The sequence below is a fragment of the Schistocerca piceifrons genome, unplaced genomic scaffold (assembly GCF_021461385.2).
Source record: "Schistocerca piceifrons isolate TAMUIC-IGC-003096 unplaced genomic scaffold, iqSchPice1.1 HiC_scaffold_1544, whole genome shotgun sequence".
Classification (NCBI taxonomy): Eukaryota; Metazoa; Arthropoda; class Insecta; order Orthoptera; family Acrididae; genus Schistocerca; species Schistocerca piceifrons.
Window position 1 is genome coordinate 10,802,025 of NW_025727396.1, and position 72,089 is coordinate 10,874,113.

Genomic DNA, 72,089 nt, shown 5'->3' on the forward strand with positions numbered 1-72,089 from the left:
CAGTCTTCTTGTACTTAAGTCGGCATTGTGCTTTTGGATTTAATTCCGATGCAATTTCTGTGTTTCATCGTCAATAAGAAGGTCCAAGGGATACAGTAAACCTGAAGTGAAGCATCGAAATCTATAACTAGTATCACAGAAATGGTTCAAAACATAGACAGTAAGCAGAGTCAGTCTTTTTGTACTTAAGCATGCATTGTGCCTTTTGTATTTAATTCCGATGCAATTACTGTGTTTCATCGTCAATAAGAAGGGCAGAGGGATACAGTAAACCTGAAGTGAAGCATCGGAATTTATAACTAGTGTCACAGGAATGGTTCAAAACATAGACAGTAGGAAGAGTCTGTCTTCTTGTACATAAGTCCGCATTGTGCATTTTCTATTTAATTCCGAAGCCATTTCTGTGTTTCATCGTCAATAAGAAGGTCCAAGGGATACAGTGAACCTGAAGTGAAGCCTCGGAACCTATAACTAGTGTCACAGGGATGGTTCAAAGCATTGTCAGTAAGAAGAGCCAGTCTTCTTGTACTTAAGTCGGCATTGTGCCTTTTGTATTTAATTCCGATGCAATTTCTGTGTTTCATCGTCAATAAGAACGTCCAAGGGATTCAGTAAACTTGGAGTGAAGCATCGGAATCTGTAACTAGTGTCACAGGAATGGTTCAAATCATAGTCAGTAAGAAGAGTCAGTCTTCTTGTACTTATGTCGGCATTGTGCCTTTTGTATTTAATTCCGATGCAATTTCTGTGTTTCATCGTCAATAAGATGGTCCACGGGATACAGTAAACCTGGAGTGAAGCATCGGAATCTATAACTCGTGTCACATGAATGGTTCAAAACATAGACATTAAGAAGAGTCAGTCTTCTTGTACTTAATCCGGCATTGTGCGTTTTTTATTTAATTCCGATGAAATTTCAGTGTTTCATCGTCAATAAGAAGGTCAGAGGGATACAGTAAAATTGAACTGAAGCATCGGAATCTATAACTAGTGTCACAGGAATGGTTCAAAACATAGTCAGTAAGGAGAGTCAGTCTTCTTGTCCTTAAGTCGGCATTGTGCCTTTTGTATTTAATTCCGATGCAATTTCTGTGTTTCATCGTCACTAAGAACGTCCAAGGGATTCAGTAAACCTGGAGTGAAGCATCGGAATCTGTAACTAGTGTCACAGGAGTGGTTCAAAACATAGTCAGTAAGAAGAGTCAGTCTTCTTGAACTTAAGTCAGCATTGGGCCATTTGTATTTAATTCCGATGCAATTTCTGTGTTTCATCGTCAATAAGAAGGTCCAAGGGATACAGAAACCCTGAAGTGAAGCATCGAAATCTATAACTAGTATCACAGAAATGGTTCAAAACATAGACGGTAAGCAGAGTCAGTCTTCTTGTACTTAAGTATGCATTGCACCTTTTGTATTTAATTCCGATGCAATTTCTGTGTTTCATCGTCAATAAGAATTTCAGAGGGATACAGTAAACCTGAAGTGAAGCCACGGAATTTATAACTAGTGTCACAGGAATGGTTCAAAACATAGACAGTAGGAAGAGTCAGACTTCTTGAACTTAAGTCGGCATTGTGCATTTTCTATTTAATTCCGAAGCAATTTCTGTGTTTCATCGTCAATAAGAAGGTCCAAGGGATACAGTGAACCTGGAGTGAAGCCTCGGAATCTATAACTAGTGTCACAGGAATGGTTCAAAGCATAGTCAGTAAGAAGAGCCAGTCTTCTTGCACTTAAGTCGGCATTGTGCCTTTTGTATTTAATTCCGATACAATTTCTGTGTTTCATCGTCAATAAGAACGTCCAAGGGATTCAGTAAACCTGGAGTGAAGCATCGGAATCTGTAACTAGTGTCACAGGAGTGGTTCAAAACATAGTCAGTAAGAAGAGTCAGTCTTCTTGTTCTTAAGTCGGCATTGTGCCTTTTGTATTTAATTCCGATGCAGTTTCAATGATTCATCGTCAATATGAAGGTTCAAGGGATACAGTAAACCTGAAGTGAAGCATCGAAATCTATAACTAGTGTCACAGGAATGGTTCAAATCATAGACAGAAGAAGAGTCAGTCTTCTTGTACTTAAGTCGGCATTGTGCCATTTGAATTTAATTCCGTTGCAATTTCTGTGTATCATCGTCAATAAGAAGGGCAGAGAGATACAGTAAACCTGAAGTGAGGCATTGGAATCTATAACTAGTGTCACAGGATTGGTTCAAACATAGACAGTAGGAAGAGTCAGTCTTCTTGTACTTAAGTCGGCATTGTACCTTTTCTATTTAATTCCGATGCAATTTCTGTGTTTCATCGTCAATAAGAAGGTCCAAATGATACAGTAAACCTGAAGGGAAGCATCGGAATCCATAACTAGTGTCACAGGAATGGTTCAAAACATAAACAGTAGGAAGAGTCAGTCTTCTTGTACTTAAGTCGGTACTGTGCCTTTTCTATTTAATTCCGATGCGATTTCTGTATCTCATCGTCAATAGGAAGGTCCAAGGGATACAGTAAACTTGAAATGAAGCATCAGAACCTATTACTAGTGTCATATGAATAGTTCAAAACATAGACAGTAAGAGGAGTCAGTCTTCTTGTACTTAATTCGGCATTGTGCTTTTTTATTTAATTCCGATGCAATTTCTGTGTATCATCGTCAATAAGAAGGTCCAAGGGATTCAGTAAACCTGAAGTGAAGCATCGGAATCTATAACTAGTGTCACAGGAATGGTTCAAAACATATAGAGAAGGAAGAGTAAGTCTTCTTGTACTTAAGTCGGCATTGTGCCTTTTGTATTTCATTCCGATGCAATTTCTGTGTTTCATCGTCCATATGAAGGTCCGAGGGATTCAGTAAACCTTAAGTGAAACATCGGAATAAAAATCTAGTGTCACAGGAAAGTTTCAAAACATAAACAGTAGGAAGAGTCAGTCTTCTTGTACTTAATTCGGTATTGTGCCTTTTCTATTTAATTCCGATGCAATTTCTGTGTTTCATCGTCAATAAGAAGGTCAGATGGATACAGTAAAACTGAAGTGAAGCATCGGAATCTATAACTAGTGTCACAGGAGTGGTTCAAAACATAGAGAGATGGAAGTGTAAGTCTTCTTCTACTTATTCGGCATTGTGCCTTTTGTATTTAATTCCGATGCAATTTCTGTGTTTCATCGTCAATACGCAGGTCCAAGGGATACAGTAGACCTGAAGTGAAGCACCGGAATTTATAACTAGTGTCACATGAATGGTTCAAAACATAGTCAGTAAGAAGAGTCAGTCCTCTTGTACTTAAGTCGCCATTGTGCCTTTTGTATTTAATTCCGATGCAATTTCTGTGTTTCATCGTCAATAAGAAGGTCCACGGGATGCAGTAAACCAGGAGTGAAGCATCGGAATCTACAACTCGTGTCACATGAATGGTTCAAACATAGACTGTAAGAAGAGTCGGTCTTCTTGTACTTAATCCGGCAATGTGCCTTTGGTATTTAATACCGATGCAATTTCTGTGTTTCATAGCAATAAGAAGGTCAGAGGGATACAGTAAACTTGAACTGAAGCATCGGAATCAATAACTAGTGTCACAGGAATGGTTCAAAACATAGTCAGTAAGAAGAGTCAGTTTTCTTGTACTTAAGTCGGCATTGTGCCTTTTGTATTTAATTCCGATGCAATTTCTGTGTTTCATCGTCAATAAGAAGGTCAGTGGGATACAGTAAACCTGAAGTGAAGCATCGGAAGCTATAACTAGTGTCACAGGAATGGTTCAAAGCATAGTCAGTAAGAAGAGTCAGTTTTCTTGGTCTTAAGTCGGCATTGGGCCTTTTGTATTTAATTCCGAATCAATTTCTGTGTTTCATCGTCAATAAGAATGTCCAAGAAATACAGTAAACATAGAGTGAAGCATCGGAATCTATAACTAGTGTCAAAGTAATGGTTCAAAACATAGACAGTAAGAAGAGTCAGTCTTCTTGTCTTTAATTCGGCATTGTGCCATTTGTATTCAATTCCGAAGCAATTTCCGTGTTTCATCGTCAATAAGAAGGTCCAAGAGATACAGTAAACGTGGAGTGAAGCATTGGAATCTATAACTAGTGTCACAGGGATAGACAGTAAGAAGAGTCAGTATTCTTGTACTTAAGTCGGCATTGTGCCTTTTGTATTTGATTCAGATGCAATTTCTGTGTCTCATCTTCAATAAGAAGGTCCTAGTTATACAGTAAACCTGAAGTGAAGCATCAGAGTCTATAACTAGTGTCATAGGAATGGTTCAAAACTTAGTCGGTGAGAAGAGGCAGACTTCTTGTACTTAAGTCGGCATTGTGCTTTTCGATTTAATTCCGATGCAATTTCTGTGTTTCATCGTCAATAAGAAGGTCCACGGGATACAGTAAACCTGGAGTGAAGCATCGGAATCTATAACTCGTGTCACATGAATGGTTCAAAACATAGACAGTAAGAAGAGTCAGTCTTCTTGTACTTAATCCGGCATTGTGCCCTTTGTATTTAATTCCGATGAAATTTCTGTGTTTCATCGTCAATAAGAAGGTCAGAGGGATACAGTAAAATTTAACTGAAGCATCGGAATCTATAACTAGTGTCACAGGAATGGTTCAAAACATAGTCAGTAAGGAGAGTCAGTCTTCTTGTTCTTAAGTCGGCATTGTGCCTTTTGTATTTAATTCCGATGCAATTTCTGTGTTTCAACGTCACTAAGAACGTCCAAGGGATTCAGTAAACCTGGAGTGAAGCATCGGAATCTGTAACTAGTGTCACAGGAGTGGTTCAAAACATAGTCAGTAAGAAGAGTCAGTCTTCTTGAACTTAAGTCAGCATTGGGCCATTTGTATTTAATTCCGATGCAATTTCTGTGTTTCATCGTCAATAAGAAGGTCCAAGGGATACAGAAACTCTGAAGTGAAGCATCGAAATCTATAACTAGTATCACAGAAATGGTTCAAAACATAGAGAGTAAGCAGAGTCAGTCTTCTTGTACTTAAGTATGCATTGTGCCTTTTGTATTTAATTCCGATGCAATTTCTGTGTTTCATCGTCAATAAGAATTTCAGAGGGATACAGTAAACCTGAAGTGAAGCAACGGAATTTATAACTAGTGTGACAGGAATGGTTCAAAACATAGACAGTAGGAGAGTCAGACTTCTTGAACTTAAGTCGGCATTGTGCATTTTCTATTTAATTCCGAAGCAATTTCTGTGTTTCATCGTCAATAAGAAGGTCCAAGGGATACAGTGAACCTGGAGTGAAGCCTCGGAATCTATAACTAGTGTCACAGGAATGGTTCAAAGCATAGTCAGTAAGAAGAGCCAGTCTTCTTGCACTTAAGTCGGCATTGTGCCTTTTGTATTTAATTCCGATACAATTTCTGTGTTTCATCGTCAATAAGAACGTCCAAGGGATTCAGTAAACCTGGAGTGAAGCATCGGAATCTGTAACTAGTGTCACAGGAGTGGTTCAAAACATAGTCAGTAAGAAGAGTCAGTCTTCTTGTTCTTAAGTCGGCATTGTGCCTTTTGTATTTAATTCCGATGCAGTTTCAATGATTCATCGTCATTATGAAGGTTCCAGGGCTACAGTAAACCTGAAGTGAAGCATCGAAATCTATAACTAGTGTCACAGGAATGGTTCAAATCATAGACAGAAGAAGAGTCAGTCTTCTTGTACTTAAGTCGGCATTGTGATATTTGAATTTAATTCCGTTGCAATTTCTGTGTATCATCGTCAATAAGAAGGGCAGAGAGATACAGTAAACCTGAAGTGAGGCATTGGAATCTATAACTAGTGTCACAGGATTGGTTCAAAACATAGACAGTAGGAAGAGTCAGTCTTCTTGTACTTAAGTCGGCATAGTACCTTTTCTATTTAATTCCGATGCAATTTCTGTGTTTCATCGTCAATAAGAAGGTCCGAGGGATACAGTAAACCTGAAGTGAATCATCGGAATCCATAACTAGTGTCACAGGAATGGTTCAAAACATAAACAGTAGGAAGAGTCAGTCTTCTTGTACTTAAGTCGGTACTGTGCCTTTTCTATTTAATTCCGATGCGATTTCTGTATCTCATCGTCAATAGGAAGGTCCAAGGGATACAGTAAACTTGAAATGAAGCATCAGAACCTATAACTAGTGTCATATGAATAGTTCAAAACATAGACAGTAAGAGGAGTCAGTCTTCTTGTTCTTAATTCGGCATTGTGCTTTTCTATTTAATTCCGATGCAATTTCTGTGTATCATCGTCAATAAGAAGGTCCAAGGGATACAGTAAACCTGAAGTGAAGCATCCGAATCAATAACTAGTGTCACAGGAATGGTTCAAAACATATAGAGATGGAAGAGTAAGTCTTCTTGTACTTAAGTCGGCATTGTGCCTTTTGTGTTTCATTCCGATGCAATTTCTGTGTTTCATCGTCCATATGAAGGTCCGAGGGATTCAGTAAACCTTAAGTGAAACATCGGAATAAAAATCTAGTGTCACAGGAAAGTTTCAAAACATAAACAGTAGGAAGAGTCAGTCTTCTTGTACTTAATTCGGTATTGTGCCTTTTCTATTTAATTCCGATGCAATTTCTGTGTTTCATCGTCAATACGAAGGTCAGATGGATACAGTAAAACTGAAGTGAAGCATCGGAATCTATAACTAGTGTCACAGGAATGGTTCAAAACATAGAGAGATGGAAGTGTAAGTCTTCTTCTACTTATTCGGCATTGTGCCTTTTGTATTTAATTCCGATGCAATTTCTGTGTTTCATCGTCAATACGAAGGTCCAAGGGATAGAGTAGACCTGAAGTGAAGCACCGGAATTAATAACTAGTGTCACATAATTGGTTCAAAACATAGTCAGTAAGAAGAGTCAGTCCTCTTGTACTTAAGTCGCCATTGTGCCTTTTGTATTTAATTCCGATGCAATTTCTGTGTTTCATCGTCAATAAGAAGGTCCACGGGATACAGTAAACCAGGAGTGAAGCATCGGAATCTACAACTCGTGTCACATGAATGGTTCAAACATAGACTGTAAGAAGAGTCAGTCTTCTTGTACTTAATCCGGCATTGTGCCTTTGGTATTTAATCCCGATGCAATTTCTGTGTTTCATAGCAATAAGAAGGTCAGAGGGGTACAGTAAACTTGAACTGAAGGATCGGAATCAATAACTAGTGTCACAGGAATGGTTCAAAACATAGTCAGTAAGAAGAGTCAGTTTTCTTGTACTTAAGTCTGCATTGTGCCTTTTGTATTTAATTCCGATGCAATTTCTGTGTTTCATCGTCAATAAGAAGGTCAGTGGGATACAGTAAACCTGAAGTGAAGCATCGGAAGCTATAACTAGTGTCACATGAATGGTTCAAAGCATAGTCAGTAAGAAGAGTCAGTCTTCTTGTTCTTAAGTCGGCATTGGGCCTTTTGTATTTAATTCCTTTGCAATTTCTGTGTTTCACCGTCAATAAGAAGGTCCAAGAAATACAGTAAACATAGAGTGAAGCATCGGAATCTATAACTAGTGTCAAAGGAATGGTTCAAAACATAGACAGTAAGAAGAGTCAGTCTTCTTGTCTTTAATTCGGCATTGTGCCATTTGTATTCAATTCCGATGCAATTTCCGTGTTTCATCGTCAATAAGAAGGTCCAAGAGATACAGTAAACCTGGAGTAAAGCATTGGAATCTATAACTAGTGTCACAGGGATAGACAGTAAGAAGAGTCAGTATTCTTGTACTTAAGTCGGCATTGTGCCTTTTGTATTTGATTCAGATGCAATTTCTGTGTCTCATATTCAATAAGACGGTCCTAGTTATACAGTAAACCTGAAGTGAAGCATCAGAGTCTATAACTAGTGTCATAGGAATGGTTCAAAACATAGTCGGTAAGAAGAGTCAGTCTTCTTGTACTTAAGTCGGCATTGTGCTTTTGGATTTAATTCTGATGCAATTTCTGTGTTTCATCGTCAATAAGAAGGTCCAAGGGATACAGTAAACCTGAAGTGAAGCATCGGAATCTATAACTAGTGTCACAGGAATGGTTCAAAACATAAACAGTAGGAAGAGTCAGTCTTCTTGAACTTATGTCGGTATTGTGCCTTTTCTATTTAATTGCGATGCAATTTCTGTGTTTCATCGTCAATAAGAAGGTCAGATGGATACAGCAAAACTGAAGTGAAGCATCGGAATCTATAACTAGTGTCACAGGAATGGTTCAAAACATAGAGAGATGGAAGAGTAAGTCTTCTTGTACTTAAGTCGGCATTGTGCCTTTTGTATTTCATGCCGATACAATGTCTGTGTTTCATCGTCCATAAGAAGGTCCGAGGGATACAGTAAACCTCATGTGAAGCATCGGAATAAAAAACTAGTGTCACAGGAATGGTTCAAAACATAGAGAGTAGGAAGAGTCAGTGTTCTTGTACTTAAGTCAGCATTGGGCTTTTTCTATTTAATTCCGATGCGATTTCTGTGTCTCATCGTCAATTGCAAGGTCCAAGGGATACAGTAAACCTGAAATGAAGCATCGGAATCTATAACTAGTGTCATATGAATAGTTCAAAACATAGACAGTAAGAAGAGTCAGCCTTCTTGTACTTAATTCGGCATTGTGCCTTTTGTATTTAATTCCGATGCAATTTCTGTGTTTCATCGTCAATTAGAAGGTCAGAGGGATACAGTAAATCTCAAGTGAAGCATCGGAATCCATAACTAGTGTCACAGGAATGGTTCAAAACATAGTCAGAACGATGAGTCTGTCTTCTTGTACATAAGTCGGCATTGTGAATTTTGTATTTAATTCCGATGCAATTTCTGTGTTTCATCGTCAATAAGAAGGTCCAAGGGATACAGTATACCCCTTAGTGAAGCATCGGAATCTATAACTAGTGTCACAGGGATGGTTCAAAACATAGACAGTAAGACGAGACACTCTTCTTGTACTTAAGTAGGCATTGTGCCTTTTGTATTTAATTCCGATGCAATTTCTGTGTTTCATCGTCAATAAGAAGGGCAGAGGGATACAGTAAACCTGAACTGAAGCATCGGAATTCATAACTTGTGTCACAGGAATGGTTCAAAACATAAACAGTAGAAAGAGTCAGTCTTCTTGTACTTAAGACGGCATTGTGCATTTTCTATTTATTTCCGAAGCAATTTCTGTGTTTCATCGTCAATAAGAAGGTCCAAGGGATACAGTGAACCTGAAGTGTAGCCTCGGAATCTATAACTAGTGTCACAGGAATGGTTCAAAACATAGACAGTAGGAAGAGTCAGTCTTCTTGTACTTAAGTCGGCATTGTGCCTTTTGTATTTAATTCCGATGCAATTTCTGTTTTTCACCGTCAATAAGAAGGTCCAAGGGATACAGTAAACCTGGAGTGATGCATCGGAATCTGTAACTAGTGTCACAGGAGTGGTTCAAAACATAGACAGTAGGAAGAGTCAGTCTTCTTGTACTTAAGTCGGCATTGTGCCTTTTTTATTTAATTCCCATGAAATTTCTGTGTTTTATCGTCAATACGAAGGTCAGAGGGATACAGTAAACCTGAAGTGAAGCATCGGAATCTGTAAGAAGTGTCACAGGAATGGTTCAAATCATAGACAGTAAGATGAGTCAGTCTTCTTGTACTTAAGTCGACATTGTCCTTTTTTATTTAAATCCGATGCAATTTCTGTGTTTCATCGTCAATAACAAGGTCCAAGGGATACAGTAAACCTAGAGTGAAGCTTCGGAATCTATAACTAGTGTCAAAGGAATGGTTCGAAAAATAGACAGTAAGACGAGTCAGTCTTCTTGTACTTAAGTCGCCATTGTGCCTTTTGTATTTACTTCCGATGCAATTTCTGTGTTTCATCGTCAATAAGAAGGTCTAAGGGATACAGTAAACCTGAACTGAAGCATCAGAATCTATAACTAGTGTCACGGGAATGGTTCAAATCATAGTCAGTAAGAAGAGTAAGTCTTCTTGTACTTAAGACGGCATTGTGCCGTTTGTATTTAATTCCGATGCAATTTATGTGTTTCACCGTCAATAAGAAGGTCCAAGGGATACAGTAAACCTGAAGTGAAGCATCGGAATCTATAACTAGAGTCACATTAGTGGTTCAAATCAGTGGCAATAGTCGGTGTTCTTGTACTTAAGTCGGCATTGTGCCTTTTGTATTTAATTCCGATGCAATTTCTGTGTTTCATCGTCAATAAGAAGGTCCAAGGGATACAGTAAATCTGGAGTGAAGCATCAGAATCTATAAGTAGTGTCACAGGGATGGTTCAAACATAGACAATAAGAAGAGTCAGTATTCTTGTACTTAAGTCGGCATTGTGCCTTTTGTATTTAATTCCGATGTAATTTCTGTGTTTCATCTTCAATAAGAAGGTCTTAGGGATACAGTAAACGTGAAGTGAAGCATCAGAGTCTATAACTAGTGTCACAGGAAAGGTTCAAATCATAGACAGTGGCAAGAGTCAGTGTTCTTGTACTTAAGTCGGCATTGTGCCTTTTGTATTTAATTCCGATGCAATCTTTGTGTTTCATCTTCAATAAGAAGGTCCGAGCGATACAGTAAACCGGAAGTGAAGCATCAGAGTCTATAACTAGCGTCACAGGAATGGTTCAAAACATAGTCAGTAAGAAGAGTCAATCTTCTTGTACTTAAGTCGGCATTGTGCCTTTTGTATTTAATTCCAATGCAATTTCTGTGCTTCATCGTCAATAAGAAGGTCCAAGGGATACAGTAAACCTGAAGTGAAGCATCGGAATCTATAACTAGTGTCACAGGAATGGTTCAAATCATAGACAGTGGCAAGAGTCAGTGTTCTTGTACTTAAGTCGGCATTGTGCATTTTCTATTTAATTCCGAAGCAACTTCTGTGTTTCATCGTCAATAAGAAAGTCAAAGGGATACGGTGAACCTGAAGTGACGCCTCGGAATCTATAACTAGCGTCTCAGGAATGGTTCAAAGCATAGTCAGTAAGAAGAGCCAGTCTTCTTCTACTTAAGCCGGCATCGTGGCTTTTGTATTTAATTCCGATGCAATTTCTGTGTTTCATCGTCAATAAGAAGATCCAAGGGATACAGTAAACATGGAGTGAAGCATCGGAATCTGTAACTAGTGTCACAGGAGTGGTTCAAAACATAATCAGTAAGAAGAGTCAGTCTTCTTGTACTTAAGTCGGCATTGTGTCTTTTGTATTTAATTCCGATGCAATTTCTGTGTTTCATCGTCAATAAGAAGATCCAAGGGATACAGTAAACCTGGAGTGAAGCATCGGAATCTGTAACTAGTGTCACAGGAGTGGTTCAAAAGATAGACAGTAAGAAGAGTCAGTAGCCTTGTACTTAAGTCGGCATTGTGCCTTTTGTATTTAATTCCGATGCAATTTCTGTGTTTCATCTTCAATAAGACAGTGCTACGGATACAGTACACCTGAAGTGTAGCATCAGAGTCTGTAATTGGTGTCACAGGAATTGTTCAAAACATAGTCAGTAAGAAGAGTCAGTCTTCTTGTACTTATGTCGGCATTGTGCCTTTTCTATCTACTTCCGATGCAATTTCTATGTTTCATCGTCAATAAGAAGGGCAGAGGGATACAGTAAACCTGAAGTGAAGCATCGGAATCTACAACTAGTGTCACAGGAATGGTTTAAAGCATAGACAGTAGGAAGAGTCAGTCTTCTTGTACTTAAGTCGGCATTGTTCCTATTCTATTTATTTCCGATGCAATTTCTGTGTTTCATCGTCAATAAGAAGGTCCAAGGGATACAGTAAACCTAGAGTGAAGCATTGCAATCTATAACTAGTTTCACAGGAATGGCTCAAATCATAGTGAGTAAGAAGAGTCAGTCTTCTTGTAGTTAAGTCGATATTGTGCCTTTTGTATTTAATTCCGATGCAATTTCTGTGTTTCATCGTCAATAAGAAGGACAGAGGGATACAGTAAACATGAAGTGAAGCATCGGAATCTATAACTAGTGTCACAGGAATGGTTCAAAACATAGTCAGTAAGAAGAGTCAGTATTCTTGTACTTAAGTCGGCATTGTGCCTTTGTATTTAATTCCGATGCAATTTCTGTGTTTCATCGTCAATAAGAAGGTCCAAGGGATATAGTAAACCTGAAATGAACCATCGGAATCTATAACTAGTGTCACAGGAATGGTTCAAATCATAGACAGTAGGAAAAGTCAGTCTACACGTACTTAAGTCGGCATTGTGCCTTTTGTATTTCAATCCGATGCAATTTCTGTGTTTCATCGTCAATACGAAGGTCATAGGGATACAGTAAACCTGAAGTGAAGCATCGGAATCTATAACTAGTGTCACAGGAATGGTTCAAAACATAGACAGTAGGAAGAGTCAGTCTTCTTGTACTTATGTCGTTATTGTGCCTTTTCTATTTAATTCTGATGCAATTTCTGTGTTTCATCGTCAATAAGAAGGTCAGATGGATACAGTAAAACTGAAGTGAAGCATCGGAATCCATAACTAGTGTCACAGGAATGGTTCAAAACATAGAGAGATGGAAGAGTAAGTCTTCTTGTACTTAAGTCGGCATTGTGATTTTTGTATTTCATTCCGATGCAATTTCTGTGTTTCATCGTCCATAAGAAGGTCCGAGGGATACACTAAACCTCAAGTGAAGCATCTGAAAAAAAAAACTAGTGTCACAGGAATGGTTCAAAACATAGAGAGTCGGAAGAGTCGGTCTTCTTGTACTTAAGTCGGCATTGTGCTTTTTCTATTTAATTACGATCCGATTTCTGAGTCTCATCGGCAATAGGAAGGTCCAAGGGATACAGTCAACCTGAAATGAAGCATCGGAATCTATAACTGGTGTCATATGAATTGTTCAAAACATAGACAGTAAGAAGAGTCACTCTTCTTGTACTTAATTTGGCATTGTGCCTTTTGTATTTAATTCCGATGCAATATCTGTGTTTCATCGTCAATAAGAAGGTCAGAGGGATACAGTAAATCTCAAGTGAAGCATCTGAATCTATAACTAGTGTTACAGGAATGGTTCAAAACATAGTCAGTAAGAAGAGTCAGTCTTCTTGTACAAAAGTCGGCATTGTGCCTTTTGTATTTAATTCCGATGCAATTTCTGTGTTTCATCGTCAATAAGAAGGTCCAAGGGATACAGTAAACCTGGAGTGAAGCATCGGAATCTATAACTAGTGTCACAGGGAGGGTTCAAAACATAGTCTGTAAGAAGAGTCAGTCTTCTTGTACTTAAGTCGGCATTGAACGTTTTGTATTTAATTCCGATGCAATTTCTGTGTTTCATCGTCAATAAGAAGGTCCAAGGGATACAGAAACCCTGAAGTGAAGCATCGAAATCTATAACTAGTATCACAGAAATGGTTCAAAACATAGACAGTAAGCAGAGTCAGTCTTCTTGTACTTAAGTATGCATTGTGCCTTTTGTATTTAATTCCGATGCAATTTCTGTGTTTCATCGTCAATAAGAAGGTCAGAGGGATACAGTAAATCTCAAGTGAAGCATCTGAATCTATAACTAGTGTCACAGGAATGGTTCAAAACATAGTCAGTAAGAAGAGTCAGTCTTCTTGTACAAAAGTCGGCATTGTGCCTTTTGTATTTAATTCCGATGCAATGTCTGTGTTTCATCGTCAATAAGAAGGTCCAAGGGATACAGTAAACCTGACGTGAAGCAACGGAATTTATAACTAGTGTCACAGGAATGGTTCAAAATATAGACAGTAGGAAGAGTCAGACTTCTTGAACTTAAGTCGTCATTGTGCATTTTCTATTTAATTCCGAAGCAATTTCTGTGTATCATCGTCTATAAGAAGGTCCAAGGGATACAGTGAACCTGGAGTGAAGCCTCGGAATCTATAACTAGTGTCACAGGAATGGTTCAAAGCATAGTCAGTAAGAAGAGCCAGTCTTCTTGCACTTAAGTCGGCATTGTGCCTTTTGTATTTAATTCCGATACAAATTCTGTGTTTCATCGTCAATAAGAACGTCCAAGGGATTCAGTAAACCTGGACTGAAGCATCGGAATCTGTAACTAGTGTCACAGGAGTGGTTCAAAACATAGTCAGTAAGAAGAGTCAGTCTTCTTGTTCTTAAGTCTGCATTGTGATTTTTGTATTTAATTCCGATGCAGTTTCAGTGATTCATCGTCAATATGATGGTTCAAGGGATACAGTAAACCTGAAGTGAAGCATCGAAATCTATAACTAGTGTCACAGGAATGGTTCAAATCATAGACAGAAGAAGAGTCAGTCTTCTTGTACTTAAGTCGGCATTGTGCCATTTGAATTTAATTCCGTTGCAATTTCTGTGTATCATCGTCAATAAGAAGGGCAGAGAGATACAGTAAACCTGAAGTGAGGCATTGGAATCTATAACTAGTGTCACAGGATTGGTTCAAAACATAGACAGTAGGAAGAGTCAGTCTTCTTGTACTTAAGTCGGCATTGTACCTTTTCTATTTAATTCCGATGCAATTTCTGTGTTCCATCGTCAATAAGAAGGTCCAAGGGATACAGTAAACCTGAAGTGAAGCATCGGAATCCATAACTAGTGTCACAGGAATGGTTCAAAACATAAACAGTAGGAAGAGTCAGTCTTCTTGTACTTAAGTCGGTACTGTGCCTTTTCTATTTAATTCCGATGCGATTTCTGTATCTCATCGTCAATAGGAAGGTCCAAGGGATACAGTAAACTTGAAATGAAGCATCAGAATCTATAACTAGTGTCATATGAATAGTTCAAAACATAGACAGTAAGAGGAGTCAGTCTTCTTGTACTTAATTCGGCATTGTGCTTTTTTATTTAATTCCGATGCAATTTCTGTGTATCATCGTCAATAAGAAGGTCCAAGGGATACAGTAAACCTGAAGTGAAGCATCGGAATCAATAACTAGTGTCACAGGAATGGTTCAAAACATATAGAGATGGAAGAGTAAGTCTTCTTGTACTTAAGTCGGCATTGTGCCTTTTGTATTTAATTCCGATGCAATTTCTGTGTTTCATCGTCAATACGAAGGTCCAAGGGATACAGTAGACCTGAAGTGAAGCACCGGAATTAATAACTAGTGTCACATGAATGGTTCAAAACATAGTCAGTAAGAAGAGTTAGTCCTCTTGTACTTAAGTCGCCATTGTGCCTTTTGTATTTAATTCCGATGCAATTTCTGTGTTTCATCGTCAATAAGAAGGTCGACGGGATACAGTAAACCAGGAGTGAAACATCGGAATCTACAACTCGTGTCACATGAATGGTTCAAACATAGGCTGTAAGAAGAGTCAGTCTTCTTGTACATAATCCGGCATTGTGCCTTTGGTATTTAATTCCGATGCAATTTCTGGGTTTCATAGCAATAAGAAGGTCAGAGGGATACAGTAAACTTGAACTGAAGCATCGGAATCAATAACTAGTGTCACAGGAGTGGTTCAAAACATAGTCAGTAAGAAGAGTCAGTTTTCCTGTACTTAAGTCGGCATTGTGCCTTTTGTATTTAATTCCGATGCAATTTCTGTGTTTCATCGTCAATAAGAAGGTCGGTGGGATACAGTAAATCTGAAGTGAAGCATCGGAAGCTATAACTAGTGTCACAGGAATGGTTCAAAGCATAGTCAGTAAGAAGAGTCAGTCTTCTTGTTCTTAAGTCGGCATTGTGCCTTTTGTATTTAATTCCGATGCAATTTCTGTGTTTCATCGTCAATAAGAAGGTCCAAGAGATACAGTAAACATAGAGTGAAACATCGGATTCTATAACTAGTGTCAAAGGAATGGTTCAAAACATAGACAGTAAGAAGAGTCAGTCTTCTCGTCTTTTATTTGGCATTGTGCCATTTGTATTCAATTCCGATGCAATTTCCGTGTTTCATCGTCAATAAGAAGGTCCAAGAGATACAGTAAACCTGGAGTGAAGCATTGGAATCTATAACTAGTGTCACAGGGATAGACAGTAAGAAGAGTCAGTATTCTTGTACTTAAGTCGGCATTGTGCCTTTTGTATTTGATTCAGATGCAATTTCTGTGTCTCATCTTCAATAAGAAGGTCCTAGTTATACAGTAAACCTGAAGTGAAGCATCAGAGTCTATAACTAGTGTCATAGGAATGGTTCAAAGCATAGTCGGTAAGAAGAGTCAGTCTTCTTGTACTTAAGTCGGCATTGTGCCTTTTGTATTTAAATCCGATGCAATTTCTGTGTTTCATAGTCAATAAGAAGGTCCAAGGGATACAGTAAACCTGAAGTGAAGCATCAGAGTCTATAACTAGTGTCACAGGAATGGTTCAAAGCATAGAGAGATGGAAGAGTAAGTCTTCTTGTACTTAAGTCGGCATTGTGCCTTTTGTATTTCATGCCGATGCAATTTCTGTGTTTCATCGTCCATAAGAAGGTCCGAGGGATACAGTAAACCTCAAGTGAAGCATCGGAATAAAAAACTAGTGTCACAGGAATGGTTCAAAACATAGAGAGTAGGAAGAGTTAGTGTTCTTGTACTTAAGTCAGCATTGGGCTTTTTCTATTTAATTCCGATGCGATTTCTGTGTCTCATCGTCAATTGCAAGGTCCAAGGGATACAGTAAACCTGAAATGAAGCATCGGAATCTATAACTAGTGTCATATGAATACTTCAAAACATAGACAGTAAGAAGAGTCAGCCTTCTTGTACTTAATTCGGCATTGTGCCTTTTGTATTTAATTCCGATGCAATTTCTGTGTTTCTTCGTCAATTAGAAGGTCAGAGGGATACAGTAAATCTCAAGTGAAGCATCGGAATCCATAACTAGTGTCACAGGAATGGTTCAAAGCATAGTCAGAACGATGAGTCAGTCTTCTTGTACATAAGTCGGCATTGTGAATTTTGTATTTAATTCCGATGCAATTTCTGTGTTTCATCGTCAATAAGAAGGTCCAAGGGATACAGTAAACCCTTTAGTGAAGCATCGGAAACTATAACTAGTGTCACAGGGATGGTTCAAAACATAGACTGTAAGAAGAGACAGTCTTCTTGTACTTAAGTCGGCATTGTGCCTTTTGTATTTAATTCCGATGCAATTTCTGTGTTTCATCGTCAATAAAAAGGGCAGAGGGATACAGTAAACCTGTAGTGAAGCATCGGAATTCATAACTTGTGTCACAGGAATGGTTCAAAACATAACCTGTAGAAAGAGTCAGTCTTCTTGTACTTAAGACGGCATTGTGCATTTTCTATTTATTTCCGAAGCAATTTCTGTGTTTCATCGTCAATAAGAAGGTCCAAGGGATACAGTGAACCTGAAGTGTAGCCTCGGAATCTATAACTAGTGTCACAGGAATATTTCAAAGCATTGTCAGTAAGTAGAGCCAGTCTTCTTGTACTTAAGTCGGCATTGTGAATTTTGCATTTAATTCCGATGCAATTTCTGTGTTTCATCGTCAATAAGAACGTCCAAGGGATTCAGTAAACCTGGAGTGAAGCATCGGAATCTGTAACTAGTGTCACAGGAGTGGTTCAAAACATAGTCAGTAAGAAGAGTCGGTCTTCTTGTACTTAAGTCGCCATTGTGCCTTTAGTATTTACTTCCGATGCAATTTCTGTGTTTCATCGTCAATAAGAAGGTCTAAGGGATACAGTAAACCTGAAGTGAAGCATCAGAATCTATAACTAGTGTCACGGGAATGCTTCAAATCATAGTCAGTAAGAAGAGTAAGTCTTCTTGTACTTAAGTCGGCATTGTGCCATTTGTATTTAATTCCGATGCAATTTCTGTGTTTCATCGTCAATAAGAAGGGCAGAGGGATACAGTAAACCTGAAGTGAAGCATTGGAATCTATAACTAGTGTCACAGGTATGGTTCAAAGCATAGTCAGTAAGAAGAGCCAGTCTTCTTGTACTTAAGTCGGCATTGTGCCTTTTGTATTTAATTCCGATGCAATATCTGTGTTTCACCGTCAATAAGAAGGTCCAAGGGATACAGTAAACCTGGAGTGAAGCATCGGAATCTGTAACTAGTGTCACAGGAGTGGTTCAAAACATAGACAGTAGGAAGAGTCAGTCTTCTTGTACTTAAGTCGGCATTGTGCCTTTTTTATTTAATTTCCATGAAATTTCTGTGTTTTATCGTGAATACGTAGGTCAGAGGGATACAGTAAACCTGAAGTGAAGCATCGGAATCTGCAAGTAGTGTCACAGGAGTGGTTCAAATCATAGACAGTAAGATGAGTCAGTCTTCTTGTACTTAAGTCGACATTGTCCTTTTTTATTTAAATCCGATGCAATTTCTGTGTTTCATCGTCAATAAGAAGGTCAGATGGATACAGTAAAACAGAAGTAAAGCATCGGAATCTATAACTAGTGTCACAGGAATGGTTCAAAACATAGAGAGATGGAAGTGTAAGTCTTCTTCTACTTATTCGGCATTGTGCCTTTTGTATTTAATTCCGATGCAATTTCTGTGTTTCCTCGTCAATACGAAGGTCCAAGGGATACAGTAGACCTGAAGTGAAGCACCGGAATTTATAACTAGTGTCACATGAATGGTTCAAAACATAGTCAGTAAGAAGAGTCAGTCCACGTGTACTTAAGTCGCCATTGTGCCTTTTGTATTTAATTCCGATGCAATTTCTGTGTTTCATCGTCAATAAGAAGGTCCACGGGATACAGTAAACCAGGAGTGAAGCATCGGAATCTACAACTCGTGTCACATGAATGGTTCAAACATAGGCTGTAAGAAGAGTCAGTCTTCTTGTACTTAATCCGGCATTGTGCCTTTGGTATTTAATTCCGATGCAATTTCTGTGTTTCATAGCAATAAGAAGGTCAGAGGGATACAGTAAACTTGAACTGAAGCATCGGAATCAATAACTAGTGTCACAGGAGTGGTTCAAAACATAGTCAGTAAGAAGAGTCAGTTTTCTTGTACTTAAGTCGGCATTGTGCCTTTTGTATTTAATTCCGATGCAATTTCTGTGTTTCATCGTCAATAAGAAGGTCGGTGGGATACAGTAAACCTGAAGTGAAGCATCGGAAGCTATAACTAGTGTCACAGGAATGGTTCAAAGCATAGTCAGTAAGAAGAGTCAGTCTTCTTGTTCTTAAGTCGGCATTGGGTCTTTTGTATTTAATGCCGATGCAATTTCTGTGTTTCATCGTCAATAAGAAGGTCCAAGAGATACAGTAAACATAGAGTGAAGCATCGGAATCTATAACTAGTGTCAAAGGAATGGTTCAAATCATAGACAGTAAGAAGAGTCAGTCTTCTTGTCTTTAATTTGGCATTGTGCCATTTGTATTCAATTCCGATGCAATTTCCGTGTTTCATCGTCAATAAGAAGGTTCAAGGGATACAGTAAACCTGGAGTGAAGCATTGGAATCTATAACTAGTGTCACAGGGATAGACAGTAAGAAGAGTCAGTATTCTTGTACTTAAGTCGGCATTCTGCCTTTTGTATTTGATTCAGATGCAATTTCTGTGTCTCATCTTCAATAAGAAGGTCCTAGTTATACAGTAAACCTGAAGTGAAGCATCAGAGTCTATAACTAGTGTCATAGGAATGGTTCAAAACATAGTCGGTAAGAAGAGTCAGTCTTCTTGTACTTAAGTCGGCATTGTGCCTTTTGTATTTAATTCCGATGCAATTTCTGTGTTTCATCGTCAATAAGAAGGTCCAAGGGATACAGTAAACCTGAAGTGAAGCATCGGAATCTATAACTAGTGTCACAGGAATGGTTCAAAACATAAACAGTAGGAAGAGTCAGTCTTCTTGTACTTATGTCGGTATTGTGCCTTTTCTATTTAATTGCGATGCAATTTCTGTGTTTCATCGTCAATAAGAAGGTCAAATGGATACAGCAAAACTGAAGTGAAGCATCGGAATCTATAACTAGTGTCACAGGAATGGTTCAAAGCATAGAGAGATGGAAGAGTAAGTCTTCTTGTACTTAAGTCGGCATTGTGCCTTTTGTATTTCATGCCGATGCAATTTCTGTGTTTCATCGTCCATAAGAAGGTCCGAGGGATACAGTAAACCTCAAGTGAAGCATCGGAATAAAAAACTAATGTCACAGGAATGGTTCAAAACATAGAGAGTAGGAAGAGTTAGTGTTCTTGTACTTAATTCAGCATTGGGCTTTTTCTATTTAATTCCGATGCGATTTCTGCGTCTCATCTTCAATTGCAAGGTCCAAGGGATACAGTAAACCTGAACTGAAGCATCGGAATCTATAACTAGTGTCATATGAATACTTCAAAACATAGACAGTAAGAAGAGTCAGCCTTCTTGTACTTAATTCGGCATTGTGCCTTTTGTATTTAATTCCGATGCAATTTCTGTGTTTCATCGTCAATTGGAAGGTCAGAGGGATACAGTAAATCTCAAGTGAAGCATCGGAATCCATAACTAGTGTCACAGGAATGGTTCAAAGCATAGTCAGAACGATGAGTCAGTCTTCTTGTACATAAGTCGGCATTGTGAATTTTGTATTTAATTCCGATGCAATTTCTGTGTTTCATCGTCAATAAGAAAGTCCAAGGGGTACAGTAAACCCCCTTAGTGAAGCATCGGAATCTATAACTAGTGTCACAGGGATGGTTCAAATCATAGACTGTAAGAAGAGACAGTCTTCTTGTACTTAAGTCGGCATTGTGCCTTTTGTATTTAATTCCGATGCAATTTCTGTGTTTCATCGTCAATAAAAAGGGCAGAGGGATACAGTAAACCTGAAGTGAAGCATCGGAATTCATAACTTGTGTCACAGGAATGGTTCAAAACATAAACTGTAGAAAGAGTCAGTCTTCTTGTACTTAAGACGGCATTGTGCATTTTCTATTTATTTCCGAAGTAATTTCTGTGTTTCATCGTCAATAAGAAGGTCCAAGGGATACAGTGAACCTGAAGTGTAGCCTCGGAATCTATAACTAGTGTCACAGGAATATTTCAAAGCATTGTCAGTAAGTAGAGCCAGTCTTCTTGTACTTAAGTCGGCATTGTGAATTTTGCATTTAATTCCGATGCAATTTCTGTGTTTCATCGTCAGTAAGAACGTCCAAGGGATTCAGTAAACCTGGAGTGAAGCATCGGAATCTGTAACTAGTGTCACAGGAGTGGTTCAAAACATAGTCAGTAAGAAGAGTCGGTCTTCTTGTACTTAAGTCGCCATTGTGCCTTTTGTATTTACTTCCGATGCAAATTCTGTGTTTCATCGTCAATAAGAAGGTCTAAGGGATACAGTAAACCTGAAGTGAAGCATCAGAATCTATAACTAGTGTCACGGGAATGGTTCAAATCATAGTCAGTAAGAAGAGTAAGTCTTCTTGTACTTAAGTCGGCATTGTGCCATTTGTATTTAATTCCGATGCAATTTCTGTGTTTCATCGTCAATAAGAAGGGCAGAGGGATACAGTAAACCTGAAGTGAAGCATCGGAATCTATAACTAGTGTCACAGGTATGGTTCAAAGCATAGTCAGTAAGAAGAGCCAGTCTTCTTGTACTTAAGTCGGCATTGTGCCTTTTGTATTTAATTCCGATGCAATATCTGTGTTTCACCGTCAATAAGAAGGTCCAAGGGATACAGTAAACCTGGAGTGAAGCATCGGAATCTGTAACTAGTGTCACAGGAGTGGTTCAAAACATAGACAGTAGGAAGAGACAGTCTTTTGTATTTAAGTCGGCATTGTGCCTTTTTTATTTAATTCCCATGAAATTTCTGTGTTTTATCGTCAATACGAAGGTCAGAGGGATACAGTAAACCTGAAGTGAAGCATCGGAATCTGTAAGTAGTGTCACAGGAATGGTTCAAATCATAGACAGTAAGATGAGTCAGTCTTCTTGTACTTAAGTCGACATTGTCCTTTTTTATTTAAATCCGATGCAATTTCTGTGTTTCATCGTCAATAACAAGGTCCAAGGGATACAGTAAACCTAGAGTGAAGCTTCGCAATCTATAACTAGTGTCAAAGGAATGGTTCGAAATATGGACAGTAAGACGAGTCAGTCTTCTTGTACTTATGTCGGCATTGTGCCTTTTGTATTTAATTCCGATGCAATTTCTGTGTTTCATCGTCAATAAGAAGGGAAGAGGGATACAGTAAACCTGAAGTGAAGCACCGGAATCTATAACTAGTGTCACATGAATGGTTCAAAACATAGTCAGTAAGAAGTGTCAGTCTTCTTGTACTTAAGTCGCCATTGTGCCTTTTGTATTTAATTCCGATGCAATTTCTGTGTTTCATCGTCAATAAGAAGGTCCAAGGGATACAGTAAAGCTGGAGTGAAGCATCAGATCTATAACTCGTGTCACATGAATGGTTCAAAACATAGACAGTAAGAAGAGTCTGTCCTCTTGTTCTTAATCCGGCATTGTGCCTTTTGTATTTAATTCCGATGCAATTTATGTGTTTCATCGTCAATAAGAAGGTCAGAGGGATGCAGTAAACTTGAAGTGAAGCATCAGAATTTATAACTAGTGTCACAGGAATGGTTCAAAACATAGTCAGTAAGAAGAGTCGGTCTTCTTGTACATAAGTCAGCATTGTGCCTTTTGTATTTAATTCCGATGCAATTTCTGTGTTTCATCGTCAATAAGAAGGTCTGTGGGATACAGTAAACGTGAAGTGAAGCATCGAAATCTATAACTAGTGTCACATTATTGGTTCAAAACATAGACAGAAGAAGAGTCAGTCTTCATGTACTTAAGTCGGCATTGTGCCATTTGTACTTAATTCCGTTGCAATTTCTGTGTTTCAGCGTCAATAAGAAGGGCAGAGGGATATATAAGCCTGAAGTGAAGCATTGGAATCTATAACTAGTGTCACAGGAATGGTTCAAAACATAGACAGTAGGAAGAGTCCGTCTTCTTGTACTTAAGTCGGCATTGTGCCTTTTCTATTTAATTCCGATGCAATTTCTGTGTTTCATCGTCAATAAGAAGGTCCAAGGGATACAGTAAACCTGGAGTGAAGCATCGGAATCTGTAACTAGTGTCACAGGAATGGTTCAAGTCATAGATAGCGGCAAGAGTCAGTGTTCTTGTACTTAATACGGCATTGTGCATTTTCTATTTAATTCGAAGCAATTTCTGTGTTTCATCGTCAATAAGAAGGTCAAAGAGATACAGTGAACCTGAAGTGAAGACTCGGAATCTATAACTAGTGTCACAGGAATGGTTCAAAGCATAGTCAGTGAGAAGAGCCAGTCTTCTTGTACTTAAGTCGGCATTGTGCCATTTGTATTTAATTCCAATGCAATTTCTGTGTTTCATCGTCAATAAGAAGATCCATGGATACAGTAAACCTGGAGTGAAGCATCAGAATCTGTAACTAGTGTCACAGGAGTGGTTCAAAACATAGTCAGTAAGAAGAGTCAGTCTTCTTGCACTAAGTCCGCATTGTGCCTTTGTATTTAATTCCGATGCAATTTCTGTGTTTCATCGTCAATAAGAGATCCAAGGGATACCGTAAGCCTGGAGTGAAGCATCGGAATCTGTAACTAGTGTCACAGGAGTGGTTCAAATCATAGTCAGTAAGAAGAGTCAGTATCCTTGTACTTAAGTCGGCATTGTGCCTTTTGTATTTAATTCCGATGCAATTTCTGTGATTCATCTTCAATAAGAAGGTCCTAAGGATACAGTACACCTGAAGTGAAGCATCAGAGTCTATAACTAGTGTCACAGGAATGGTTCAAAACATAGTCAGTAAGAAGAGTCAGTCTTCTTGTACTTAAGTCGGCATTGTGCCTTTTGTATTTAATTCCGATGCAATTTCTGTGTTTCATCGTCAATAAGAACGTCCAAGGGATACATAAAACCTGAAGTGAAGCATCTAAATCTATAACTAGTATCACAGAAATGGTTCAAATCATAGACAGTGAGCAGAGTCAGTCTTCTTGTACTTAAGTCGGCATTGTGCAATTTGTATTTAATTCCGATGCAATTTCTGTGTTGCATCGTCAATAAGAAGGGCAGAGGGAAACAGTAAACCTGAAGTGAAGCATCGGAATCAATAACTAGTGTCACAGGAATGGTTGAAAATATAGACAGTAGGAAGAGTCAGTCTTCTTGTACTTAAGTCGGCATTGTGCATTTTCTATTTAATTCCGAAGCAATTTCTGTGTTTCATCGTCAATAAGAAGGTCAAAGGGATACAGTGAACCTGAAGTGAAGCCTCGGAATCTATAACTAGTGTCACAGGAATGGTCCAAAGCATAGTCAGTAAGAAGAGCCAGTCTTCTTGTATTTAAGTCGGCATTGTGCCTTTTGTATTTAATTGCGATGCAATTTCTGTGTTTCATCGTCAATAAGAAGGTCCAAGGGATACAGTAAACCTGGAGTGAAGCATCAGGTCTATAACTCGTGTCACATGAATGGTTCAAAACATCGACAGTAAGAAGGGTCAGTCTTCTTGTACTTAATCCGGCATTGTGCCTTTTGTATTTAATTCCAATGCAATTTCTGTGTTTCATCGTCAACAAGAAGGTCAGAGGGATACAGTAAACTTGAAGTGAAGCATCGGAATCTATAACTAGTGTCACAGGAATGGTTCAAAACATAGTCAGTAAGAAGAGTCTGTCTTCTTGTACATAAGTAGGCATTGTGCCTTTTGTATTTAATTCCGATGCAATTTCTGTGTTTCATCGTTAATAAGAAGGTCTGTGGGATACAATAAACCCGAAGTGAAGCATCAGAGTCTATAACTAGTGTCACAGGAGTGGTTCAAAACATAGTCAGTAAGAAGAGTCAATCTTCTTGTACTTAAGTCGGCATTGTGCCTTTTGTATTTAATTCCGATGCAACTTCTGTGCTTCATCGTCAATAAGAAAGTCAAGGGATACAGTAAACCTGAAGTGAAGCATCGGAATCTATAACTAGTGTCACAGGAATGGTTCAAATCATAGACAGTGGCAAGAGTCAGTGTTGTTGTACTTAAGTCGGCATTGTGAATTTTCTATTAAATTCCGAAGCAATTTCTGTGTTTCATCGTCAATAAGAAGGTCAAAGGGATACAGTGAACCTGAAGTGAAGCCTCGGAATCTATAACTAGTGTCACAGGAATGGTTCAAAGCATAGTCAGTAAGAAGAGCCAGTCTTCTTGTACGTAAGTCGACATTGTGCCATTTGTGTTTAATTCCAATGCAATTTCTGTGTTTCATCGTCAATAAGAAGGGCAGAGGGATACAGTAAACCTGAAGTGAAGCATTGGAATCTATAACTAGTGTCACAGGAATGGTTCAAAACATAAACAGTAGGAAGAGTCAGTCTTCTGGTACTTAAGACGGCATTGTGCGTTTTCTATTTAATTCCGATGCAATTCCTGTGTTTCACCGTCAATAAGAAGGTCCAAGGGATTCAGTGAACCCGAAGTGAAGCCTCGGAATCTATAACTAGTGTCACAGGTATGGTTCAAAGCATAGTCAGTAAGAAGAGCCAGTCTTCTTGTACTTAAGTCGCATTGTGCCTTTTGTATTTAATTCCGATGCAATTTCTGTATTTCACCGTCAATAAGAAGGTCCAAGGGATACAGTAAACCTGGAGTGAAGCATCGGAATCTGTAACTAGTGTCACAGGAGTGGTTAAAACATAGACAGTAGGAAGAGTCAGTCTTCTTGTACTTAAGTCGGCATTGTGCCTTTTGTATTTAATTCCGATGCAATTTCTGTGTTTCATCTTCAATAAGACGGTCCTACGGATACAGTACACCTGAAGTGTAGCATCAGAGTCTGTAAATGGTGTCACAGGAATTGTTGAAAACATAGTCCAGTAAGAAGAGTCAGTCTTCTTGTACTTATGTCGGCATTGTGCCTTTTGTATTTAATTCCGATGCAATTTCTGTGTTTCATCGTCAATAAGAAGGGAAGAGGGTTACAGTAAACCTGAAGTGAAGCACCGGAATCTATAACTAGTGTCACATGAATGGTTCAAAGCATAGTCAGTAAGAAGTGTCAGTCTTCTTGTACTTAAGTCGCCATTGTGCCTTTTGTATTTAATTCCGATGCAATTTCTGTGTTTCATCGTCAATAAGAAGGTCCAAGGGATACAGTAAAGCTGGAGTGAAGCATCAGATCTATAACTCGTGTCACATGAATGGTTCAAACATAGACAGTAAGAAGAGTCTGTCTTCTTGTACTAAATCCGGCATTGTGCCTTTTGTATTTAATTCCGATGCAATTTATGTGTTTCATCGTCAATAAGAAGGTCAGAGGGATACAGTAAACTTGAAGTGAAGCATCGGAATCTATAACTAGTGTCACAGGAATGGTTCAAAACATAGTCAGTAAGAAGAGTCAGTCTTCTTGTACATAAGTCAGCATTGTGCCTTTTGTATTTAATTCCGATGCAATTTCTGTGTTTCATCGTCAATAAGAAGGTCTGTGGGATACAGTAAACGTGAAGTGAAGCATCGAAATCTATAACTAGTGTCACATTATTGGTTCAAAACATAGACAGAAGAAGAGTCAGTCTTCTTGTACTTAAGTCGCATTGTGCCATTTGTACTTAATTCCGTTGCAATTTCTGTGTTTCAGCGTCAATAACAAGGGCAGAGGGATACAATAAGCCTGAAGTGAAGCATTGGAATCTATAACTAGTGTCACAGGAATGGTTCAAAACATAGACAGTAGGAAGAGTCCGTCTTCTTGTAGTTAAGTCGGCATTGTGCCTTTTCTATTTAATTCCGATGCAATTTCTGTGTTTCATCGTCAATAAGAAGGTCCAAGGGATACAGTAAACCTTTAGTGAAGCATAGGAATCTGTAACTAGTGTCACAGGAATGGTTCAAGTCATAGACAGCGGCAAGAGTCAGTGTTCTTGTACTTAATACGGCATTGTGCATTTTCTATTTAATTCCGAAGCAATTTCTGTGTTTCATCGTCAATAAGAAGGTCAAAGAGATACAGTGAACCTGAAGTGAAGACTCGGAATCTATAACTAGTGTCACAGGAATGGTTCAAAGCATAGTCAGTGAGAAGAGCCAGTCTTCTTGTACTTAAGACGGCATTGTGCCATTTGTATTTAATTCCAATGCAATTTCTGTGTTTCATCGTCAATAAGAAGATCCATGGGATACAGTAAACCTGGAGTGAAGCATCAGAATCTGTAATTAGTGTCACAGGAGTGGTTCAAAACATAGTCAGTAAGAAGAGTCAGTCTTCTTGTACTTAAGTCGGCATTGTGCCTTTTGTATTTAATTTTGATGCAATTTCTGTGTTTCATCGTCAATAAGAAGGTCCAAGAGATACAGTAAACATGAAGTGAAGCATCGGAATCTATAACTAGTGTCACATGAATGGTTCAAATCATAGACAGTGGCAAGAGTCAGTGTTCTTGTACTTAAGTCGGCATTGTGCCTTTTGTATTTAATTCCGATGCAATTTCTGAGTTTCATCGTCAATAAGAACGTCCAAGGGATACATAAAACCTGAAGTGAAGCATCGAAATCTATAACTAGTATCACAGAAATGGTTCAAATCATAGACAGTGAACAGAGTCAGTCTTCTTGTACTTAAGTCGGCATTGTGCAATTTGTATTTAATTCCGATGCAATTTCTGTGTTTCATCGTCAATAAGAAGGGCAGAGGGAAACAGTAAACCTGAAGTGAAGCATCGGAATCTATAACTAGTGTCACAGGAATGGTTCAAAACATAGACAGTAGGAAGAGTCAGTCTTCTTGTACTTAAGACGGCATTGTGCGTTTTCTATTTAATTCTGATGCAATTTCTGTGTTTCACCGTCAATAAGAAGGTCCAAGGGATTCAGTGAACCCGAAGTGAAGCCTCGGAATCTATAACTAGTGTCACAGGTATGGTTCAAAGCATAGTCAGTAAGAAGAGCCAGTCTTCTTGTACTTAAGTCGGCATTGTGCCTTTTGTATTTAATTCCGATGCAATTTCTGTGTTTCACCGTCAATAAGAAGGTCCAAGGGATACAGTAAACCTGGAGTGAAGCATCGGAATCTGTAACTAGTGTCACAGGAGTGGTTCAAAACATAGACAGTAGGAAGAGTCAGTCTTCTTGTACTTAAGTCGGCATTGTGCCTTTTTTATTTAATTCCCATGCAATTTCTGTGTTTTATCGTCAATACGAAGATCAGAGGGATACAGTAAACCTGAAGTGAAGCATCGGAATCTGTAACTAGTGTCACAGGAATGGTTCAAATCATAGACAGTAAGATGAGTCAGTCTTCTTGTACTTAAGTCGACATTGTCCTTTTTTATTTAATTCCGATGCAATTTCTGTGTTTCATCGTCAATAAGAAGGTCAAAGGGATACAGTAAACCTAGAGTGAAACATCGGAATCTATAACTAGTGTCACAGGAATGGTTCAAATCATAGACAGTGGCAAGAGTCAGTGTTCTTGTACTTAAGTCGGCATTGTGCATTTTCTATTTAATTCCGAAGCAACTTCTGTGTTTCATCGTCAATAAGAAGGTCATAGGGATACAGTGAACCTGAAGTGAAGCCTCGGAATCTATAACTAGTGACACAGGAATGGTTCAAAGCATAGTCAGTAACAAGAGCCAGTTTTTTTGTACTTAAGTCGGCATTGTGGCTTTTGTATTTAATTCCGATGCAATTTCTGTGTTTCATCGTCAATAAGAAGATCCAAGGGATACAGTAAACATGGAGTGAAGCATCGGAATCTGTAACTGGTGTCACAGGAGTGGTTCAAAACATAATCAGTAAGAAGAGTCAGTCTTCTTGTACTTAAGTCGGCATTGTGTCTTTTGTATTTAATTCCGATGCAATTGCTGTGTTTCATCGTCAATAAGAAGATCCAAGGGATACAGTAAACCTGGAGTGAAGCATTGGAATCTGTAACTAGTGTCACAGGAGTGGTTCAAAACATAGTCAGTAAGAAGAGTCAGTATCCTTTCACTTATGTCGGCATTGTGCCTTTGTATTTAATTCCGATGCAATTTCATGTTTCATCTGCAATAAGATGGTCCTACGGATACAGTACACCTGAAGTGTAGCATCAGAGTCTGTAATTGGTGTCACAGGAATTGTTCAAAACATAGTCAGTAAGAAGAGTCAGTCTTCTTGTACTTATGTCGGCATTGTGCCTTTTGTATTTAATTCCGATGCAATTTCTGTGTTTCAACGTCAATAAGAAGGGCAGAGGGATACAGTAAACCTGAAGTGAAGCACCGGAATCTATAACTAGTGTCACATGAATGGTTCAAAACATAGTCAGTAAGAAGTGTCAGTCTTCTTGTACTTAAGTCGCCATTGTGCCTTTTGTATTTAATTCCGATGCAATTTCTGTGTTTCATCGTCAATAAGAAGGTCCAAGGGATACAGTAAAGCTGGAGTGAAGCATCAGATCTATAACTCGTGTCACATGAATGGTTCAAAACATAGACAGTAAGAAGAGTCAGTCTTCTTGTACTAAATCCGGCATTGTGCCTTTTGTATTTAATTCCGATGCAATTTATGTGTTTCATCGTCAATAAGAAGGTCAGAGGGATACAGTAAACTTGAAGTGAAGCATCGGAATCTATATCTAGTGTCACAGGAATGGTTCAAAACATAGTCAGTAAGAAGAGTCAGTCTTCTTGTACATAAGTCAGCATTTAGCCTTTTGTATTTAATTCCGATGCAATTTCTGTGTTTCATCGTCAATAAGAAGGTCTGTGGGGATACAGTAAACCTGAAGTGAAGCATCGAAATCTATAACTAGTGTCACAGGAATGGTTCAAAACATAGACAGAAGAAGAGTCCAGTCTTCTTGTACTTAAGTCGGCATTGTGCCATTTGTATTTAATTCCGATGCAATTTCATGTTTCATCTGCAATACGATGGTCCTACGGATACAGTACACCTGAAGTGTAGCATCAGAGTCTGTAATTGGTGTCACAGGAATTGTTCAAAACATAGTCAGTAAGAAGAGTCGGTCTTCTAGTAGTTATGTCGGCATTGTGCATTTTATATTTAATTCCGAAGCAATTTCTGTGTTTCATCGTCAATAAGAAGGTCAAAGAGATACAGTGAACCTGAAGTGAAGACTCGGAATCTATAACTAGTGTCACAGGAATGGTTCAAAGCATAGTCAGTAAGAGGAGCCAGTCTTCTTGTACTTAAGTCGGCATTGTGCCCTTTTGTATTTAATTCCAATGCAATTTCTGTGTTTCATCGTCAATAAGAAGTTCCAAGGGATACAGTAAACCTGGAGTGAAGCATCAGAATCTGTAACTAGTGTCACAGGAGTGGTTCAAATCATAGTCAGTAAGAAGAGTCAGTATCCTCGTACTTAAGTCGGCATTGTGCCTTTTGTACTTGATTCCGATACAATTTCTGTGATTCATCTTCAATAAGAAGGTCCTAAGGATACAGTACACCTGAAGTGAAGCATCAGAGACTATAACTAGTGTCACAGGTATGGTTCAAAGCATAGTCAGTAAGAAGAGTCAGTCTTCTTGTACTTAAGTCGGCATTGTGCCTTTTGTATTTAATTTTGATGCAATTTCTGTGTTTCATCGTCAATAAGAAGGTCCAAGAAATACAGTAAACATGAAGTGAAGCATCGGAATCTATAACTAGTGTCTCATGAATGGTTCAAATCGTGGACAGTGGCTAGAGTAAGTGTTCTTGTACTGAAGTCGCATTGTGCCTTTTGTATTTAATTCCGATGCAATTTCTGTGTTTCAATCGTCAATAAGAACGTTCAAGGGATACATAAAACCTGAAGTGAAGCATCGAAATCTATAACTAGTATCACAGAAATGGTTCAAATCATAGACAGTGAGCAGAGTCAGTCTTCTTGTACTTAAGTCGGCATTGTGCAATTTGCATTTAATTCCGATGCAATTTCTGTGTTTCATCGTCAATAAGAAGGGCAGAGGGAAACAGTAAACCTGAAGTGAAGCATCGGAATCTATAACTAGTGTCACAGGAATAGTTCAAAATATAGACAGTAGGAAGAGTCGGTCCTTCTTGTACTTAAGTCGGCATTGTGCATTTTCTATTTAATTCCGGTGCAATTTCATTGTTTCATCGTCAATAAGAAGGTCCAAGGGATACAGTAAACCTGGAGTGAAGCATAAGATCTATAACTCGTGTCACATGAATGGTTCAAAACATCGACAGTAAGAAGAGTCAGTCTTCTTGTACTTAATCCGGCATTGTGCCTTTTTTATTTAATTCCGATGCAATTTCTGTGTTTCATCGTCAATAAGAAGGTCTGTGGGATACAGTAAACCCGGAGTGAAGCATCAGAGTCTCTAACTAGTGTCAAAGGAATGGTTCAAAACATAGTCAGTAAGAAGAGTCAATCTTCTTGTACTTAAGTCGGCATTGTGCCTTTTGTATTTAATTCCAATGCGATTTCTGTGCTTCATCGTCAATAAGAAAGTCCAAGGATACAGTAAACCTGAAGTGAAGCATCGGAATCTATAACTAGTGTCACAGGAATGGTTCAAATCATAGACAGTGGCAAGAGTCAGTGTTCTTGTACTTAAGTCGGCATTGTGCATTTTCTATTTAATTCCGAAGCAATGTTGTGTTTCATCGTCAATAAGAAGGTCAAAGGGATACAGTGAACCTGAACTGAAGCCTCGGAATCTATAACTAGTGTCACAGGAATGGTTCAAAGCATAGTCAGTAAGAAGAGCCAGTCTTCTTGTACTTAGGTCGGCATTGTGGCTTTTGTATTTAATTCCGATGCAATTTCTGTGTTTCATCGTCAATAAGAAGATCCAAGGGATACAGTAAACATGGAGTGAAGCATCGGAATCTGTGACTAGTGTCCCAGGAGTGGTTCAAAACATAGTCAGTAAGAAGAGTCAGTCTTGTTGTACTTAATCCGGCATTGTGCCTTTTGTATTTAGTTCCGATGCAATTTATGTGTTTCATCGTCAATATGAAGGTCAGAGGGGATACAGTAAACTTGAAGTGAAGCATCGGAATCTATAAATAGTGTCACAGAAATGGTTTAAAACATAGACAGTAGGAAGAGTCAGTCTTCTTGTACTTAAGTCGGTATTGTGCCTTTTCTATTTAATTCCGATGCAATTTCTGTGTTTCATCGTCAATAAGAAGGTCCAAGGGATACAGTAAACCTGGAGTGAAGCATCGGAATCTGTAACTAGTGTCACAGGAATGGTTCAAAGCATAGTCAGTAAGAAGAGCCAGTCTTCTTGTATTTAAGTCGCATTGTGCCTTTTGTATCTAATTTCGATGCAATTTCTGTGTTTCATCGTCAATAAGAAGGTCCAATGGATACAGTAAACCTGGAGTGAAGCATCTTAATCTGTAACTAGTGTCACAGGTGTGGTTCAAAGCACAGTCAGTAAGAAGAGCCAGTCTTCTTGTACTTAAGTCGGCATTGGGCCTTTTGTATTTAATTCCGATGCAATTTCTGTGTTTCATCGTCAATAAGAAGGTCCAAGGGATACAGTAAACCTGGAGTGAAGCATCAGATCTATAACTAGTGTCACAGGAGTGGTTGAAAACATAGTCAGTAAGAAGAGTCAGTCTTCTTGCACTAAGTCCGCATTGTGCCTTTTGTATTTAATTCCGATGCAATTTCTCTGTTTCATCGTCAATAAGAAGATCCAAGGGATACCGTAAGCCTGGAGTGAAGCATCGGAATCTGTAACTAGTGTCACAGGAGTGGTTCAAAACATAGTCAGTAAGAAGAGTCAGTATCCTTGTACTTAAGTCGGCATTGTGCCTTTTGTATTTAATTCCGATGCAATTTCTGTGATTGATCTTCAATAAGAAGGTCCTAAGGATACAGTACACCTGATGTGAAGCATCAGAGTCCATAACTAGTGTCACAGGAATGGTTCAAAACATAGTCAGTAAGAAGACTCAGTCTTCTTGTACTTAAGTCGGCATTGTGCCTTTTGTATTTAATTTTGATGCAATTTCTGTGTTTCATCGTCAATAAGAAGGTCCAAGAGATACAGTAAACCTGAAGTGAAGCATCGGAATCTATAACTAGTGTCACATGAATGGTTCGAATCATAGACAGTGGCAAGAGTCAGTGTACTTGTACTTAAGACGGCATTGTGCCTTTTGTAATTAATTCCGATGCAATTTCTGTGTTTCATCGTCAATATGAAGGGCAGAGGGAAACAGTAAACCTGAAGTGAAGCATCGGAATCTATAACTAGTGTCACAGGAATGGTTCAAATCATAGACAGTGGCAAGTGTCAGTGTACTTGTACTTAAGTCGGCATTGTGCCTTTTGTAATTAATTCCGATGCAATTTCTGTGTTTCATCGTTAATAAGGAGGTCAAAGAGATACAGTGAACCTGAAGTGAAAACTCGGAATCTATAACTAGTGTCACAGGAATGGTTCAAAGCATAGTCAGTAAGAAGAGCCAGTCTTCTTGTACTTAAGTCGGCATTGTGCCTTTTGTATTTAATTCCAATGCAATTTCTGTGTTTCATCGTCAATAAGAATATCCAAGGGATACAGTAAACCTGGAGTGAAGCATCAGAATCTGTAACTAGTGTCACAGGAGTGGTTGAAAACATAGTCAGTAAGAAGAGTCAGTCTTCTTGCACTAAGTCCGCATTGTGCCTTTGATATTTAATTCCGATGCAATTTCTGTGTTTCATCGTCAATAAGAAGATCCAAGGGATACCGTAAGCCAGGAGTGAAGCATCGGAATCTGTAACTAGTGTCACAGGAGTGGTTCAAAACATAGTCAGTAAGAAGAGTCAGTATCCTTGTACTTAAGTCGGCATTGTGCCTTTTGTATTTAATTCCGATGCAATTTCTGTGATTCATCTTCAATAAGAAGGTCCTAAGGATACAGTACACCTGAAGTGAAGCATCAGAGTCTATAACTAGTGTCACAGGAATGGTTCAAAACATAGTCAGTAAGAAGACTCAGTCTTCTTGTACTTAAGTCGGCATTGTGCCTTTTGTATTTAATTTTGATGCAATTTCTGTGTTTCATCGTCAATAAGAAGGTCCAAGAGATACAGCAAACCTGAAGTGAAGCATCGGAATCTATAACTAGTGCCACATGAATGGTTCAAATCATAGACAGTGGCAAGGGTCAGTATACTTGTACTTAAGTCGGCATTGTGCCTTTTGTAATTGATTCCGATGCAATTTCTGTGTTTCATCGTCAATATGAAGGGCAGAGGGAAACAGTAAACCTGAAGTGAAGCATCGGAATCTATAACTAGTGTCACAGGAATGGTTCAAAATATAGACAGTAGGAACAGTCAGTCTTCTTGTACCTAAGTCGGCATTGTGCATTTACTATTTAATTCCGGTGCAATTTCAGTGTTTCATCGTCAATAAGAAGGTCCAAGGAATACAGTGAACCTGAAGTGAAGCCTCGGAATATATAACTAGTGACACAGGAATGGTTCAAAACATAGTCAGTAAGAAGAGTCAGTCTTCTTGTACATAAGTCGGCATTGTGCCAATTGTATTTAATTCCGATGCAATTTCTGTGTTTCATCGTCAATAAGAAGGTCTGTGGGATACAGTAAACCCGAAGTGAAGCATCAGAGTCTATAACTAGTGTCACAGGAATGGTTCAAAACATAGTCAGTAAGAAGAGTCAATCTTCTTGTACTTAAGTCGGCATTGTGCCTTTTGTATTTAATTCCGATGCAATTTCTGTGTTTCATCGTCAATAAGAAGATCCTAGGGATACAGTAAACGTGGAATGAAGCATCGGAATCAGTAACTAGTGTCACAGGAGTGGTTCAAACATAGTCAGTAAGAAGAGTCAGTCTTCTTGCATTTAAGTCGTCATTGTGCCTTTTGTATTTAATTTCGATGCAATTTCTGTGTTTCATCGTCAATAAGAAGGTCCAAGGGATACAGTAAACCTGGAGTGAAGCATCAGATCTATAACTCGTGTCACATGAATGGTTCAAAACATCGACAGTAAGAAGAGTCAGTCTTCTTGTACTTATACCGGCATTGTGCCTTTTGTATTTAATTCCGATGCAATTTCTGTGTTTCATCGTCAATAAGAAGGTCAGAGGGATACAGTAAACTTGAAGTGAAGCATCGGAATCAATAACTAGTGTCACAGGAATGGTTCAAAACATAGTCAGTAAGAAGAGTCAGTCTTCTTGTACATAAGTCGGCATTGTGCCAATTGTAATTAATTCCGATGCAATTTCTGTGTTTCATCGTCAATAAGAACGTCAGTGGGATACAGTAAACCCGAAGTGAAGCATCAGAGTCTATAACTAGTGTCACAGGAATGGTTCAAAACATAGTCAGTAAGAAGAGTCAATCTTCTTGTACTTAAGTCGGCATTGTGCCTTTTGTATTTAATTCCGATGCAATTTCTGTGTTTCATCGTCAATAAGAAGATCCTAGGGATACAGTAAACGTGGAGTGAAGCATCGGAATCTGTAACTAGTGTCACAGGAGTGGTTCAAACATAGTCAGTAAGAAGAGTCAGTCTTCTTGTACTTAATCCGGCATTGTGCCTTTCGTATTTAGTTCCGATGCAATTTATGTGTTTCATCGTCAATAAGATGGTCAGAGGGATACAGTAAACTTGAAGTGAAGCATCGGAATCTATAACTAGTGTCACAGGAATGGTTCAAAACATAGTCAGTAAGAAAAGTCAGTCTTCTTGTACATAAGTCAGCATTGTGCCTTTTGTATTTAATTCCGATGCAATATCTGTGTTTCATCGTCAATAAGAAGGTCTGTGGGATACAGTAAACCTGAAGTGAAGCATCGAAATCTATAACTAGTGTCACAGGAAAGTTTCAAAACATAGACAGAAGAAGAGTCGGTCTTCTTGTACTTAAGTCGGCATTGTGCCATTTGTATTTAATTCCGATGCAATTTCTGTGTTTCATCGTCAATAAGAAGGTCAAAGAGATACAGTGAACCTGAAGTGAAGACTCGGAATCTATATCTAGTGTCACAGGAATGGTTCAAAGCATAGTCAGTAAGATGAGCCAGTCTTCTTGTACTTAAGTCGGCATTGTGCCTTTTGTATTTAATCCCAATGCAATTTCTGTGTTTCATCGTTAATAAGAAGATCCAAGGGATACAGTAAACCTGGAGTGAAGCATCAGAATCTGTAACTAGTGTCACAGGAGTGGTTCAAAACATAGTCAGTAAGAAGAGTCAGTCTTCTTGAACTAAGTCCGCATTGTGCCTTTTGTATTTAATTCCGATGCAATTTCTGTGTTTCATCGTCAATAAGAAGATCCAAGGGATACCGTAAGCCCGGAGTGAAGCATCGGAATCTGTAAATAGTGTCACAGGAGTGGTTCAAAACATAGTCAGTAAGAAGAGTCAGTATCCTTGAACTTAAGTCGGCATTGTGCCTTTTGTATTTAATTCCGATGCAATTTCTGTGATTCATCTTCAATAAGAAGGTCCTAAGGATACAGAACACCTGAAGTGAAGCATCAGAGTCTATAACTAGTGTCACAGGAATGGTTCAAAACATAGTCAGTAAGAAGAGTCAGTCTTCTTGTACTTAAGTCCGCATTGTGTCTTTTGTATTTAATTTTGATGCAATTTCTGTGTTTCATCGTCAATAAGAAGGTCCAAGAGATACAGTAAACCTGAAGTGAAGCATCGGGATCTATAACTAGTGTCACATGAATGGTTCAAATCATAGACAGTGGCAAGAGTCAGTGTCCTTGTACTTAAGTCGGCATTGTGCCTTTTGTATTTAATTTCGATGCAATTTCTGTGTTTCATCGTCAGTAAGAACGTCCTAGGGATACAGAAAACCTGAAGTGAAGCATCGAAATCTATAACTAGTATCACAGAAATGTTTCAAATCATAGACAGTGAGCAGAGTCAGTCTTCTTGTACTTATGTCAGCATTGTGCATTTTGTATTTAATTCCGATGAAATGTCTGTGTTTCTTCGCCAATAAGAAGGGCAGAGGGAAACAGTAAACCTGAAGTGAAGCATCGGAATCTATAACTAGTGTCACAGGAATGGTTCAAAATATAGACAGTAGGAAGAGTCAGTCTTCTTGTACTTAAGTCGCCATTGTGCATTTTCTATTTAATTCCGGTGCAATTTCAGTGTTTCATCGTCAATAAGAAGGTCCAAGGGATACACTGAACCTGGAGTGAAGCATCTTAATCTGTAACTAGTGTCAAGGAGTGGTTCAAAGCACAGTCAGTAAGAAGAGCCAGTCTTCTTGTACTTAAGTCGGCATTGTGCCTTTTGTATTTAATTCCGATGCAATTTCTGTGTTTCATCGTCAATAAGAAGGTCAGAGGGATACAGTAAACTTGAAGTGAAGCATCGGAATCTATAACTAGTGTCACAGGAATGGTTCAAAGCATAGTCAGTAAGAAGAGTCAGTCTTCTTGTACATAAGTCGGCATTGTGCCTATTGTATTTAATTCCGATGCAATTTCTGTGCTTCATCGTCAATAAGAAGGTCTGTGGGATACAGTAAACCCGAAGTGAAGCATCGAAATCAATAACTAGTGTCACAGGAATGGTTCAAAACAGAGAAAGAAGAAGAGTCATCCTTCTTGTACTTAAGTCGGCAATCTGCCATTTGTATTTAATTCCGTTGCAATTTCTGTGTTTCAGCGTCAATAAGAAGGGCAGAGGGATACAGTAAACCTGAAGTGAAGCATCGGAATCTATAACTAGCGTCACAGGAATGGTTCAAAACATTGACAGTAGGAAGAGTCAGTCTTCTTGTACTTATGTCGGCATTGTGCCTTTTCTATTTAATTCCGATGCAATCTCTGTGTTTCATCGTCAATAAGAAGGTCCAAGGGATACAGTAAACTTGGAGTGAAGCATCGGAATCTGTAACTAGTGTCACAGGAATGGTTCAAATCATTGACAGTAAGATGAGTCAGTCTTCTTGTACTTAAGTCGACATTGTTCCTTTTTTATTTAAATCCGATGCAATTTCTGTGTTTCATCGTCAATAAGAAGGTCCAAGGGATACAGTAAACCTAGAGTGAAGCATCGGAATCTATAAGTAGTGTCAAAGGAATGGTTCAAAACATACACAGCAAGCCGAGTCAGTCTTCTTGTACTTAATTCGGCATTGTGCCATTTGTATTTAATTCCGACGCAATTTCTGTGTTTCATCGTCAATAAGAAGGTCCAAGGGATACAGTAAACCTGGAGTGAAGCATCAGATTTATAACTCGTGTCACATGAATGGTTCAAAACATCGACAGTAAGAAGAGTCAGTCTTCTTGTACTTATACCGGCATTGTGCCTTTTGTATTTAATTCCGATGCAATTTCTGTGTTTCATCGTCAATAAGAAGGTCAGAGGGATACAGTAAACTTGAAGTGAAGCATCGGAATCTATAACTAGTGTCACAGGAATGGTTCAAAACATAGTCAGTAAGAAGAGTCAGTCTTCTTGTACATAAGTCGGCATTGTGCCAATTGTATTTAATTCCGATGCAATTTCTGTGTTTCATCGTCAATAAGAAGGTCTGTGGGATACAGTAAACCCGAAGTGAAGCATCAGAGTCTATAACTAGTGTCACAGGAATGGTTCAAAACAAAGTCAGTAAGAAAAGTCAATCTTCTTGTACTTAAGTCGGCATTGTGCCTTTTGTATTTAATTCCGATGCAATTTCTGTGTTTCATCGTCAATAAGACGATCCTAGGGATACAGTAAACGTGGAGTGAAGCATCGGAATCTGTAACTAGTGTCACAGGAGTCGTTCAAACATAGTCAGTAAGAAGAGTCAGTCTTCTTGTACTTAATCCGGCATTGTGCCTTTCGTATTTAGTTCCGATGCAATTTATGTGTTTCATCGTCAATAAGATGGTCAGAGGGATACAGTAAACTTGAAGTGAAGCATCGGAATCTATAACTAGTGTCACAGGAATGGTTCAAAACATAGTCAGTAAGAAGAGTCAGTCTTCTTGTACATAAGTCAGCATTGTGCCATTTGTATTTAATTCCGATGCAATATCTGTGTTTCATCGTCAATAAGAAGGTCTGTGGGATACAGTAAACCTGAAGTGAAGCATCGAAATCTATAACTAGTGTCACAGGAAAGTTTCAAAACATAGACAGAAGAAGAGTCAGTCTTCTTGTACTTAAGTCGGCATTGTGCCATTTGTATTTCATTCCGATGCAATTTCTGAGTTTCATCGTCAATTAGAAGGTCAAAGGGATACAGTGAACCTGAAGTGAAGACTCGGAATCTATAACTAGTGTCACAGGAATGGTTCAAAGCATAGTCAGTAAGAAGAGCCAGTCTTCTTGTACTTAAGTCGGCATTGTGCCTTTTGTATTTAATCCCAATGCAATTTCTGTGTTCCATCGTCAATAAGAAGATCCAAGGGATACAGTAAACCTGGAGTGAAGCATCAGAATCTGTAACTAGTGTCACAGGAGTGGTTCAAAACATAGTCAGTAAGAAGAGTCAGTCTTCTTGAACTAAGTCCGCATTGTGCCTTTTGTATTTAATTCCGATGCAATTTCTGTGATTCATCTTCAATAAGAAGGTCCTAAGGATACAGAACAATTGAAGTGAAGCATCAGAGTCTATAACTAGTGTCACAGGAATGGTTCAAATTATAGACAGTGGCAAGAGTCAGTGTTCTTGTACTTAAGTCGGCATTGTGCCTTTTGTATTTAATTTCGATGCAATTTCTGTGTTTCATCGTCAGTAAGAACGTCCTAGGGATACAGAAAACCTGAAGTGAAGCATCGAAATCTATAACTAGTATCACAGAAATGTTTCAAATCATAGACAGTGAGCAGAGTCAGTCTTCTTGTACTTATGTCAGCATTGTGCAATTTGTATTTAATTCCGATGAAATTTCTGTGTTTCTTCGCCAATAAGAAGGGCAGAGGGAAACAGTAAACCTGAAGTGAAGCATCGGAATCTATAACTAGTGTCACAGGGATGGTTCAAAATATAGACACTAGGAAGAGTCAGTCTTCTTGTACTTAAGTCGCCATTGTGCATTTTCTATTTAATTCCGGTGCAATTTCAGTGTTTCATCGACAATAAGAAGGTCCAAGGGATACACTGAACCTGGAGTGAAGCATCTTAATCTGTAACTAGTGTCAAGGAGTGGTTCAAAGCACAGTCAGTAAGAAGAGCCAGTCTTCTTGTACTTAAGTCGGCATTGTGCCTTCTGTATTTAATTCCGATGAAATTTCTGTGTTTCATCGTCAATAAGAAGGTCCAAGGGATACAGTAAACCTGGAGTGAAGCATCAGATCTATAACTCGTGTCACATGAATGGTTCAAAACATCGACAGTAAGAAAAGTCAGTCTTCTTGTACTTAATCCGGCATTGTGCCTTTTGTATTTAATTCCGATGCAATTTCTGTGTTTCATCGTCAATAAGAAGGTCAGAGGGATACAGTAAACTTGAAGTGAAGCATCGGAATCTATAACTAGTGTCACAGGAATGGTTCAAAGCATAGTCAGTAAGAAGAGTCAGTCTTCTTGTACATAAGTCGGCATTGTGCCTATTGTATTTAATTCCGATGCAATTTCTGTGCTTCATCGTCAATAAGAAGGTCTGTGGGATACAGTAAACCCGAAGTGAAGCATCGAAATCAATAACTAGTGTCACAGGAATGGTTCAAAACAGAGAAAGAAGAAGAGTCATCCTTCTTGTACTTAAGTCGGCAATCTGCCATTTGTATTTAATTCCGTTGTAATTTCTGTGTTTCAGCGTCAATAAGAAGGGCAGAGGGATACAGTAAACCTGAAGTGAAGCATCGGAATCTATAACTAGTGTCACAGGAATGGTTCAAAACATTGACAGTAGAAAGAGTCAGTCTTCTTGTACTTAAGTCGACATTGTTCCTTTTTTATTTAAATCCGATGCAATTTCTGTGTTTCATCGTCAATAAGAAGGTCCAAGGGATACAGTAAACCTAGAGTGAAGCATCGGAATCTATAAGTAGTGTCAAAGGAATGGTTCAAAACATACACAGCAAGCCGAGTCAGTCTTCTTGTACTTAATTCGGCATTGTGCCATTTGTATTTAATTCCGACGCAATTTCTGTGTTTCATCGTCAATGAGAACGTCAGAGGGATACAGTAAACCTGAAGTGAAGCATCGAAATCTATAACTAGTGTCACAGGAATGGTTCAAAACATAGACTGAAGAAGAGTCAGTCTTCTTGTACTTAAGTCGGCATTGTGCCATTTGTATTTAATTCCGTTGCAATTTTGTGTTTCAGCGTCAATAAGAAGGGCAGAGGGATACAGTAAACCTGAAGTGAAGCATCGTAATCTATAACTATTGTCACAGGAATGGTTCAAAACATAGACAGTGGGAAGAGTCAGTCTTCTTGTACTTAAGTCGTCATTGTGCCTTTTCTATTTAATTCCGATGCAATTTCTGTGTTTCATCGTCGATAAGAAGGTCCAAGGGATACAGTAAACCTGAAGTGAAGTATCGGAATCTATAACTAGTGTCACGGGAATGGTTCAAATCATAGACAGTGGCAAGAGTCAGTGTTCTTGTACTTAGGTCGGCATTGTGCATTTTCTATTTAATTCCGAAGCAATTTCTGTGTTTCACCGTCAATAAGAAGGTCAAAGTGATACAGTGAACCTGAAGTGAAGCCTCGGAATCTATAACTAGTGTCACAGGAATGGTTCGAAGCATATTCAGTAAGAAGAGCCAGTGATCTTGTATTTAAGTCGGCATTGTGCCTTTTGTATTTAATTCCGATGCAATTTCTGTGTTTCATCGTCAATAAGAAGATCCAAGGGATACAGTAAACCTGGAGTGAAGCATCGGAATCTGTAACTAGTGTCACAGGAGTGGTTCAAAACATAGTCAGTAAGAAGAGTCAGTCTTCTTGTACTTAAGTCGGCAATGTGCCCTTTGTATTTAATTACGATGCAATTTCTGTGTTTCATCGTCAATAAGAAGATCCAAGGGATACAGTAAACCTGGAGTGAAGCATCGGAATCTGTAACTAGTGTCACAGGAGTTTTTCAAAACATAGTCAGTAAAAAGAGTCAGTATCCTTGTACTGAAGTCGGCATTGTGTATTTTGTAGTTAATTCCGATGCAATTTCTGTGTCTCATCTTCAATAAGAAGCTCGTAAGGATACAGTTCACCTGAAGTGAAGCATCAGAGTCTATAACTAGTGTCACAGGAATGGTTCAAAACATAGTCAGTAAGAAAAGTCAGTCTTCTTGTACTTAAGTCGGCATTGTGCCTTTTGTATTTAATTCCCATGCAATTTCTGTGTTTCATCGTCAATAAGACGGTCCAAGAGATACAGTAAGCCTGAAGTGAAGCATCGGAATCTATAACGAGTGTCACATGAATGGTTCAAATCATAGACAGTGGCAAGAGTCAGTGTTCTTGTACTTAAGTCGGCATTGTGCCATTTGTATTTAATTCCGATGCAATTTCTGTGTTTCTTCGTCAATAAGAAGGTCAGAGGGATACAGTAAACTTGAAGTGAAGCATCGGAATCTATAACTAGTGTCACAGGAATGGTTCAAACATTGTCAGTAAGAAGAGTCAGTCTTCTGGCACATAAGTTGGCATTGTGCCTTTTGTATTTAATTCCGATGCAATTTCTGTGTTTCATCGTCAATAAGAAGGTCTGTGGGATACAGTAAACCCGAAGTGAAGCATCGAAATCAATAACTAGTGTCACAGGAATGGTTCAAAACATAGACAGCAGAAGAGTCATCCTTCTTGTACTTAAGTCGGCAATGTGCCATTTGTATTTAATTCCGTTGCAATTTCTGTGTTTCAGCGTCAATAAGAAGGGCAGAGGGATACAGTAAACCTGAAGTGAAGCATCGGAATCCATAACTAGTGTCACAGGAATGTTTCAAAACATTGACAGTAGCAAGAGTCAGTCTTCTTGTACTTAAGTCGGCATTGTGCCTTTTCTATTTAATTCCGATGCAATTTCTGTGTTTCATCGTCAATAAGAAGGTCCAAGGGATACAGTAAACCTAGAGTGAAGCATCGGAATCTATAACTAGTGTCAAAGGAATGGTTCAAAACATAGACAGCAAGACGAGTCAGTCTTCTTGTACTTAATTCGGCATTGTGCCACTTGTATGTAATTCCGACGCAATTTCTGTGTTTCATCGTCAATAAGCACGTCAGAGGGATACAGTAAACCTGAAGTGAAGCATCGAAGTCTATAACTAGTGTCACAGGAATGGTTCACAACATAGACAGAAAAAGAGTCAGTCTTCTTGTACTTAAGTCGGCATTGTGCCATTTGTATTTAATCCCGTTCCAATTTCTGTGCTTCAGCGTCAATAAGAAGGGCAGAGGGATACAGTAAACCTGAAGTGAAGCATCGTAATCTATAACTAGTGTCACAGGAATGGTTCAAAACATAGTCAGTAGGAAGAGTCAGTCTTCTTGTACTTAAGTCGTCATTGTGCCTTTTCTATTTAATTCCGATGCAATTTCTGTGTTTCATCGTCGATAAGAAGGTCCAAGGGATACAGTAAACCTAAAGTGAAGCATCGGAATCTATAACTAGTGTCACAGGAATGGTTCAAATCATAGACAGTGGCAAGAGTCAGTGTTCTTGTACTTAAGTCGGCATTGTGCATTTTCTATTTAATTCCGAAGCAATTTCTGTGTTTCATCGTCAATAAGAAGGTCAAAGGGATACAGTGAACCTGAAGTGAAGCCTCGGAATCTATAACTAGTGTCACAGGAATGGTTCAAAGCATAGTCAGTAAGAGGAGCCAGTCATCTTGTATTTAAGTCGGCATTGTGCCTTTTGTATTTAATTCCGACGCAATTTCTGTGTTTCATCGTCAATAAGAAGAACCAAGGGATCCAGGAAACCTGAAGTGAAGCACCAGAATAAATAACTAGTGTCACAGGAGTGGTTCAAACATAGTCAGTAAGAACAGTCAGTCTTCTTGTACTTAAGTCGGCATTGTGCCCTTTGCATTTAATTCCGATGCAATTTCTGTGTTTCATCGTCAATAAGAAGATTCAAGGGATACAGTAAACCTGGAGTGAAGCATCGGAATCTGTAACTAGTGTCACACGAGTGGTTCAAAACATAGTCAGTAAAAAGAGTCAGTATCCTTGTACTAAAGTCGGCATTGTGTATTTTGTAGTTAATTCCGATGCAATTTCTGTGTTTCATCTTCAATAAGAAGCTGGTAAGGATACAGTACACCTGAAGTGAAGCATCAGAGTCAATAACTAGTGCCACAGGAATGGTTCAAAACATAGACAGTAATTAGAGTCAGTCTTCTTGTACTTAATTCGGCATTGTGCCTTTTTTATTTAATTCCGATGCAATTTCTGTTTCATCGTCAATAAGAAGGTCCAAGGGATACAGTAAACCTGGAGTGAAGCATCGGAATCTATAACTAGTGTCACAGGAGTGGTTCAAATCATAGACAGTAAGAAGAGTCAGTTTTCTTGTACTTAAGTGGGCATTGTGTCTTTTGTATTTAATTCCGATGAAATTTCTGTGTTTCATCGTCAATAAGAAGGGTAGAGGGATACAGTAAATCTGAAGGGAGGCATCGGAATCTATAACTAGTGTCACAGGAATGGTTCAAAACATAGTCAGTAAGAAGAGTCAGTCTTCTTGTACTTAAGTCGGCATTGTGCCTTTTGTATTTAATTCCTATGGAATTTCTATGTTTCATCGTCAATAAGAAGATCCAAGGGGTACAGTAAACCTGAAGTGAAGCATCAGAATCTATAACTAGTGTCACAGGAATGGTTCAAAACATAGTCAGTAAGAAGAGTCAGTCTACTTGTACTTAAGTCGGCATTGTGCCTTTTGTAGTTATTTCCTATGCAATTTCGGTGTTTCATCGTCAAAAAGAAGGTCCTAGGGATACAGTAAACCTGAAGTGAACCACCGGAATCTATAACTAGTGTCACATGAATGGTTTAAAGCATAGTCAGTAAGAAGAGTCAGTCTTCTTGCACTTAAGTCGCCATTGTGATTTTTGTATTTAATTCCGATGCAATTTCTGTGTTTCATCGTCAATAAGAAGGTCCAAGGGAGACAGTAAACCTGGAGTGAAGCATCGAAATCTATTACTAGTGTCACGTGAATGGTTCAAAACATAGACAGTAGGATGAGTCAGTCTTCTTGTACTTAATTCGGCATTGTCCCTTTTGTATTTAATTCCGATGCAATTTTTGTGTTTCATCGTCTATAAGAAGGTCCGAGGGATACAGTAAACCTGAAGTGAAGCACCGGAATGTATAAGTAGTGTTACAGGAATGGTTCAAAACATAGTCAGTAAGGAGAGTCAGTCTCCTTGTACTTAAGGCGGCATTGTGCCTTTTGTATTTAATTCCGATGCAATTTCGGTGTTTCATTGTCAATAAGGAGGTCCAAGAGATACAGTAAACCAGGAGTGAAGCATCGGAATCTATAACTAGTGTCACAGGAATGGTTCAAAACATAGTCAGTAAGAAGAGTCAGTCTTCTTGTACTTAAGTCGGCATTGTGCCTTTTGTATTTAATTCCGATGCAATTTTTGTGTTTCATCCTCAATACGAAGGTCCAAGGTATACAGTAAACCGGGAGTGAAGCATCGGAATCTATAACTAGTGTCACAGGAATGGTTCAAAACTTAGTCAGTAAGAAGAGTCAGTCTTCTTGCACTTAAGTCGGCATTGTGCCTTTAGTATTTAATTCCGATGCAATTTCTGTGTTTCATCGTCAATAAGAAGGTCCAAGGGATACAGTAAACCTAGTGTGAAGCATCAGAATCTATAACTAGTGTCACAGGAATGAATCAAGTCATAGTCAGTAAGAAGAGTCAGTTTTCTTGTACTTCAGTCGGCATTGTGCCTTTTGTATTTAATTCCGATTTAATTTCTGTGTTTCATCGTCAACAAGAAGGTCCAAGGGATACAGTAAACCTGGAGTGAAGCATCGGAATCTATAACTAGTGTCACAGGAATGGTTCAAAGCATAGACAGTAAGTAGAGTCAGTTTTCTTGTACTTAAGTGGGCATTGTGTCTTTTGTATTTAATTCCGATGCAATTTCTGTGTATCATCGTCAATAAGAAGATCCAAGGGATATAGTAAACCTGGAATGAAGCATATGAAACTATAACTAGTGTCACAGGACTGGTTCAAATCATAGACAGTAAGTAGAGTCAGTCTTCTTGTACTTAATTCGGCATTGTGCCTTTTTTATTTAATTCCGATGCAATTTCTATGTTTCATCGTCAATAAGATGGTCCAAGGGATACAGTAAACCTGGAGTGAAGCATCGGAATCTATAACTAGTGTCACAGGAATGGTTCAAAGCATAGACAGTAAGAAGAGTCATATTTCTTGTACTTAAGTGGGCATTGTGTCTTTTGTATTTAATTCCGATAAAATTTCTGTGTTTTATCGTCAATAAGAAGGTCAGGGGGATACAGTAAATCTGAAGTAAAGCATCGGAATCTATAACTAGTGTCACAGGAATGGTTCAAATCATAGTCAGTAAGAAGAGTCAGTCTTCTTGTACTTAAGTCGGCATTGTGCCTTTTGTATTTAATTCCGATGCAATTTCTATGTTTCATCGTCAATAAGAAGATATAAGGGGTACAGTAAACCTGAAGTGAAGCATCAGAATCTATAACTAGTGTCACAGGAATGGTTCAAAACGTAGTCAGTAAGAAGAGTCAGTCTTCTTGTACTTAAGTCGCCATTGTGCCTTTTGTATTCAATTCCGATGCAATTTCTGTGTTTCATCGTCAATAAGAAGGTCCTTGGGAGACAGTAAACCTGGAGTGAAGCATCGAAATCTATAACTAGTGTCACATGAATGGTTCAAAACATAGACAGTAAGATGAGTCAGTCTTCTTGTACTTAATTCGGCATTGTCTCTTTTGTATTTAATTCCTATGCAATTTCTATGTTTCATCGTCAATAAGAAGATCAGAGGGATACAGTAAACCTGAAGTGAGGCATCGGAATCTATAACTAGTGTCACAGGAATGGTTCAAAGCATAGTCAGTAAGAAGAGTCGGTCTTCTTGTACTTAAGTCGCCATTGTGCCATTTGTATTTAATTCCGATGCAATTTCTGTGTTTCATCGTCAATAAGAAGGTCCAAGGGGTACAGTAAACCTGGAGTGAAGCATCGGAATCTATAACTAGTGTCACAGGAATGGTTCAAAGCATAGACAGTAAGTAGAGTCAGTTTTCTTGTACTTTAGTGGGCATTGTGTCTTTTGTATTTAATTCCGATGCAATTTCTGTGTATCATCGTCAATAAGAAGATCCAAGGGATATAGTAAACCTGGAATGAAGCATATGAAACTATAACTAGTGTCACAGGACTGGTTCAAATCATAGACAGTAAGTAGAGTCAGTCTTCTTGTACTTAATTCGGCATTGTGCCTTTTTTATTTAATTCCGATGCAATTTCTATGTTTCATCGTCAATAAGATGGTCCATGGGATACAGTAAACCTGGAGTGAAGCATCGGAATCTATAACTAGTGTCACAGGAATGGTTCAAAGCATAGACAGTAAGAAGAGTCATATTTCTTGTACTTAAGTGGGCATTGTGTCTTTTGTATTTAATTCCGATAAAATTTCTGTGTTTTATCGTCAATAAGAAGGTCAGGGGGATACAGTAAATCTGAAGTAAAGCATCGGAATCTATAACTAGTGTCACAGGAATTGTTCAAATCATAGTCAGTAAGAAGAGTCAGTCTTCTTGTACTTAAGTCGGCATTGTGCCTTTTGTATTTAATTCCGATGCAATTTCTATGTTTCATCGTCAATAAGAAGATATAAGGGGTACAGTAAACCTGAAGTGAAGCATCAGAATCTATAACTAGTGTCACAGGAATGGTTCAAAACGTAGTCAGTAAGAAGAGTCAGTCTTCTTGTACTTAAGTCGCCATTGTGCCTTTTGTATTTAATTCCGATGCAATTTCTGTGTTTCATCGTCAATAAGAAGGTCCTTAGGAGACAGTAAATCTGGAGTGAAGCATCGAAATCTATAACTAGTGTCACATGAATGGTTCAAAACATAGACAGTAAGATGAGTCAGTCTTCTTGTACTTAATTCGGCATTGTCCCTTTTGTATTTAATTCCTATGCAATTTCTATGTTTCATCGTCAATAAGAAGATCAGAGGGATACAGTAAACCTGAAGTGAGGCATCGGAATCTATAACTAGTGTCACAGGAATGGTTCAAAGCATAGTCAGTAAGAAGAGTCGGTCTTCTTGTACTTAAGTCGGCATTGTGCCATTTGTATTTAATTCCGATGCAATTTCTGTGTTTCATCGTCAATAAGAAGGTCCAAGGGGTACAGTAAACCTGGAGTGAAGCATCGGAATCTATAACTAGTGACACAGGGATGGTTCAAAGCATAGACAGTAAGAAGAGTCAGTATTCTTGTACTTAAGTTGCCATTGTGCCTTTTGTATTTAATTCCGATGCAATATTTGTGTTTCATCGTCAATAAGGAGGTCCGAGGGATACAGTAAACCTGAAGTGAAGCACCGGAATCTATAAGTAGTGTTACAGGAATGGTTCAAAACATAGTCAGTAAGAAGAGTCAGTCTCCTTGTACTTAAGTCGGCATTGTGCCTTTTGTATTTAATTCCGATGCAATTTCTGTGTTTCATTGTCAATAAGGAGGTCCAAGGGATACAGTAAACCAGGAGTGAAGCATCGGAAACTATAACTAGTGTCACAGGAATGGTTCAAAACTTAGTCAGTAAGAAGAGTCAGTGTTCTTGTACTTAAGTCGGCATTGTGCCTTTTGTATTTAATTCCGAAGCAATTTTTGTGCTTCATCCTCAATACGAAGGTCCAAAGGATACAGTAAACCGGGAGTGAAGCATCGGAATCTATAACTAGTGTCACAGGAATGGTTCAAAGCTTAGTCAGTAAGAAGAGTCAGTCTTTTTGGACAGAAGTCGGCATTGTGCCTTTGGTATTTAATTCCGATGCAATTTCTGTGTTTTATCGTCAATAAGAAGGTCCAAGGGATACAGTAAACCTGGAGTGAAGCATCAGAATCTATAACTAGTGCCACAGGAATGAATCAAAACATAGTCAGTAAGAAGAGTCAGTTTTCTTGTACTTCAGTCGGCATTGTGCCTTTTGTATTTGATTCCGATGCAATTTCTGTGTTTCATCGTCAACAAGAAGGTCCAAGGGATCCAGTAAACCTGAAGTGAAGTATCAGAAGCTATAACTAGTGTCACAGGAATGGTTCAAAACATAGACAGTAGGAAGATTCAGTCTTCTTGTACTTAAGTCTGCATTGTGCCTTTTCTACTTAATTCCGATGCAATTTCTGTGTATCATCGTCAATAAGAAGGTCCAAGGGATACAGTAATCCGGGAGTGAAGCATCGGAATCTATAACTAGTGTCACAGAATGGTTCAAAACATTGACAGTAGGAAGAGTCAGTCTTCTTGTACTTAAGTCGGCATTGTGAGTTTTGTATTTAATTCCAATGCATTTTCTGTGTTTCATCGTCAATAAGTAGGTCAGAGGGATACAGTAGACCGGAAGTGAAGCATCGGAATCTATAACTAGTGTCACAGGAATGGTTCAAAGCATAAACAGTAGGAAGAGTCAGTCTTATTGTACTTAAGTTGGCATTGTGCCTTTTGTATTTTATTCCGATGCAATTTCTGTGTTTCATCGTCAATAAGAAGGTCTGAGGGAAACAGTAAAGCTGAAGTGTAGCATCGGAATCTAGAACTAGTGTCACAGGAATGGTTCAAACATAGACAGTGAGAAGAGTCAGTCTTCTTGTACTTAAGTCGCCATTGTGCATTTTGTATTTAATTCCGATGCAATTTCTGTGTTTCATCGTCAATAAGAAGGTCAGAGGGATACAGTAAACCTGAAGTGAAGCATCGGAATCTAAAACTAGTGTCACAGGAATGGTTCAAATCATAGACAGTAGGAAAAGTCAGTCTTCTTATACTTAAGTCGGCATTGTGTCTTTTGTATTTAATTCCGTTGCAACTTCTGTGTTTCATCGTCAATAAGAAGGTCAGAGGGATACAGTAAACCTGAAGTGAAGCATCGGAATCTATAACAAGTGTCACAGGAATGGTAAAAACATAGAAAGTAGGAAGAGTCAGTCTCCTTGTACTTAAGTCGGCATTGTGCTTTCTCTATTTAATTCCGATGCAATTTCTGTGTTTCATCGTCAATAAGGAGGTCCAAGGGATACAGTAACCTAGAGTGCAGCATCGGAATCTATTACTAGTGTCACAGGAATGTTTCAAAACATAGACATTAAGCAGAGTAGGTCTTCTTGTACTTAATTCGTTATTGTGCATTTTGTATTTAATTCCGACGCAATTTCTGTATTTCATCGTCAATAAGAACGTCAGAGGGATACAGTAAATCTGAAGTGAAGCATCGGAATCTATAACTAGTGTCACAGGAATGGTTCAAATCATAGTCAGTAAGAAGAGTCAGACTTCTAGTACTAAAGTCGGCATTGTGCCTTCTGTGTGTCATCGTTAATAAGAAGGTCAGAGGGATACAGTAGACCTGAAGTGAAGCATCGGAATCTATAACTAGTGTCACAGGAATGGTTCAAAACATAGTCAGTAAGAAGAGTCAGTCAACTTGTACTTAAGTCGGCATTGTGCCTTCTGTATTTATTTCCGATGTAATTTCGGTGTTTCATCGTCAATAAGAAGGTCCAAGGGATACAGTAAACCTGGAGTGAAGCATCAGAATCTATAACTAGTGCCACAGGAATGAATCAAAACATAGTCAGTAAGAAGAGTCAGTTTCCTTGTACTTCAGTCGGCATTGTGCCTTTTGTATTTAATTCCGATGCAATTTCTGTGTTTCATCGTCAATAAGAAGGTCCAAGGGTACAGTAAACCTGGAGTGAAGCATCGGAATCTATAACTAGTGACACAGGGATGGTTCAAAACATAGACAGTAAGAAGAGTCAGTCTTCTTGAACTTAAGTCGGCATTGTGCCTTTGGTATTTAATTCCGATGCAATTTCTGTGTTTCATCGTCAATAAGAAGGTCCAAGGGATACAGTAAACCTGGAGTGAAGCATCAGAATCTATAACTAGTGCCACAGGAATGAATCAAAACATAGTCAGTAAGAAGAGTCAGTTTCCTTGTACTTCAGTCGGCATTGTGCCTTTTGTATTTAATTCCGATGCAATTTCTGTGTTTCATCGTCAACAAGAAGGTCTAAGGGATACAGTAAACCTGAAGTGAAGTATTGGAATCTATAACTAGTGTCACAGGAATGGTTCAAAACATAGACAGTAGGAAGAGTCAGTCTTCTTGTACTTAAGTCTGCATTGTGCCTTTTCTATTTAATTCCGATGCAATTTCTGTGTATCATCGTCAATAAGAAGGTCCAAGGGATACACTAATCTGGGAGTGAAGCAGCGGAACCTATAACTAGTGTCACAGGAATGGTTCAAAACATTGACAGTAGGAAGAGTCAGTCTTCTTGTACTTAAGTCGGCATTGTGCCTTTTGTATTTAATTCCGATGCAATTTCTGTGTTTCATCGTCAATACGAAGGTCAGAGGGATACAGTAGACCTGAAGTGAAGCATCGGATTCTATAACTAGTGTCACAGGAATGGTTCAAAACATAGACAGTAGGAAGAGTCAGTCTTATTGTACTTAAGTTGGCATTGTGCCTTTTGTATTTTATTCCGATGCAATTTCTGTGTTTCATCGTCAATAAGAAGGTCTGAGGGAAACAGTAATCCTGAAGTGAAGCATCGGATCCTATAACTAGTGTCACAGGAATGGTTCAAACATAGACAGCGAGAAGGGTCAGTCTTCTTGTACTTCAGTCGGCATTGTGTCTTTTGTATTTAATTCCGATGCAATTGCTGTGTTTCAACGTCAATAAGAAGGTCCAAGTGATACAGTAAACCTGAAGTGAAGCATCGGAATCTATAACTAGTGTCACAGGAATGGTTCAAAGCATAGACAGTAGGAAAAGTCAGTCTTCTTGTACTTAAGTCGGCATTGTGCCTTTTGTATTTAATTCCGTTACAATTTCTGTGTTTCATCGTCAATAAGAAGGTCAGAGGGATACAGTAAACCTGAAGTGAAGCATCGGAATCTATAACAAGTGTCACAGGAATAGTAAAAACGTAGAAAGTAGGAAGAGTCAGTCTCCTTGTACTTAAGTCGGCATTGTGCCTTCTCTATTTAATTCCGATGCAATTTCTGTGTTTCATCGTCAATAAGAAGGTCCAAGGGATACAGTAAACCTGAAGTGAAGCATCGGAATCTATAACTAGTGTCACAGGAATGGTTCAAAATAGTCAGTAAGAATAGTCAGCGTTCTTGTACTTAAGTCGGCATTGTGCCTTTTGCATTTAATTCCGATCCAATTTCTGTGTTTCATCGTCAATAATAAGGTCCAAGGGATAGAGTAAACCTAGATTGAAGCATCGGAACCTATTACTAGTGTCACAGGAATGGTTCAAAACATAGACAGTAAGCAGAGTCAGTCTTCTTGTACTTAATTCGTTATTGTGCATTTTCTATTTAATTCCGACGCAATTTCTGTGTTTCATCGTCAATAAGAACGCCAGAGGGATACAGTAAATCTCAAGTGAAGAATCGGAATATATAACTAGTGTCACAGGAATGGTTCAAAGCATAGTCAGTAAGAAGAGTCAGTCTTCTAGTACTAAAGTCGGCATTGTGCCTTTTGTAATTAATTCCGATGCAATTTCTGTGTTTTATCGTCAATAAGAAGGTCCAAGGGATTCAGTAAACCGGGAGTGAAGCATCGGAATCTATAACTATTGTCACAGTAATGGTTCAAAACATAGTCAGTAAGAAGAGTCAGTCTTCTTGTACTTAAGTCGGCATTGTGCCTTTTGTATTTAATTCCGATGCAATTTCTGTGTTTCGTCGTCAATAAGAAGGACCAAGGGATACAGTAAACATGGAGTGAAGCATCGGAATCAATAACTAGTGTCACAGGAACGAATCAAAACATAGTCAGTAAGAAGACTCAGTCTTCTTGTACTAAAGTCGGCATTGTGCCATTTGTATTTAATTCCGATGCAATTTCTGTGTTTCATCGTCAATAAGAAGGTCCAAGGGATACAGTAAACTTAGAGTGAAGCATCGGAATCTATTACTAGTGTCACAGGAATGGTTCAAATCATAGACAGTAAGAAGAGGCAGACTTCTTGTACTTAATTCGGCATTGTGCATTTTTTATTTAATTCTGACGCAATTTCTGTGTTTCATCGTCAATAAGAACGTCAGAGGGATACAGTAAACCTGAAGTGAAGCATCGAAATCTATAACTAGTGTCTCAGGAATGGTTCAAATCATAGTCTGTAAGAAGAGTCAGTCTTCTTGTACTAAAGTCGGCATTGTGCCTTTTGTATTTAATTGCGATGCAATTTCGGTGTTTCATCGTCAATAAGTAGGTCCAAGGGATCCAGTAAACCTGAGTGAAGCATCGGAATCTATAACTAGTGTCACAGGAATGGTTCAAAACATAGTCAGTAAGAAGAGTCAGTCTTCTAGTACTAAAGTCGGCAATGTGCCTTTTGTATCTAAATCCGTTGCAATTTCTGTGTTTCATCGTCAATAAGAAGGTCAGAGGGATACAGTAAACCTGAAGTGAAGCATCGGAATCTATAACAAGTGTCACAGGAATGGTATAAACATAGAAAGTAGGAAGAGTCAGTCCCCTTGTACTTAAGTCGGAATTGTGCCTTCTCTATTTAATTCCGATGCAATTGCTGTGTTTCATCGTCAATACGAAGGTCAGAGGGATACAGTAAACCTGAAGTGAAACACCGGAATCTATATCTAGTGTCACATGAATGGTTCAAAGCATAATCAGTAAGAAGAGTCAGTCTTCTTGTACTTATGTCGCTATTGTGCCTTTTGTATTTAATTCCGATGTAATTTCTGTGTTTCATCGTCAACAAGAAGGTCCAAGGGATACAGTAAACCTGGAGTGAAGCATCGGAATCTATAACTAGTGTCACAGGAATGGTTCAAAGCATAGACAGTAAGAAGAGTCAGTTTTCTTGTACTTAAGTCTGCATTGTGCCTTTTCTATTTAATTCCGATGCAATTTCTGTGTATCATCGTCAATAAGAAGGTCCAAGGCATACAGTAAACCTGGAGTGCAGCATCGGAATCTATAACTAGTGTCACAGGAAGGGTTCAAAGCATAGACAGTAAGAAGAGTCAGTTTTCTTGTACTTAAGTGGGCATTGTGTCTTTTGTATATAATTACGATGCAATTTCTGTGTATCATCGTCAATAAGAAGGTCCAAGGGATATAGTAAACCTGGAGTGAAGCATATGAAGCTATAACTAGTGTCACAGGAATGGTTCAAAACATAGACAGTAAGTTGAGTCAGTCTTCTTGTACTTAATTCGGCATTGTGCCTTTTTTATTTAATTCCGATGCAATTTCTTTGTTTCATCGTCAATAACAAGGTTCAAGGGATACAGTAAACCTGGAGTGAAGCATCGGAATCTATAACTAGTGTCACAGGAATGGTTCAAAGCATAGACAGTAAGTAGAGTCAGTTTTCTTGTACTTAAGTGGGCATTCTGTCTTTTGTGTTTCATTCCGATAAAATTTCTGTGTTTCATCGTCATTAAGAAGGTCAGAGGGATACAGTAAATCTGAAGTGAAGCATCGGAATCTATAACTAGTGTCACAGGAATGGTTCAAAACATAGTCAGTAAGAAGAGTCAGTCTTCTTGTACTTAAGTCGGCATTGTGCCTTTTGTATCTAATTCTGATGCAATTTCTATTTTTCATCGTCAATAAGAAGATCCGAGGGGTACAGTAAACATGAAGTGAAGCATCAGAATCTATAACTAGTGTCACAGGAATGGTTCAAAACATAGTCAGTAAGAAGAGTCAGTCTTCTTGTACTTAGGTCGGCATTGTGCCTTTTGTATTTTTTTCCGATGCAATTTCGGTGTTTCATCGTCAAAAAGAAGGTCCTAGGGATACAGTAAACCTGAAGTGAAGCACCGGAATGTATAACTAGTGTCACATGAATGGTTTAAAGCATAGTCAGTAATAAGAGTCAGTCTTCTTGTACTTAAGTCGCCATTGTGCCTTTTGTATTTAATTCCGATGCAATTTCTGTGTTTCATCGTCAATAAGAAGGTCCAAGGGAGACAGTAAACCTGGAGTGAAGCATCGAAATCTATAACTAGTGTTACATGAATGGTTCAAAACATAGACAGTAAGATGAGTCAGTCTTCTTGTACTTAATTCGGCATTGTCCCTTTTGTATTTATTTCCGATGCAATATCTGTGTTTCATCGTCAATAAGAAGGTCAGAGGGATACAGTAAACCTGAAGTGAGGCATCGGAATCTATAACTAGTGTCACAGGAATGGTTCAAAACATAGTCAGTAAGAAGAGTCAGTCTTCTTGTACTTAAGTCGGCATTGTGCATTTTGTATTTAATTCCGATGCAATTTCTGTGTTTCATCGTCAATAAGAAGGTCCAAGGGGTACAGTAAACCTGGAGTGAAGCATCGGAATCTATAACTAGTGACACAGGGATGTTTCAAAACATAGACAGTAAGAAGAGTCAGTATTCTTGTACTTAAGTCGGCATTGTGCCTTTTGTATTTATTTCCGATGCAGTTTTTGTGTTTCATCGTCAACAAGAAGGTCCGAGGGATACAGTAAACCTGAAGTGAAGCACCGGAATCTATAAGTAGTGTTGCAGGAATGGTTCAAAACATAGTCAGTAAGAAGAGTCAGTCTCCTTGTTCTTATGTCGGCATTGTGCCTTTTGTATTTAATTCCGATGCAATTTCTGTGTTACATTGTCAATATGGAGGACCAAGGGATACAGTAAACCAGGAGTGAAGCATCGGAATCTATAACTAGTGTCACAGGAATGGTTCAAAGCATAGTCAGTAAGAAGTGTCAGTCTACTTGTACTTAAGTCGGCATTGTGTCTTTTCTATTTAATTCCGATGCAATTTTTGTGCTTCATCCTCAATACGAAGATCCAAGGGATACAGTAAACCGGGAGTGAAGCATCGGAATCTATAACTAGTGTCACAGGAATGGTTCAAAACTTAGTCAGCAAGAAGAGTCAGTCTTCTTGTACTTAAGTCGGCATTGTGCCTTTTGTATTTAATTCCGATGCAATTTCTGTGTTTCATCGTCAATAAGAAGGTCAGAGGGATACAGTAGACCTGAAGTGAAGCATCGGAATCTATAACTAGTGTCACAGGAATGGTTCAAAGCATAGACAGTAGAAAAGTCAGTCTTCTTGTACTTAAGTCGGCATTGTGCCATTTGTATTTAATTCCGTTGCAATTTCTGTGTTTCATCGTCAATACGAAGGTCAGTGGGATACAGTAAACCTGAAGTCAAGCATCGGAATCTATAACAAGTGTCACAGGAATAGTAATAACATAGAAAGTAGGAAGAGTCAGTCTCCTTGTACTTAAGTCGGCATTGTGCCTTCTCTATTTAATTCCGATGCAATTTCTGTGTTTCGTCGTCAATAAGAGGGACCGAGGGATACAGTAAACATGGAGTAAAGCATCGGAATCAATAACTGGTGTCACAGGAATGAATCAAACATAGACAGTAAGAAGAGTCAGTCTTCTTGTACTAAAGTCGGCATTGTGCCTTTTGTATTTAATTGCGATGCAATTTCGGTGTTTCATCGTCAATAAGTAGGTCCAAGGGATCCAGTAAACCTGAGTGAAGCATCGGAATCTATAACTAGTGTCACAGGAATGGTTCAAAACATAGTCAGTAAGAAGAGTCAGTCTTCTAGTACTAAAGTCGGCATTGTGCCTTTTGTATTTAAATCCGTTGCAATTTCTGTGTTTCATCGTCAATAAGAAGGTCAGAGGGATACAGTAAACCTGAAGTGAAGCATCGGAATCTATAACAAGTGTCACAGGAATGGTATAAACATAGAAAGTAGGAAGAGTCAGTCCCCTTGTACTTAAGTCGGAATTGTGCCTTCTCTATTTAATTCCGATGCAATTGCTGTGTTTCATCGTCAATACGAAGGTCAGAGGGATACAGTAAACCTGAAGTGAAACACCGGAATCTATATCTAGTGTCACATGAATGGTTCAAAGCATAGTCAGTAAGAAGAGTCAGTCTTCTTGTACTTATGTCGCAATTGTGCCTTTTGTATTTAATTGTGATGTAATTTCTGTGTTTCATCGTCAACAAGAAGGTCCAAGGGATACAGTAAACCTGGAGTGAAGCATCGGAATCTATAACTAGTGTCACAGGAATGGTATAAACATAGAAAGTAGGAAGAGTCAGTCCCCTTGTACTGAAGTCGGAATTGTGCCTTCTCTATTTAATTCCGATGCAATTGCTGTGTTTCATCGTCAATACGAAGGTCAGAGGGATACAGTAAACCTGAAGTGAAACACCGGAATCTATATCTAGTGTCACATGAATGGTTCAAAGCATAGTCAGTAAGAAGAGTCAGTCTTCTTGTACTTATGTCGCTATTGTGCCTTTTGTATTTAATTCCGATGTAATTTCTGTGTTTCATCGTCAACAAGAAGGTCCAAGGGATACAGTAAACCTGGAGTGAAGCATCGGAATCTATAACTAGTGTCACAGGAATGGTTCAAAACTTAGTCAGCAAGAAGAGTCAGTCTTCTTGTACTTAAGTCGGCATTGTGCCTTTTGTATTTAATTCCGATGCAATTTCTGTGTTTCATCGTCAATAAGAAGGTCAGAGGGATACAGTAGACCTGAAGTGAAGCATCGGAATCCATAACTAGTGTCACAGGAATGGTTCAAAGCATAGACAGTAGAAAAGTCAGTCTTCTTGTACTTAAGTCGGCATTGTGCCATTTGTATTTAATTCCGTTGCAATTTCTGTGTTTCATCGTCAATACGAAGGTCACAGGGATACAGTAAACCTGAAGTCAAGCATCGGAATCTATAACAAGTGTCACAGGAATAGTAATAACATAGAAAGTAGGAAGAGTCAGTCTCCTTGTACTTAAGTCGGCATTGTGCCTTCTCTATTTAATTCCGATGCAATTGCTGTGTTTCATCGTCAATAAGAAGGTCCAAGGGATACAGTAAACCTGAAGTGAAGCATCGGAATCTATAACTAGTGTCACAGGAATGGTTCAAAGCATAGTCAGTAAGAAGAGTCAGTGTTCTTGTACTTAAGTCGGCATTGTGCCTTTTGTATTTAATTCCGATGCAATTTCTTTGTTTCATCGTCAATAAGAAGGTGCAAGGGATACAGTAAACCTGCAGTGAAGCATCGGAATCTGTAACTAGCGTCACAGGAATGGTTCAAAACATAGACAGTAAGATGAGTCAGTCTTCTTGTACTTAAGTCGGCATTGTGCCTTTTTTATTTAATTACGATGCAATTTCTGTGTTTCATCGTCAATAAGAAGGTCCAAGGGATAGAGTAAACCTAGAGTGAATCATCGGAATCTATTACTAGTGTCACAGGAATGGTTCAAAGCATAGACAGTAAGCAGAGTCAGTCTTCTTGTACTTAATTCGTTATTGTGCATTTTGTATTTAATTCCGACGCATTTTCTGTGTTTCATCGTCAATAAGAACGTCAGAGGGATACAGTAAATCTCAAGTGAAGCATCGGAATCTTTAACTAGTGTCACAGGAATGGTTCAAAATATAGTCAGTAAGAAGAGTCGGTCTTCTAGTACTAAAGTCGGAATTGTGCCTTTTTTTTTTAATTCCGATGCAATTTCTGTGTTTCATCGTCAATAAGAAGGCCAAGGGATACTGTAAACCGGGAGTGAAGCATCGGAATCTATAACTAGTGTCACAGAAATGTTTCAAAACATAGTCAGTAAGAAGAGTCAGTCTTCTTGTACTTAAGTCGTCATTGTGCGTTTTGTATTTAATTCCGATGCAATTTCTGTGTTTCGTCGTCAATAAGAGGGACCGAGGGATACAGTAAACATGGAGTAAAGCATCGGAATCAATAACTAGTGTCACAGGAATGAATCAAACATAGACAGTAAGAAGAGTCAGTCTTCTTGTACTAAAGTCGGCATTGTGCCTTTTGTATTTAATTCCGATGCAATTTCGGTGTTTCATCGTCAATAAGTAGGTCCAAGGGATCCAGTAAACCTGAGTGAAGCATCGGAATCTATAACTAGTGTCACAGGAATGGTTCAAAACATAGTCAGTAAGAAGAGTCAGTCTTCTAGTACTAAAGTCGGCATTGTGCCTTTTGTATTTAAATCCGTTGCTATTTCTGTGTTTCATCGTCAATAAGAAGGTCAGAGGGATACAGTAAACCTGAAGTGAAGCATCGGAATCTATAACAAGTGTCACAGGAATGGTATAAACATAGAAAGTAGGAAGAGTCAGTCCCCTTGTACTTAAGTCGGAATTGTGCCTTCTCTATTTAATTCCGATGCAATTGCTGTGTTTCATCGTCAATACGAAGGTCAGAGGGATACAGTAAACCTGAAGTGAAACACCGGAATCTATATCTAGTGTCACATGAATGGTTCAAAGCATAGTCAGTAAGAAGAGTCAGTCTTCTTGTACTTATGTCGCTATTGTGCCTTTTGTATTTAATTCCGATGTAATTTCTGTGTTTCATCGTCAACAAGCAGGTCCAAGGGATACAGTAAACCTGGAGTGAAGCATCGGAATCTATAACTAGTGTCACAGGAATGGTTCAAAGCATAGACAGTAAGAAGAGTCAGTTTTCTTGTACTTAAGTCTGCATTGTGCCTTTTCTATTTAATTCCGATGCAATTTCTGTGTATCATCGTCAATAAGAAGGTCCAAGGCATACAGTAAACCTGGAGTGCAGCATCGGAATCTATAACTAGTGTCACAGGAAGGGTTCAAAGCATAGACAGTAAGAAGAGTCAGTTTTCTTGTACTTAAGTGGGCATTGTGTCTTTTGTATATAATTACGATGCAATTTCTGTGTATCATCGTCAATAAGAAGGTCCAAGGGATATAGTAAACCTGGAGTGAAGCATATGAAGCTATAACTAGTGTCACAGGAATGGTTCAAAACATAGACAGTAAGTTGAGTCAGTCTTCTTGTACTTAATTCGGCATTGTGCCTTTTTTATTTAATTCCGATGCAATTTCTTTGTTTCATCGTCAATAACAAGGTTCAAGGGATACAGTAAACCTGGAGTGAAGCATCGGAATCTATAACTAGTGTCACAGGAATGGTTCAAAGCATAGACAGTAAGAAGAGTCAGTTTTCTTGTACTTAAGTGGGCATTCTGTCTTTTGAGTTTCATTCCGATAAAATTTCTGTGTTTCATCGTCATTAAGAAGGTCAGAGGGATACAGTAAATCTGAAGTGAAGCATCGGAATCTATAACTAGTGTCACAGGAATGGTTCAAAACATAGTCAGTAAGAAGAGTCAGTCTTCTTGTACTTAAGTCGGCATTGTGCCTTTTGTATTTAATTCTGATGCAATTTCTATGTTTCATCGTCAATAAGAAGATCCGAGGGGTACAGTAAACATGAAGTGAAGCATCAGAATCTATAACTAGTGTCACAGGAATGGTTCAAAACATAGTCAGTAAGAAGAGTCAGTCTTCTTGTACTTAAGTCGGCATTGTGCCTTTTGTATTTTTTTCCGATGCAATTTCGGTGTTCCATCGTCAAAAAGAAGGTCCTAGGGATACAGTAAACCTGAAGTGAAGCACCGGAATGTATAACTAGTGTCACATGAATGGTTTAAAGCATAGTCAGTAAGAAGAGTCAGTCTTCTTGTACTTAAGTCGCCATTGTGCCTTTTGTATTTATTTCCGATGCAATATCTGTGTTTCATCGTCAATAAGAAGGTCAGAGGGATACAGTAAACCTGAAGTGAGGCATCGGAATCTATAACTAGTGTCACAGGAATGGTTCAAAACATAGTCAGTAAGAAGAGTCAGTCTTCTTGTACTTAAGTCGGCATTGTGCATTTTGTATTTAATTCCGATGCAATTTCTGTGTTTCATCGTCAATAAGAAGGTCCAAGGGGTACAGTAAAACTGGAGTGAAGCATCGGAATCTATAACTAGTGACACAGGGATGTTTCAAAACATAGACAGTAAGAAGAGTCAGTATTCTTGTACTTAAGTCGGCATTGTGCCTTTTGTATTTATTTCCGATGCAGTTTTTGTATTTCATCGTCAACAAGAAGGTCCGAGGGATACAGTAAACCTGAAGTGAAGCACCGGAATCTATAAGTAGTGTTACAGGAATGGTTCAAAACATAGTCAGTAAGAAGAGTCAGTCTCCTTGTTCTTATGTCGGCATTGTGCCTTTTGTATTTAATTCCGATGCAATTTCTGTGTTACATTGTCAATATGGAGGACCAAGGGATACAGTAAACCAGGAGTGAAGCATCGGAATCTATAACTAGTGTCACAGGAATGGTTCAAAGCATAGTCAGTAAGAAGAGTCAGTCTTCCTGTACTTAAGTCGGCATTGTATCTTTTCTATTTAATTCCGATGCAATTTTTGTGCTTCATCCTCAATACGAAGATCCAAGGGATACAGTAAACCGGGAGTGAAGCATCGGAATCTATAACTAGTGTCACAGGAATGGTTCAAAACTTAGTCAGCAAGAAGAGTCAGTCTTCTTGTACTTAAGTCGGCATTGTGCCTTTTGTATTTAATTCCGATGCAATTTCTGTGTTTCATCGTCAATAAGAAGGTCAGAGGGATACAGTAGACCTGAAGTGAAGCATCGGAATCTATAACTAGTGTCACAGGAATGGTTCAAAGCATAGACAGTAGAAAAGTCAGTCTTCTTGTACTTAAGTCGGCATTGTGCCATTTGTATTTAATTCCGTTGCAATTTCTGTGTTTCATCGTCAATACGAAGGTCAGAGGGATACAGTAAACCTGAAGTCAAGCATCGGAATCTATAACAAGTGTCACAGGAATAGTAATAACATAGAAAGTATGAAGAGTCAGTCTCCTTGTACTTAAGTCGGCATTGTGCCTTCTCTATTTAATTCCGATGCAGTTGCTGTGTTTCATCGTCAATAAGAAGGTCCAAGGGATACAGTAAACCTGAAGTGAAGCATCGGAATCTATAACTAGTGTCACAGGAATGGTTCAAAGCATAGTCAGTAAGAAGAGTCAGTGTTCTTGTACTTAAGTCGGCATTGTGCCTTTTGTATTTAATTCCGATGCAATTTCTTTGTTTCATCGTCAATAAGAAGGTGCAAGGGATACAGTAAACCTGCAGTGAAGCATCGGAATCTGTAACTAGCGTCACAGGAATGGTTCAAAACATAGACAGTAAGATGAGTCAGTCTTCTTGTACTTAAGTCGGCATTGTGCCATTTTTATTTAATTACGATGCAATTTCTGTGTTTCATCGTCAATAAGAAGGTCCAAGGGATAGAGTAAACCTAGAGTGAATCATCGGAATCTATTACTAGTGTCACAGGAATGGTTCAAAGCATAGACAGTAAGCAGAGTCAGTCTTCTTGTACTTAATTCGTTATTGTGCATTTTGTATTTAATTCCGACGCATTTTCTGTGTTTCATCGTCAATAAGAACGTCAGAGGGATACAGTAAATCTCAAGTGAAGCATCGGAATCTTTAACTAGTGTCACAGGAATGGTTCAAATTATAGTCAGTAAGAAGAGTCGGTCTTCTAGTACTAAAGTCGGAATTGTGCCTTTTGTATTTAATTCCGATGCAATTTCTGTGTTTCGTCGTCAATAAGAGGGACCGAGGGATACAGTAAACATGGAGTAAAGCATCGGAATCAATAACTAGTGTCACAGGAATGAATCAAACATAGACAGTAAGAAGAGTCAGTCTTCTTGTACTAAAGTCGGCATTGTGCCTTTTGTATTTAATTCCGATGCAATATCTGTGTTTCATCGACAATAAGAAGGTCCAAGGGATACAGTAAACTTAGAGTGAAGCATCGGAATATATTACTAGTCTCACAGGAATGGTTCAAAACATAGACAGTAAGAAGAGGCAGACTTCTTGTACTTAATTCGGCATTGTGCATTTTTTATTTAATTCAGACGCAATTTCTGTGTTTCATCGTCAATAAGAACGTCAGAGGGATACAGTAAATCTGAAGTGAAGCATCGGAATCTATAAGTAGTGTCACAGGAATGGTTCAAAACATAGTCAGTAAGAAGAGTCGGTCTTCTAGTACTAAAGTCGGAATTGTGCCTTTTGTATTTAATTCCGATGCAATTTTTGTGTTTCATCGTCAATAAGAAGGTCCGAGGGATGCAGTAAACCTGAAGTGAAGCACCGGAATCTATAAGTAGTGTTACAGGAATGGTTCAAAACATAGTCAGTAAGAAGAGTCAGTCTCCTTGTACTTAAGTCGGCATTGTGCCTTTTGTATTTAATTCCGATGCAATTTCTGTGTCACATTGTCAATATGGAGGACCAAGGGATACAGTAAACCAGGAGTGAAGCATCGGAAACTATAACTAGTGTCACAGGAATGGTTCAAATCATAGTCAGTAAGAAGAGTCAGTCTTCTTGTACTTAAGTCGGCATTGTGTCTTTTGTATTTAATTCCGATGCAATTTTTGTGCTTCATCCTCAATACGAAGATCCAAGGGATACAGTAAACCGGGAGTGAAGCATCGGAATCTATAACTACTGTCACAGGAATGGTTCAAATCTTAGTCAGTAAGAAGAGTCAGTCTTCTTGTACTTAAGTCGGCATTGTGCCTTTGGTATTTAATTCCGATGCAATTTCTGTGTTTTATCGCCAATAAGAAGGTGCAAGGCATACAGTAAACTTAGAGTGAAGCATCGGAATCTATTACTAGTGTCACAGGAATGAATCGAAACATATTCAGTAAGAAGAGTCAGTTTTGTTGTACTTCAGTCGGAATTGTGCCATTTGTATTTAATTCCGATGCAATTTCTGTCTTTCATCGTCAACAAGAAGGTCCAAGGGAAACATTAAACATGAAGTGAAGTATCGGAATCTATAACTAGAGTCACAGGAATGGTTAAAACATAGACAGTAGGAAGAGTCAGTCATCTTGTACTTAAGTCTGCATTGTGCCTTTTCCATTTAATTCCGATGCAATTTCTGTGTATCATCGTCAATAAGAAGAGCCAAGGGATACAGTAATCTGGGAGTGAAGCAGCGGAATCTATAACTAGTGTCACAGGAATGGTTAAAAACATTGACAGTAGGAAGAGTCAGTCTTCTTGTACTTAAGTCGGCATTGTGCCTTTTGTATTTAATTCCGATGCAATTTCTGTGTTTCATCGTCAATAAGAAGGTCAGAGGGATACAGTAGACCTGAAGTGAAGCATCGGAATCTATAACTAGTGTCACAGGAATGGTTCAAAGCATAGACAGTAGGAAAAGTCAGTCTGCTTGTACTTAAGTCGGCATTGTGCCTTTTGTATTTAATTCCGTTGCAATTTCTGTGTTTCATCGTCAATAAGAAGGTCAGAGGGATACAGTAAACCTGAAGTGAAGCATCGGAATCTATAACAAGTGTCACAGGAATTGTAAAAACATAGAAAGTAGGAAGAGTCAGTCTGCTTCTACTTAAGTCGGCATTGTGCCTTCTCTATTTAAGTCCGATGCAATTGCTGTGTTTCATCGTCAATAAGAAGGTCCAAGGGATACAGTAAACCTGAAGTGAAGCATCGGAATCTATAACTAGTGTCACAGGAATGGTTCAAAGCATAGTCAGTAAGAAGAGTCAGTGTTCTTGTACTTAAGTCGGCATTGTGCCTTTTGTATTTAATTCCGATGCAATTTCTGTGTTTCATCGTCAATAAGAAGGTGCAAGGGATACACTAAACTTAGAGTGAAGCATCGGAATCTATTACTAGTGTCACAGGAATGGTTCAAAGCATAGACAGTAAGCAGAGTCAGTCTTCTTGTACTTAATTCGTTATTGTGCATTTTGTATTTAATTGCGACGCATTTTCTGTGTTTCATCGTCAATAAGAACGTCAGAGGGATACAGTAAATCTCAAGTGAAGCATCGGAATGGTTCAAAATATAGTCAGTAAGGAGAGTCGGTCTTCTAGTACTAAAGTCGGCATTGTGCCTTTTGTATTTAATTCCGATGCAATTTCTGTGTTTCATCGTCAATAAGAAGGTCCTAGGGATACAGTAAACCGGGAGTGAAGCATCGGTATCTATAACTAGTGTTACAGAAATGGTTCAAACATAGTCAGTAAGAAGAGTCAGTCTTCTTGTACTTAAGTCGGCATTGTGCCTTTTGTATTTAATTCCGATGCAATCTCTGTGTTTCGTCGTCAATAAGAAGGACCAAGGGATACAGTAAACATGGAGTAAAGCATCGGAATCAATAACTAGTGTCACAGGAATGAAGTAAACATAGACAGTAAGAAGAGTCAGTCTTCTTGTACTAAAGTCGGCATAGTGATTTTTGTATTTAATTCCGATGCAATTTCTGTGTTTCATCGACAATAAGAAGGTCCAAGGGATACAGTAAACTTAGAGTGAAGCATCGGAATCTATTACTCGTGTCACAGGAATGGTTCAAAACATAGACAGTAAGAAGAGGCAGACTTCTTGTACTTAATTCGGCATTGTGCATTTTTTATTTAATTCCGACGCAATTTCTGTGTTTCATCGTCAATAAGAAGGTCAGAGGGATACAGTAGACCTGAAGTGAAGCATCGGAATCTATAACTAGTGTCACAGGAATGGTTCAAAGCATAGACAGTAGGAAAAGTCAGTCTTCTTGTACTTAAGTCGGCATTGTGCCTTTTGTATTTAATTCCGTTGCAATTTCTGTGTTTCATCGTCAATAAGAAGGTCAGAGGGATACAGTAAACCTGAAGTGAAGCATCGGAATCTATAACTAGTGTCACAGGAATGGTTCAAAACATAGTCTGCAAGAAGAGTCAGTCTTCTTGTACTATAGTCGGCATTGTGCCTTTTGTATTTAATTGCGATGCAATTTCGGTGTTTCATCGTCAATAAGTAGGTCCAAGGGATCCAGTAAACCTGAAGTGAAGCATCGGAATCTATAACTAGTGTCACAGGAATGGTTCAAAACATAGTCAGTAAGAATAGTCAGTCTTCTTGTACTTAAGTCGGCATTGTGCCTTTTGTATTTAATTCCGATGCAATTTCTGTGTTTCATCGTCAATAAGAAGGTCCAAGGGGTACAGTAAACCTGGAGTGAAGCATCGGAATCTATAACTAGTGACACAGGGATGTTTCAAAACATAGACAGTAAGAAGAGTCAGTATTTTTGTACTTAAGTCGGCATTGTGCCTTTTGTATTAAATTCCGATGTAATTTTTGTGTTTCATCGTCAATAAGAAAATCCGAGGGATACAGTAAACCTGAAGTGAAGCACCGGAATCTATAAGTAGTGTTACAGGAATGGTTCAAAACATAGTCAGTAAGAAGAGTCAGTCTCCTTGTACTTAAGTCGGCATTGTGCCTTTTGTATTTAATTCCGATGCAATTTCTGTGTTACATTGTCAATATGGAGGACCAAGGGATACAGTAAACCAGGAGTGAAGCATCGGAAACTATAACTAGTGTCACAGGAATGGTTCAAAACATAGTCAGTAAGAAGAGTCAGTCTTCTTGTACTTAAGTCGGCATTGTGTCTTTTGTATTTAATTCCGATGCAATTTTTGTGCTTCATCCTCAATACGAAGATCCAAGGGATACAGTAAACCTGAAGTGAAGCATCAGAATCTATAAGTAGTGTCACAGGAATGAATCAAAACATAGTCAGTAAGAAGAGTCAGTTTTCTTGTACTTCAGTCGGCATTCTGCCTTTTGTATTTAATTCCGATGCAATTTCTGTCTTTCATCGTAAACAAGAAGGTCCAAGGGGTAGAGTAAACCTAGAGTGAAGCATCGGAATCTATTACTAGTGTCACAGGAATGGTTCAAAGCATAGACAGTAAGCAGAGTCAGTCTTCTTGTACTTAATTCGTTATTGTGCATTTTGTATTTAATTCCGACGCATTTTCTGTGTTTCATCGACAATAAGAACGTCAGAGGGATACAGTAAATCTCAAGTGAAGCATCGGAATCTTTATCTAGTGTCACAGGAATGGTTCAAAATATAGTCAGTAAGAAGAGTCGGTCTTCTAGTACTAAAGTCGGCATTGTGCCTTTTGTATTAAATTCCGATGCAATTTCTGTGTTTCATCGTCAACAAGAATGTCCAAGGGATACAGTAAACTTAGAGTGAAGCATCGGAATCTATTACTAGTGTCACAGGAATGGTTCAAAACATAGACAGTAAGAAGAGGCAGACTTCTTGTGCTTATTCGGCATTGTGCATTTTTTATTTAATTCCGACGCAATTTCTGTGTTTCATCGTCAATAAGAAGGTCAGAGGGATACAGTAAACCTGAAGTGAAGCATCGGAATCTATAACAAGTGTCAAGGGAATAGTAAAAACATTGAAAGTAGGAAGAGTCAGTCTCCTTGTACTTAATTCGGCATTGTGCCTTCTCTATTTAATTCCGATGCAATTGCTGTGTTTCATCGTCAATAAGAAGGTCCAAGGGATACAGTAAACCTGAAGTGAAGCATCGGAATCTATAACTAGTGTCACAGGAATGGTTCAAAGCATAGTCAGTAAGAAGAGTCAGTGTTCTTGTACTTAAGTCGGCATTGTGCCATTTGTATTTAATTCCGATGCAATGTTTGTGTTTCATCGTCAATAAGAAGGTGCAAGGGATACAGTAAACCTGCAGTGAAGCATCGGAATCTAAAACTAGTGTCACAGGAATGGTTCAAATCTTAGACAGTAGGAAAAGTCAGTCTTCTTGTACTTAAGTCGGCATTGTGCCTTTTGTATTTAATTCCGTTGCAATTTCTGTGTTTCATCGTCAACAAGAAGGCCAAAGGGATACAGGAAACCTAATGTGAAGCATCAGAATCTATAACTAGTGTCACAGGAATGAATCAAGAAATAGTCAGTAAGAAGAGTCAGTTTTCTTGTACTTCAGTCGGCCATTGTGCCTTTTGTATTTAATTCCGATGTAATTTCTGTGTTTCATCGTCAACAAGAATGTCCAAGGGATACAGTAAACCTGGAGTGAAGCATCGGAATATATAACTAGTGTCACAGGAATGGTTCAAAGCATAGACAGTAAGAAGAGTCAGTTTTCTTGTACTTAAGTCTGCATTGTGCCTTTTCTATTTAATTCCGATGCAATTTCTGTGTATCATCGTCAATAAGAAGGTCCAAGGGATACAGTAAACCTGGAGTGAAGCATCGGAATCTATAACTAGTGTCACAGGAATGATTCAAAGCATAGACAGTAAGAAGAGTCAGTTTTCTTGTACTTAAGTGGGCATTGTGTCTTTTGTATATAATTCCGATGCAATTTCTGTGTTTCATCGTCAATAAGAAGGTCCAAGAGATATAGTAAACCTGGAGTGAAGCATATGAATCTATAACTAGTGTCACAGGAATGGTTCAAAACATAGACAGTAAGTAGAGTCAGTCTTCTTGTACTTAATTCCGCATTGTGCCTTTATTATTTAATTCCGATGCATTTTCTTTGTTTCATCGTCAATAACAAGGTCCAACGGATACAGTAAACCTGGAGTGAAGCATCGGAATCTATAACTAGTGTCACAGGAATGGTTCAAAGCATAGACAGTAAGAGGAGTCAGTTTTCTTGTACTTAAGTGGGCATTGTGTCTTTTGTGTTTAGTTCCGATAAAATTTCTGTGTTTCATCGTCAATAAGAAGGTCAGAGGGATACAGTAAATCTGAAGTGAAGCATCGGAATCTATAACTAGTGTCACAGGAATGGTTCAAATCATAGTCAGTAAGAAGAGTCAGTCTTCTTGTACTTAAGTCGGCATTGTGCCTTTTGTATTTAATTCCGATGCAATTTCTATGTTTCATCGTCAATAAGAAGATCCAAGGGGTACAGTAAACCTGAAGTGAAGCATCAGAATCTATAACTAGTGTCACAGGAATGGTTCAAAACATAGTCAGTAAGAAGAGTCAGTCTTCTTGTACTTAAGTCGGCATTGTGCCTTTTGTATTTATTTCCGATGCAATTTCGGTGTTTCATCGTCAAAAAGAAGGGCCTAGGGATACAGTAAACCTGAAGTGAAGCACCGGAATCTATAACTAGTGCCACATGAATGGTTTAAAGCATAGTCAGTAAGAAGAGTCAGTCTTCTTGTACTTAAGTCGCCATTGTGCCTTTTGTATTTAATTCCGATGCAATTTGTGTGTTTCATCGTCAATAAGAAGGTCCAAGGGAGACAGTAAACCTGGAGTGAAGCATCGAAATCTATAACTAGTGTCACATGAATGGTTCAAAACATAGACAGTAAGATGAGTCAGTCTTCTTGTACTTAATTCGGCATTGTCCCTTTTGTATTTAATTCCGATGCAATTTCTGTGTTTCATCGTCAATAAGAAGGTCAGAGGGATACAGTAAACCTGAAGTGAGGCATCGGAATCTATAACTAGTGTCACAGGAATGGTTCAAAACATAGTCAGTAAGAAGAGTCAGTCTTCTTGTACTTAAGTCGGCATTGTGCCTTTTGTATTTAATTCCGATGCAATTTTTGTGTTTCATCGTCAATAAGAAGGTCCGAGGGATACAGTACACCTGAAGTGAAGCACCGGAATCTATAAGTAGTGTTACAGGAATGGTTCAAAACATAGTCAGTAAGTAGAGTCAGTCTCCTTGTACTTAAGTCGGCATTGTGCCTTTTGTATTTAATTCCGATGCAATTTCTGTGTTTCATTGTCAATAAGGAGGTCCAAGGGATACAGTAAACCTGAAGTGAAGCATCAGAATCTATAACTAGTGTCACAGGAATGGTTCAAAGCATAGTCAGTAAGAAGAGTCAGTCTTCTTGTACTTAAGTCGGCATTGTATCTTTTCTATTTAATTCCGATGCAATTTTTGTGCTTCATCCTCAATACGAAGATCCAAGGGATACAGTAAACCGGGAGTGAAGCATCGGAATCTATAACTAGTGTCACAGGAATGGTTCAAAACTTAGTCAGCAAGAAGAGTCAGTCTTCTTGTACTTAAGTCGGCATTGTGCCTTTTGTATTTAATTCCGATGCAATTTCTGTGTCTCATCGTCAATAAGAAGGTCAGAGGGATACAGTAGACCTGAAGTGAAGCATCGGAATCTATAACTAGTGTCACAGGAATGGTTCAAAGCATAGACAGTAGAAAAGTCAGTCTTCTTGTACTTAAGTCGGCATTGTGCCATTTGTATTTAATTCCGTCGCAATTTCTGTGTTTCATCGTCAATACGAAGGTCAGAGGGATACAGTAAACCTGAAGTCAAGCATCGGAATCTATAACAAGTGTCACAGGAATAGTAATAACATAGAAAGTATGAAGAGTCAGTCTCCTTGTACTTAAGTCGGCATTGTGCCTTCTCTATTTAATTCCGATGCAATTGCTGTGTTTCATCGTCAATAAGAAGGTCCAAGGGATACAGTAAACCTGAAGTGAAGCATCGGAATCTATAACTAGTGTCACAGGAATGGTTCAAAGCATAGTCAGTAAGAAGAGTCAGTGTTCTTGTACTTAAGTCGGCATTGTGCCTTTTGTATTTAATTCCGATGCAATTTCTTTGTTTCATCGTCAATAAGAAGGTGCAAGGGATACAGTAAACCTGCAGTGAAGCATCGGAGTCTGTAACTAGCGTCACAGGAATGGTTCAAAACATAGACAGTAAGATGAGTCAGTCTTCTTGTACTTAAGTCGGCATTGTGCCTTTTTTATTTAATTACGATGCAATTTCTGTGTTTCATCGTCAATAAGAAGGTCCAAGGGATAGAGTAAACCTAGAGTGAATCATCGGAATCTATTACTAGTGTCACAGGAATGGTTCAAAGCATAGACAGTAAGCCGAGTCAGTCTTCTTGTACTTAATTCGTTATTGTGCATTTTGTATTTAATTCCGACGCATTTTCTGTGTTTCATCGTCAATAAGAACGTCAGAGGGATACAGTAAATCTCAAGTGAAGCATCGGAATCTTTAACTAGTGTCACAGGAATGGTTCAAATTATAGTCAGTAAGAAGAGTCGGTCTTCTAGTACTAAAGTCGGAATTGTGCCTTTTGTATTTAATTCCGATGCAATTTCTGTGTTTCGTCGTCAATAAGAGGGACCGAGGGATACAGTAAACATGGAGTAAAGCATCGGAATCAATAACTAGTGTCACAGGAATGAATCAAACATAGACAGTAAGAAGAGTCAGTCTTCTTGTACTAAAGTCGGCATTGTGCCTTTTGTATTTAATTCCGATGCAATATCTGTGTTTCATCGACAATAAGAAGGTCCAAGGGATACAGTAAACTTAGAGTGAAGCATCGGAATATATTACTAGTGTCACAGGAATGGTTCAAAACATAGACAGTAAGAAGAGGCAGACTTCTTGTACTTAATTCGGCATTGTGCATTTTTTATTTAATTCCGACGCAATTTCTGTGTTTCATCGTCAATAAGAACGTCAGAGGGATACAGTAAATCTGAAGTGAAGCATCGGAATCTATAAGTAGTGTCACAGGAATGGTTCAAAACATAGTCAGTAAGAAGAGTCGGTCTTCTAGTACTAAAGTCGGAATTGTGCCTTTTGTATTTAATTCCGATGCAATTTTTGTGTTTCATCGTCAATAAGAAGGTCCGAGGGATGCAGTAAACCTGAAGTGAAGCACCGGAATCTATAAGTAGTGTTACAGGAATGGTTCAAAACATAGTCAGTAAGAAGAGTCAGTCTCCTTGTACTTAAGTCGGCATTGTGCCTTTTGTATTTAATTCCGATGCAATTTCTGTGTTACATTGTCAATATGGAGGACCAAGGGATACAGTAAACCAGGAGTGAAGCATCGGAAACTATAACTAGTGTCACAGGAATGGTTCAAATCATAGTCAGTAAGAAGAGTCAGTCTTCTTGTACTTAAGTCGGCATTGTGTCTTTTGTATTTAATTCCGATGCAATTTTTGTGCTTCATCCTCAATACGAAGATCCAAGGGATACAGTAAACCGGGAGTGAAGCATCGGAATCTATAACTACTGTCACAGGAATGGTTCAAATCTTAGTCAGTAAGAAGAGTCAGTCCTCTTGTACTTAAGTCGGCATTGTGCCTTTGGTATTTAATTCCGATGCAATTTCTGTGTTTTATCGCCAATAAGAAGGTGCAAGGGATACAGTAAACTTAGAGTGAAGCATCGGAATCTATTACTAGTGTCACAGGAATGAATCAAAACATATTCAGTAAGAAGAGTCAGTTTTCTTGTACTTCAGTCGGAACTGTGCCATTTGTATTTAATTCCGAT